We start from the raw sequence: 72,089 nt of genomic DNA on the forward strand, positions 1-72,089 counted from the left end.
TATGACAGCGTCGATAGGTCTAAACTGTGGGAATGTCTTTCCTCCAAGGCTATTCCTACACACTCATCCCTTACTGTCAAAACAATAGTAAATACTACGGTTTAAATAAAAGCATGCTGCTGTTTTGGAAAATATACAACATTAACAGTATTTTATACAACATTATGCTGTTTTATGCAATCACAGTATGTAGCACTCAAAAGTACTTCTTCATATTGTTAATTTAAAAGTTATGGGTTCTCAAAACACAATAGTTTGTGGTTTGCGATACTTTATTGCAACTTGCAGTTAAATTCACAATGTGTTAGTGTTTTTTGAGAGAAAAAATAGTTGCTGTAATAATAACAGTAACCTTTTAGGAAAATAACAATATAATGGTATATAAACAAACATTACACTACTCCCTTTGGAACAGTAAATTGCTACAAGATACACCAAACGTTGCCTTAAACAAAACAGTACCAGAGATCCTGGCAGTTATAGAGAGGCGAAACTCCCTATACCCTAAGCAAACCAGTTTTTTTCAAATTTTTGCCGATCGCAGCGACGCCTGTACGTGGGGAGTAATCGCAGAGATCCTAGGATTGTTACCGTTGTTTACAATTTTTGCGTCTCTCGGCTTGAAACGGGCGCTTCCTTCCGGCCGAAGGGCGGCGCTGATGCTTGCATTTTTTTGTCAGGTTTGTGGCGGAGTTTCGCATCTCTATAACTGCCAGGATCCCTGACAGTACGTTGCCTCAAATTGAGCCTCAAACGAAACAGTACTTTGCCTCAAATTGAGCTTCAAGCGAAACAGTACTTTGCCTCAAATTGAGCTTCAAGCGAAACAGTACTTTGCCTCAAATTGAGCTTCAAGCGAAACAGTACTTTGCCTCAAATTGAGCTTCAAGCGAAACAGTACCTTGCAGCCAAAGCAACAGCACGTTACTTCAAACTAAATATAACGTTGCCTCAATAAAATAGACATACGATAAAATAAAAGAGCGCGATTTAAAAACTATTTCAGATAAGTCACGAGCTTTATTGGTTAGTAAAAATTTACTGTAACTATAACATTTCTCATAAAAACACCTAGCATTTAAAATGTCAGCGCGATATTTATTAAATCTTGGCGTGATATTTCAATATTCGGCACAAGATTTATTAAATAACCGCACGATATTTATGTATTTAAATTTTTAGGTGCCCCTATAGATTTCCGCAGGTTCCAAAAATCACTACTAGGTGGCGCGAAACGTTAATAGGAATAAATGGCGATGCAGATTTACCTAACAGCGAACCTTACTGCGCGGAATTATAGAAAAATCAGTACTAATTAAACAGATAGCTTAGACTAGGCTTCAAGAGACCGACGAGTTCGTGCTTTATAACCAAGTATTACAGTGTTGGTGTGGTTTGAATGAAAAAACTGTACAAAGTTTCCTAAAAATGTACTTAATACGTATCAAAAATTTTACTTTTCGATCATAAATTTACAAAATGTACTAAATACGTATTCAAAATCTAAAATGTTTTAAAAAAGTACAAATGTACCACCCGGAACATCAGTGATGCAAGTGACAACTTAAATTATTTTTTTTACTTTTGCCGTTGGATAGCTATCTTTTAAACCTTGGAAATATTTTACAGGGTGCGTCATAGGCCTATACGGCGTTATTTGTAGTTTCGTTTTCGAGATAAAGCTTTCGGGAAGTTGACATCGAGTGCAGGCGGGGAAAAACCGCGCTAGTCTAGCATTGAACTTTGTTCACGGGACACTGTCAGACTGCTGTGTCGGGCTCTCGTCTTAGGTCGGAGATATGAGAAATTCTAGTTTGGAAACTGGAAGAGACGTTTAAAACCGATCGCCGTGGTTCATATGGGCTCTCGTTACCTACTTTCGGACGTAAATAAGGTTTTGCTTCGATAGACTTGGTATTACACGATGAACATAGAGTACCCGGAAGAGTGCAAATGCACATTGGAATTCCTCCAGAGGTAAAGTTATGCTTTAATTGTAAACAGTATTTTTGGGAAGTGTTATAAACTTCTCACAATTGCATGTTGTTAATATATTTAAATTATGATTTTAAAATATGCGGTAGTGACTGATTTGGAATGAGCCCAGCTAAAGAAAGACCTGGCCGCTGTTTCAGCATGGGCGGATAATCACGGAATGTCATTTAACGTCAAGAAAGTGGTGTCAACTATCTGGGCACCAACAACCCCCGCGAACGTTATCGCGTAGATGGCTCCCCCCTTCTTAACCCTGACGCTCCCATTCGCGATTTGGGATTATGGATAGATCCCTCCTTAACATTTAGTAACCACACAACACGTGTTGTCAAAAAACTTAATTCAATCAAAGGCCTGACACGTAGAACGTTTTTCTTTCGCTCCCCGAAACTTATCCGCACGCTATACATCTCCTTGGTGCTTGAGCAAATTAACTATGCCTCCCGCCGCTGCTAGGCGACCAAACTCGACTAACGAAGGCGCGTAATCGCTTCACCAAATTAACTAAAGGTCTTGCCACTCTACCACCAGACGAACGGGATACGCGCCTTGGCCTTGATGCCCCGCTACTTCGCCACGCAATTAACGACGTTGTGCAAATCTGGAGCATGTGGTCTGGTGAATCTGCGCTAACCGCCTCAACTCTCTTCCAGTTCTCTACTCTCCACAAGAGTAAAGACACTGGGCCATCGCGCTTAGATTTTTAAGCCACGTGTCAAGACAAATGTCCGCCGTTGGTACCTTGCGTTTCGTGCTGTCGAAAGGTGGAACTCACTGCCCCCAAGTGCCCTTGACTGTGTCACGCGCTCATTGTTATCTCCGTCTTAGTGTCACAACTTTTGGGTTCACTATTTGTATGTAAATATCCTTTTGTTTATATCTTTCTGGTACCCTATGGTCACAGAATGTTTCCTGTAAGGCTACACACAAGCTATAATTAGCTTCGTAGCCATATTCTTTTATTTCAAATAAATAAATTAAATTAAAGCCACCTCCAACAAACCCAAAGGTCTTTCTCTAATAACAATAATAGGGAACTACGACTCAACCAATGAAAAGTGTGTTAAGCATAAACATGTCATAATTATCTGATAAAATCACTAATATACTTTATTCTAATTTCCAGAAATTTAGAAGATGACTAAATTTTTGTAAGAAAATCTAATAAAATTTCAAAACGGCTGTTCTGTTTTTATTTTTTAATTTTTAAAAACGCTAGATTTTTTCTTATTTATAATATAACTATTTAAAAGCAGCTTACTGTAATGGTCAGTAGTAACAAATTTGCATTCAACAGTTTTAAGAACGGTGGTTATCGTTAATTGAGCAATAAACTGTTTTGAAAACAGCAGACAACGTGCAATAAACATTGCCTAATTAGTTACAATAGTAACAATCTACTGTTCTTAAAACAGCAAACAGCTCCAATAAAAAGTGAGCATTGTAAATAATGAAGCTATAGGTATTTAAAAAAACAGTAATTGATAGTTAACTAAACACCAGCTAACACCATTAGAATAGTATACACCATTGAAACAGTATATGCAACGGTTTATTGAACTGCAGGGGATGTTAAAATACAGCATAAAGCTGTTATAAAAACAGCAAGGTATTTAGAAAACAAAACAGTAACCGACAGTTAACCATACAGCAGCAAACACCATAGGAACAGTATATTCAACCGTTTATTATACGGCATTTGATGTTACAAATGTACCAAAAAGCAGTTGTAACAACAGCGATGAATTTAAAAAAAACGGTAATCGACAGTTAACCAAACAGTAGCAAACACCATTCGAACAATATATGCAACCGTTTATTATACTGTTGTTGATGTTAAAAATCTACCAAAATGTCGTTGCAAAAACAGCGTGGTGTTTACAAAAAAAAACAGTAATCGACAGTTAACCAAACAGTAGCAAACACCATTCGAACAATATATGCAACCGTTTATTATACTGTTGTTGATGTTAAAAATCTACCCAAATGTTGTTGCAAAACAGCGTGGTGTTTACAAAAAAAAAACAGTAATCGACAGTTAACCAAACAGTAGCAAACACCATTCGAACAATATATGCAACCGTTTATTATTCTGAATTTGATGTTAAAAATGTACCAAAAAGCTATTGTAACAACAGCGAGTTATTTAAAAAAAAACAGTAATCGACAGTCAACCAAACCGCAGCAAACACTATTGGAACAGTATATGTAACCGTTTATTATACTGCATTTGATGTTAAAAATCTACCAAAATGCTGTTGCAAAAACAGCGAGGTTGTTTAAAAATAAACTGTAATTTCCTCTGTTATTTTAACAATGTCGATTCACTGTTATAAAAACAGCACTTTACTGGCATCTACGAACGCCACTACCTTGCTGTTAAAAAAACAGCGTTTTTCCTCTGTGTGTATTACCCTGAGATCAGAAATTGAGAGTCTGTACAAGGAATGTAACTACACATACTATCTGGAGGGGATTGCGACGACTGAATTATCGAGTAGGGTTGGTTTACGCCAAGGCTGCCCGTTATCTCCCACCCTGTTCACAGTATACCTTGATGACCTAGCCCAGTCACTACAAGTTTCTGGGTATGGAGCTAAACTTCCTGGGTATCCTCCAAAAAATAAGGACCTCTGTGTGTCTTGCCTTTTTTATGCGGACGACATTGTACTCTTCGCAAATCACCCTGACGACCTGCAGAAGCTACTTGACATTTGTTCGGCCTTTGCCAAGTGTAGGAACTTACTATTTAGCATGGATAAGTCAGATACAATGTCCTTTTCTACACAGCCTGTTGATGAGTGGTCGTACCTTCTCGACGGGAAGCCAATGGAGAAGGTGAACAAGTACAAATACCTGGGCATTACCATTGATAGTACTGGTCCTTTTTTGAGTACCATGGAAAAGATAGTGGCTGGAAAGGGAAACGCGATGCGGTGGGTAGTTCGTAACCTAGCCGAGCAGTCCTACAACAAATACTCGGTCAGCCGTACACTTTGGAAGAGTGTAGCCGTACCAACAATGACGTATGCAAACGAGGTCATTTGTTATTCAGCCATGACTAGGGAGAGGCTGGAGAGATGCCAGAGAGCGGTAGGCAGAACGGCTCTAAATGCAGGCCCATTTGCGGCTAATGCCGCTATAGATGGTGAGATGGGATGGAGTACAATGGCAACCAGAGAAGCTCGCAGCAAATTGAAATTTCTGGGACGCCTCAAATTTATGGATGCTAGAAGGATAGCTAAGAAAATATACACATACATTCGAGACAATGGCTCTAAAACGGACTGGTCTCGAGCAATAGAAAGAGTGGACCGGCAATTATGTCTGAGCTCAAAGAGAGACAAGGCTACCTCTTATAAGGAATGGGTAACATGTGTGGAGAAAGAGGTACAGGAAGCCGCACTGATATCATGGAAGTCCCAAGTACGTCAGAAAACAAGCCTCGGCTATTAAGGAACTTACAAACCCGCAAGGAAAAGTGAGCCGGAACCTCGTCATACTGAAACCACATTTATCGTAAAATTGCTAACAGGGCATCATCAAGAAGGTCAGGTAAGTCATCACGCGGAAAAGCATTGAACGTTGTCCCATTGACTTTTAGCGTCAACATGTAAGGACCAATCAAATCGTCTCCGTTAATCCAGCCCAGAAGTTAACAAATAATCTTTCCTGGTAACCACGGGTAAACGTCGCGTGATGATTTACGTGAGCCCATTCGAGCTGGTTGTGAGTGTTAAAAACACCATCCCTGGAAAATGTGTCTTCGTCACTGAAAAGCGCAGTGGTTGGAAAAACGGAATCTTGGACGGAACGTTCTGCAAACCATCGTGCAAAAATCCACACTCAATGGGAACTCGGTTGCTGTAAGATCTTGCACCTTTTGCCGATGATAAGGGTGCTCTCGGTCATCGTGAAGAGCACGCGTAGCAGAAGAATGATTGTATCTGGGCGGCCTCTGTCATGATTGGCTGCCTGTAAGCAAATCAGGTTAGTCTCTTAACTAAAAAGTAATTTCTACACTTTAGAGTAATTACAAGTAGTTTAACTACCGAATGTTACCTGTATGGCATTGGTCTCCGCAATCGACGATGGACATTTGCGAAAACTCGTGGGTGCAAGATATTCTTGTTTGGATACCTTTCACGGTAAATTTGTTGAACAGAATCTGTATTACCATTAATTAATGTCCGCACGTTCTTCAGTCGTGTAACGATAACGCTCCATTACGTGTGGTAATTTCAGCCTGGGTGGGGGCCTAGAGAGGGGCTGTAGAAGACGAAGCCAAATACTAAGGCGCTAAGGGGTCGGAGCGTGTGAAATCCCATACTAAAGATTTACCACCGGACCAAGGGACAAGGGTCATGCCGTGAAAAACCGCGGCGGCTCAAGGACGGAGGGCACACCGGCGGACATATCACGAGAGTGTGACGTACGAAGTCGTGGACGGCGGCGTGGCGGGACAGAGGACCAGCGCTTTTTTTGAAACTTTAACTATGGGTCCCGAACGAGTCGACATGGGCTCCACAGTGGCGGGTGTGCGGAACGCAGATATGGGCGCACAAGCGAAGACCGATGGTGATTCTAAAAGAATCATTGTCGCGATGAGTACCCAGAGACGGAGAAGGAAGCGCGTTCAGCCAGCCAGGATTCCTTTGAAACGACAGATAGGAGCCGCGCTTTATCGTGGTCGCAAGAGGCGCGTTCCGTTTGGTGCGAGAGTGCCTATCACAGGCTTATGGTAATAACCGCAGAAATTTATAACATTTCGTTTCTATAAAATATTTCTATTAAAACTACGGATATACCTGTAAAACTTACATTGAATTATTGTAGGGCAAATTACAAGACGAGATCTGTAATTTTTGCAGTTTTTGGTGAAAATTACAGTGCCACAAGTAAACATATATTGTTATTTTAACAGACAAATTCGTTGATCATGGATTACGGAAATAGTTCTGTAATCTCTACTGTTCTTAGTACAAATAACAGTTCTGTTACTAAAATATACATAAGGATATTGTACAAAAATAAAATGACTGAACTGTTTTACTTGCTTAAAGAAACGAACTGCAAAAATTTCGCACACATTAATACTGTACAAAAACTCTGTTGAAAGTACAGAAATTTCTCTAAGTGTATATACGGAATTCTCTAACCGAGTTGCATAGGCAAGGTATTGCTATATTTATCCGAATGCTTAGAGGAACTTTAAACATGAAATAAGATTTGAAAGAAATATTATTCTTCCTTGAGAGAGGTTCCGGGAATTATTTTCCCGCAATCATCCGTCATATCTTTCGGAGTGTGCCTCGCTAAACGACTCGGCCCTTTTTTTGAAGATGATGAAAAAATAATACCTTTCACGCTTCGTTAAGCGGAATATCCGAAAATGATTACGGATAACAACAAAACTTCTAAATGTAGGTTTCACCGCAAGCAGAAAATAAACTAGATAGATCAGAAATTAACAAATATAGTGCTCTATATCACAGGTAAATTTACAATAAAAGACGACTCTAAATAATTTCTAAGAAGAATTTACAAAAATTCTAAGAATTTACAAAAATTCTAAGAATTTACAAAAATTCTAAGAATTTACAAAAATTCTAAGAATTTACAAAAATTCTAAGAATTTACAAAAATTCTAAGAATTTACAAAAATTCTAAGAATTTACAAAAATTCTAAGAATTTACAAAAATTCTAAGAATTTACAAAAATTCTAAGAATTTACAAAAATTCTAAGAATTTACAAAAATTCTAAGAATTTACAAAAATTCTAAGAATTTACAAAAATTCTAAGAATTTACAAAAATTCTAAGAATTTACAAAAATTCTAAGAATTTACAAAAATTCTAAGAATTTACAAAAATTCTAAGAAGAATTTACAAAAATTCTAAGAAGAATTTACAAAAAATTCTAAGAAGAATTTACAAAAATTCTAAGAAGAATTTACAAAAATTCTAAGAAGAATTTACGAAAATTCTAAGAAGAATTTACGAAAATTCTAAGAAGAATTTACGAAAATTCTAAGAAGAATTTACGAAAATTCTAAGAAGAATTTACGAAAATTCTAAGAAGAATTTACGAAAATTCTAAGAAGAATTTACGAAAATTCTAAGAAGAATTTACGAAAATTCTAAGAAGAATTTACGAAAATTCTAAGAAGAATTTACGAAAATTCTAAGAAGAATTTACGAAAATTCTAAGAAGAATTTACAAAAATTCGTTGTCCTCGATCATTCCAGATGTGATACGAATGGGTACCACAGCGGTGTTAATTATTACCACTAAATCCATCTCTGTTAGACTGGAGTTTCCTAGACAAAATCTTTCATCCAGCCCACAAGAAAAAGTCTAGCGTCTTTAGATCTTGCAGGCCTGGCGACTGGACCTCCTCGACCAATCCATTTCTGTGGAAAATGTTCGTTGAGGAACTTACAAACCCGCAAGGAAAAGTGAGCCGGAACCTCGTCATACTGAAACCACATTTATCGTAAAATTGCTAACAGGGCATCATCAAGAAGGTCAGGTAAGTCATCGCGCGGAAAAGCATTGAACGTTGTCCCATTGACTTTTAGCGTCAACATGTAAGGACCAATCAAATCGTCTCCGTTAATCCAGCCCAGAAGTTAACAAATAATCTTTCCTGGTAACCACGGGTAAACGTCGCGTGATGATTTACGTGAGCCCATTCGAGCTGGTTGTGAGTGTTAAAAACACCATCCCTGGAAAATGTGTCTTCGTCACTGAAAAGCGCAGTGGTTGGAAAAACGGAATCTTGGACGGAACGTTCTGCAAACCATCGTGCAAAAATCCACACTCAATGGGAACTCGGTTGCTGTAAGATCTTGCACCTTTTGCCGATGATAAGGGTGCTCTCGGTCATCGTGAAGAGCACGCGTAGCAGAAGAATGATTGTATCTGGGCGGCCTCTGTCATGATTGGCTGCCTGTAAGCAAATCAGGTTAGTCTCTTAACTAAAAAGTAATTTCTACACTTTAGAGTAATTACAAGTAGTTTAACTACCGAATGTTACCTGTATGGCATTGGTCTCCGCAATCGACGATGGACATTTGCGAAAACTCGTGGGTGCAAGATATTCTTGTTTGGATACCTTTCACGGTAAATTTGTTGAACAGAATCTGTATTACCATTAATTAATGTCCGCACGTTCTTCAGTCGTGTAACGATAACGCTCCATTACGTGTGGTAATTTCAGCCTGGGTGGGGGCCTAGAGAGGGGCTGTAGAAGACGAAGCCAAATACTAAGGCGCTAAGGGGTCGGAGCGTGTGAAATCCCATACTAAAGATTTACCACCGGACCAAGGGACAAGGGTCATGCCGTGAAAAACCGCGGCGGCTCAAGGACGGAGGGCACACCGGCGGACATATCACGAGAGTGTGACGTACGAAGTCGTGGACGGCGGCGTGGCGGGACAGAGGACCAGCGCTTTTTTTGAAACTTTAACTATGGGTCCCGAACGAGTCGACATGGGCTCCACAGTGGCGGGTGTGCGGAACGCAGATATGGGCGCACAAGCGAAGACCGATGGTGATTCTAAAAGAATCATTGTCGCGATGAGTACCCAGAGACGGAGAAGGAAGCGCGTTCAGCCAGCCAGGATTCCTTTGAAACGACAGATAGGAGCCGCGCTTTATCGTGGTCGCAAGAGGCGCGTTCCGTTTGGTGCGAGAGTGCCTATCACAGGCTTATGGTAATAACCGCAGAAATTTATAACATTTCGTTTCTATAAAATATTTCTATTAAAACTACGGATATACCTGTAAAACTTACATTGAATTATTGTAGGGCAAATTACAAGACGAGATCTGTAATTTTTGCAGTTTTTGGTGAAAATTACAGTGCCACAAGTAAACATATATTGTTATTTTAACAGACAAATTCGTTGATCATGGATTACGGAAATAGTTCTGTAATCTCTACTGTTCTTAGTACAAATAACAGTTCTGTTACTAAAATATACATAAGGATATTGTACAAAAATAAAATGACTGAACTGTTTTACTTGCTTAAAGAAACGAACTGCAAAAATTTCGCACACATTAATACTGTACAAAAACTCTGTTGAAAGTACAGAAATTTCTCTAAGTGTATATACGGAATTCTCTAACCGAGTTGCATAGGCAAGGTATTGCTATATTTATCCGAATGCTTAGAGGAACTTTAAACGTGAAATAAGATTTGAAAGAAATATTATTCTTCCTTGAGAGAGGTTCCGGGAATTATTTTTCCCGCAATCATCCGTCATATCTTTCGGAGTGTGCCTCGCTAAACGACTCGGCCCTTTTTTTGAAGATGATGAAAAAATAATACCTTTCACGCTTCGTTAAGCGGAATATCCGAAAATGATTACGGATAACAACAAAACTTCTAAATGTAGGTTTCACCGCAAGCAGAAAATAAACTAGATAGATCAGAAATTAACAAATATAGTGCTCTATATCACAGGTAAATTTACAATAAAAGACGACTCTAAATAATTTCTAAGAAGAATTTACAAAAATTCTAAGAATTTACAAAAATTCTAAGAATTTACAAAAATTCTAAGAATTTACAAAAATTCTAAGAATTTACAAAAATTCTAAGAATTTACAAAAATTCTAAGAATTTACAAAAATTCTAAGAATTTACAAAAATTCTAAGAAGAATTTACAAAAATTCTAAGAAGAATTTACAAAAATTCTAAGAAGAATTTACAAAAATTCTAAGAAGAATTTACGAAAATTCTAAGAAGAATTTACGAAAATTCTAAGAAGAATTTACGAAAATTCTAAGAAGAATTTACGAAAATTCTAAGAAGAATTTACGAAAATTCTAAGAAGAATTTACGAAAATTCTAAGAAGAATTTACGAAAATTCTAAGAAGAATTTACGAAAATTCTAAGAAGAATTTACGAAAATTCTAAGAAGAATTTACGAAAATTCTAAGAAGAATTTACGAAAATTCTAAGAAGAATTTACGAAAATTCTAAGAAGAATTTACGAAAATTCTAAGAAGAATTTACGAAAATTCTAAGAAGAATTTACGAAAATTCTAAGAAGAATTTACGAAAATTCTAAGAAGAATTTACGAAAATTCTAAGAAGAATTTACGAAAATTCTAAGAAGAATTTACAAAAATTCGTTGTCCTCGATCATTCCAGATGTGATACGAATGGGTACCACAGCGGTGTTAATTATTACCACTAAATCCATCTCTGTTAGACTGGAGTTTCCTAGACAAAATCTTTCATCCAGCCCACAAGAAAAAGTCTAGCGTCTTTAGATCTTGCAGGCCTGGCGACTGGACCTCCTCGACCAATCCATTTCTGTGGAAAATGTTCGTTGAGGAACTTACAAACCCGCAAGGAAAAGTGAGCCGGAACCTCGTCATACTGAAACCACATTTATCGTAAAATTGCTAACAGGGCATCATCAAGAAGGTCAGGTAAGTCATCACGCGGAAAAGCATTGAACGTTGTCCCATTGACTTTTAGCGTCAACATGTAAGGACCAATCAAATCGTCTCCGTTAATCCAGCCCAGAAGTTAACAAATAATCTTTCCTGGTAACCACGGGTAAACGTCGCGTGATGATTTACGTGAGCCCATTCGAGCTGGTTGTGAGTGTTAAAAACACCATCCCTGGAAAATGTGTCTTCGTCACTGAAAAGCGCAGTGGTTGGAAAAACGGAATCTTGGACGGAACGTTCTGCAAACCATCGTGCAAAAATCCACACTCAATGGGAACTCGGTTGCTGTAAGATCTTGCACCTTTTGCCGATGATAAGGGTGCTCTCGGTCATCGTGAAGAGCACGCGTAGCAGAAGAATGATTGTATCTGGGCGGCCTCTGTCATGATTGGCTGCCTGTAAGCAAATCAGGTTAGTCTCTTAACTAAAAAGTAATTTCTACACTTTAGAGTAATTACAAGTAGTTTAACTACCGAATGTTACCTGTATGGCATTGGTCTCCGCAATCGACGATGGACATTTGCGAAAACTCGTGGGTGCAAGATATTCTTGTTTGGATACCTTTCACGGTAAATTTGTTGAACAGAATCTGTATTACCATTAATTAATGTCCGCACGTTCTTCAGTCGTGTAACGATAACGCTCCATTACGTGTGGTAATTTCAGCCTGGGTGGGGGCCTAGAGAGGGGCTGTAGAAGACGAAGCCAAATACTAAGGCGCTAAGGGGTCGGAGCGTGTGAAATCCCATACTAAAGATTTACCACCGGACCAAGGGACAAGGGTCATGCCGTGAAAAACCGCGGCGGCTCAAGGACGGAGGGCACACCGGCGGACATATCACGAGAGTGTGACGTACGAAGTCGTGGACGGCGGCGTGGCGGGACAGAGGACCAGCGCTTTTTTTGAAACTTTAACTATGGGTCCCGAACGAGTCGACATGGGCTCCACAGTGGCGGGTGTGCGGAACGCAGATATGGGCGCACAAGCGAAGACCGATGGTGATTCTAAAAGAATCATTGTCGCGATGAGTACCCAGAGACGGAGAAGGAAGCGCGTTCAGCCAGCCAGGATTCCTTTGAAACGACAGATAGGAGCCGCGCTTTATCGTGGTCGCAAGAGGCGCGTTCCGTTTGGTGCGAGAGTGCCTATCACAGGCTTATGGTAATAACCGCAGAAATTTATAACATTTCGTTTCTATAAAATATTTCTATTAAAACTACGGATATACCTGTAAAACTTACATTGAATTATTGTAGGGCAAATTACAAGACGAGATCTGTAATTTTTGCAGTTTTTGGTGAAAATTACAGTGCCACAAGTAAACATATATTGTTATTTTAACAGACAAATTCGTTGATCATGGATTACGGAAATAGTTCTGTAATCTCTACTGTTCTTAGTACAAATAACAGTTCTGTTACTAAAATATACATAAGGATATTGTACAAAAATAAAATGACTGAACTGTTTTACTTGCTTAAAGAAACGAACTGCAAAAATTTCGCACACATTAATACTGTACAAAAACTCTGTTGAAAGTACAGAAATTTCTCTAAGTGTATATACGGAATTCTCTAACCGAGTTGCATAGGCAAGGTATTGCTATATTTATCCGAATGCTTAGAGGAACTTTAAACGTGAAATAAGATTTGAAAGAAATATTATTCTTCCTTGAGAGAGGTTCCGGGAATTATTTTCCCGCAATCATCCGTCATATCTTTCGGAGTGTGCCTCGCTAAACGACTCGGCCCTTTTTCTGAAGATGATGAAAAAATAATACCTTTCACGCTTCGTTAAGCGGAATATCCGAAAATGATTACGGATAACAACAAAACTTCTAAATGTAGGTTTCACCGCAAGCAGAAAATAAACTAGATAGATCAGAAATTAACAAATATAGTGCTCTATATCACAGGTAAATTTACAATAAAAGACGACTCTAAATAATTTCTAAGAAGAATTTACAAAAATTCTAAGAATTTACAAAAATTCTAAGAATTTACAAAAATTCTAAGAATTTACAAAAATTCTAAGAATTTACAAAAATTCTAAGAATTTACAAAAATTCTAAGAATTTACAAAAATTCTAAGAATTTACAAAAATTCTAAGAATTTACAAAAATTCTAAGAATTTACAAAAATTCTAAGAATTTACAAAAATTCTAAGAATTTACAAAATTTCTGAGAATTTACAAAAATTCTAAGAAGAATTTACAAAAATTCTAAGAAGAATTTACAAAAATTCTAAGAAGAATTTACAAAAATTCTAAGAAGAATTTACAAAAATTCTAAGAAGAATTTACAAAAATTCTAAGAAGAATTTACAAAAATTCTAAGAAGAATTTACGAAAATTCTAAGAAGAATTTACGAAAATTCTAAGAAGAATTTACGAAAATTCTAAGAAGAATTTACGAAAATTCTAAGAAGAATTTACGAAAATTCTAAGAAGAATTTACGAAAATTCTAAGAAGAATTTACAAAAATTCTAAGAGGAATTTACAAAAATTCTAAGAAGAATTTACGAAAATGCTAAGAAGAATTTACGAAAATTCTAAGAAGAATTTACGAAAATTCTAAGAAGAATTTACGAAAATTCTAAGAAGAATTTACGAAAATTCTAAGAAGAATTTACGAAAATTCTAAGAAGAATTTACAAAAATTCGTTGTCCTCGATCATTCCAGATGTGATACGAATGGGTACCACAGCGGTGTTAATTATTACCACTAAATCCATCTCTGTTAGACTGGAGTTTCCTAGACAAAATCTTTCATCCAGCCCACAAGAAAAAGTCTAGCGTCTTTAGATCTTGCAGGCCTGGCGACTGGACCTCCTCGACCAATCCATTTCTGTGGAAAATGTTCGTTGAGGAACTTACAAACCCGCAAGGAAAAGTGAGCCGGAACCTCGTCATACTGAAACCACATTTATCGTAAAATTGCTAACAGGGCATCATCAAGAAGGTCAGGTAAGTCATCACGCGGAAAAGCATTGAACGTTGTCCCATTGACTTTTAGCGTCAACATGTAAGGACCAATCAAATCGTCTCCGTTAATCCAGCCCAGAAGTTAACAAATAATCTTTCCTGGTAACCACGGGTAAACGTCGCGTGATGATTTACGTGAGCCCATTCGAGCTGGTTGTGAGTGTTAAAAACACCATCCCTGGAAAATGTGTCTTCGTCACTGAAAAGCGCAGTGGTTGGAAAAACGGAATCTTGGACGGAACGTTCTGCAAACCATCGTGCAAAAATCCACACTCAATGGGAACTCGGTTGCTGTAAGATCTTGCACCTTTTGCCGATGATAAGGGTGCTCTCGGTCATCGTGAAGAGCACGCGTAGCAGAAGAATGATTGTATCTGGGCGGCCTCTGTCATGATTGGCTGCCTGTAAGCAAATCAGGTTAGTCTCTTAACTAAAAAGTAATTTCTACACTTTAGAGTAATTACAAGTAGTTTAACTACCGAATGTTACCTGTATGGCATTGGTCTCCGCAATCGACGATGGACATTTGCGAAAACTCGTGGGTGCAAGATATTCTTGTTTGGATACCTTTCACGGTAAATTTGTTGAACAGAATCTGTATTACCATTAATTAATGTCCGCACGTTCTTCAGTCGTGTAACGATAACGCTCCATTACGTGTGGTAATTTCACAATGAATGAGAACATCGGCCAAAGCCTTTAAATACCCTATTTAAACCTGACGATACGATTCAGTAGAACATTTTTTCCATATTATTTTCACGAGTCCGATATGAGACCTTTTGATTTTTGAGAATCCCTTGTGAGTTCGTTTTTGCGCGATATTGTGGCCTGGCCACTGGGAAGCTCTGCGGCGCAGCGCAACCCGTGCCATCATGGTTTCCTCTTCGCCCAGACAACCCACTTTGATCACGTGCTGTTCGCGCTATCTCGAACAGCCCGTGATCGCAGACTCACAGTGTCGCTCTACTGGGAGGATAGTATACTGAATTAACGTAATTGGCTATTTTCGGATAAATTATTTTAAGCCAGGCTTTTTCTGATTGCTCAAAAGTAAAAATTAGCTTTTAGAATTTTTGAAGTTTGTTGTAGTGAAGCGCGAGGCCTGGCTGTCAGCCTGCCGGTTTCGTCACTTTCATTTGACTTTTGAATCGTGTCGCGGCTCGCGCGCGTAAGGTAAGGTAGGGCTAACCGAACTTACCGAAGTAAACTATATCAATCAAATCCTATTTGGGAAATTGAATTGAAACTTTGAAAAGAAAGAAAAAAGATATGATTTAAAAAGGTTGGGGGGACTCGAGGGAGCCATGCGCTAAATGAACCTTGATAGCGCAATAACTCAGAAAATCAGTTACCTTTCGGAGGAGATAGGAAGCCTAGAAGCGGCGAGGCCCTGTGCTGTAGCACACTTAGCACATAGGTAAATCCGGCACTCACCCGTACATTTGTGTATTATGGTACACGTTTTGAACACTAATCAGTGAGCTTAGGATGCGTAGAGATCATTATTGAATTTACACGCTGTACTGATATTGTCAGAGCACTGTCTATTTTTCGCTAATCGACTTATGACTGACTGTTTTCGGACAACAATTTTGGCTCCCTATAAGTTGGCTTATGGCAGATAATTACTCTTAAACTTAGTTTAGTGAAATCTCTAAAATACCTACTTATTACGCACTTATCATACTCCGTTAAATCAAGGGCGACATGAATACTATATCATACTCCGTTAAATCAAGGTTGACATGATTACTCTATCATACTCCGTTAAAACAAGGTTGACATGATTACTCTATCATACTCCGTTAAATCAAGGTTGACATGATTACTCTATCATACTCCGTTAAATTAAGAGTGACATGATTACTCTATCATACTCCGTTAAATTAAGAGTGACATGATTACTCTATCATACTCCGTTAAATCAAGGGTGACATGATTACTCTATCATACTCCGTTAAATCAAGGGTGACATGATTACTCTACCATACTCTGTTAAATCAAGGGTAACATACTCCGTTAAATCAAGGTTGACATGATTACTCTATCATACTCCGTTAAATCAAGGTTGACATGATTACTCTATCATACTCCGTTAAATCAAAGGTGACATGATTACTCTATCATACTGCGTTAAATCAAGAGTGACATGATTACTCTACAAACTCCGTTAAATCAAGGGTGACATGAATACTATCATACTCCGTTAAATCAAAGGTGATATGATTACTCTATCATACTGCGTTAAATCAAGAGTGATATGATTACTCTATCATACTGCGTTAAATCAAGAGTGACATGATTACTCTATCATACTGCGTTAAATCAAGAGTGACATGATTACTCTATCATACTGCGTTAAATCAAGAGTGACATGATTACTCTATCAAACTCCGTTAAATCAAGGGTGACATGAATACTATCATACTCCGTTAAATCAAAGGTGATATGATTACTCTATCATACTGCGTTAAATCAAGAGTGATATGATTACTCTATCATACTGCGTTAAATCAAGAGTGACATGATTACTCTATCAAACTCCGTTAAATCAAGGGTGACATGAATACTATCATACTCCGTTAAATCAAAGGTGATATGATTACTCTATCATACTGCGTTAAATCAAGAGTGATATGATTACTCTATCATACTGCGTTAAATCAAGAGTGATATGATTACTCTATCATACTGCGTTAAATCAAGAGTGATATGATTACTCTATCATACTGCGTTAAATCAAGAGTGACATGATTACTCTATCAAACTCCGTTAAATCAAGGGTGACATGAATACTATCATACTCCGTTAAATCAAAGGTGATATGATTACTCTATCATACTGCGTTAAATCAAGAGTGACATGATTACTCTATCAAACTCCGTTAAATCAAGGGTGACATGAATACTATCATACTCCGTTAAATCAAAGGTGATATGATTACTCTATCATACTGCGTTAAATCAAGAGTGATATGATTACTCTATCATACTGCGTTAAATCAAGAGTGATATGATTACTCTATCATACTGCGTTAAATCAAGAGTGATATGATTACTCTATCATACTGCGTTAAATCAAGAGTGACATGATTACTCTATCAAACTCCGTTAAATCAAGGGTGACATGAATACTATCATACTCCGTTAAATCAAAGGTGATATGATTACTCTATCATACTGCGTTAAATCAAGAGAGACATGATTACTCTATCAAACTCCGTTAAATCAAGGGTGACATGAATACTATCATACTCCGTTAAATCAAAGGTGATATGATTACTCTATCATACTGCGTTAAATCAAGAGTGATATGATTACTCTATCATACTGCGTTAAATCAAGAGTGACATGATTACTCTATCAAACTCCGTTAAATCAAGGGTGACATGAATACTATCATACTCCGTTAAATCAAAGGTGATATGATTACTCTATCATACTGCGTTAAATCAAGAGTGATATGATTACTCTATCATACTGCGTTAAATCAAGAGTGATATGATTACTCTATCATACTGCGTTAAATCAAGAGTGACATGATTACTCTATCATACTCCGTTAAATGAAGGGTGAGATGATTACTTTATCATACTCTGTTAAATCAAGAGTTTCAATGTTGTCCAGTTTAAAGATAAAAACAATTTTGTCCAGTTTGATGGTCGCATGATGACTTAGCCCTTAATTTTCCACCTGCATGTACACAAAAATACTGTGAAAAAAATAAACTCAAACTCAAACTCAAACTCAAAATTCCGTCCAGTTTAATGATAAAAACAATTTTGTCTAGTTTAATGATAAAACAATTTTGTCTAGTTTAATGATAAAAACAATTTTGTCTAGTTTAAAAATAAAAATATTTCGTCCAGTTTAAAGATAAAAACAATATTTTCAGTTTGATGATAACACAATTTCGTCCAGTTTTAATAGCTGTAGTTTGCCAGTGTTCATTTGTAACTGTAATAACTAAAACAATAAGTGTGCTTACAAAATATACAGTGAAGAGAATTATCACCCCCGGACTTACGGAATCGACCCATTGAAAATTTGTACCGCTCACAGGAAATTCATGACTACGGAAGAGGACCAAATAGGTACTAGAAGTTTCTTACGTACCATCCTTAGAATAACCCTTTTATTTTTATCACCCTGTATAACTATAATAACATTTCTTTTTAATATTAACCACGCCCAAAATTAAGTTTGGGTTAAATATACATTTTTAAAATGGGCCTATTAAATTTCCATTACAAAACTTCCTAAAAGATTTTTTTCGTCGGATAAATGAGAATTTTTGATAAGGCAAATAATAATCCTAACGTATTTGCATTCACCAGTTTATTCATCCGTGTAATATAATTTCACCCCTCTAATTTTATCTCCTAATCGTTTTAGCGTTGAGAAATTTGTCGGAATCGATAAAAAATTTAAAATTTGCCAAACCATTTGAGAAATTTGAAAAGATTTTGTAAAATTTAATTAGAAATTTAAAATTTGGAAATTTTAAAATCACTGGCGTGTACGAAATTTGAGAATGTCGGACCCCTCGACTGGAACGTACTGAACTGAACTCCCGTCAATGACTGAGGGGGATATTTTTGTCGGGGGTGGAAACAACATAACGGTATTTTATGAAAACACCTTCCCCGTTATGGTTGTAACTAAGCGCTCGCTCGGGCGTTTGTTCATTTTTTTTTTGGATTTGGAAAACCCGACTAAAAAAACCCAACCCTACTCGGATCGGGGTTGAAAACCCGGAAATCCCCGACTTACCAGGTCGGGGTCCCCGTACGATCACTACACTCAGAAACCAAATCTTGTTACAATTGGCAAATCGTATTTGAACTTTTAAAGTTATTGATTCATTATCCCTTTAAGAGTCAGTTTTACACGGCTACAGTAAATTAGTGGTAGCAAACTGTGATTGCTTAGGCATCACCGCGCTATCTTGGCTGTTTTTTAAGGCAAATAAAACTTTCCTGTACTCGTAATTTCCCGTATCTCCAATAAAACAGCCAAGTGTTCATTCTTGGGGCACTGCAATCGCCCACAAACCTTCAACGTTATACCTTTGAAGTCTAAAACATTATCCTTCCATTAATTATAACAGCAAAATGTATCTTGCACAATTCTATGCTAATATTTTGTGTGAAGCCAAAAATGTCATGGTCTCAAGCTATAATATTTTAACTTTTTTCACGCTTGCTTTTGTTTCACTTAAAAATAAAATCACTGTCACTATTTCTTCAATAACTTTAAAATTCGAATACGATTTGCAAAGTGAAACTATAGATTTGGTTTTTGAGTTTGCTCACGAATCGGACCTGTGTAGGCACTGTATATTTTATTCATTGTTTTGTGAAGTCATTTTGGAGGGGTTTCCCTATTTCCAGCTTGCTCGCGTCCAAATGATGCTAACGTTATAATTTTTAATTGCATGTTATTTTCGTGAAGGCATTCTTTCTATAAAGCCCCCAGAAACTTTTGATTGGGACTGCACATCCTTCATCATTTCTAATATCCAAGAAAATGGTACATTTATTGGCCTAGGCTGAATTTTTTTAAACACTATATAATGAGAAATTGCAATTGCAAACGAATTGAGAAACTAACTCACTCTCAATTTTTCTTGCTTTCATGATAGCTACCAATTGGTAAATGTTGAATTAAACTAATTTGTTGAGCAATCTCAATTTGCTCTTCTTCTGTTAACTGCTGAACGTACTCCTAATTTACAAGACAATAACAGTTAAGATTTGTTTAGGCAGTATAAACTATTTTAAATAGTACTTGATAGGATGGAGGTGGGCCCAATTGATGAGATGAAGATTCTCTAACACTTTGATTTTCTGATGAAGCCGATTTCAGGCAATTCCCCATTATGTTTAAGATTATTTGAAGTGTTTAATTTTGAGGTTCACTATTTAAAGGAATAATGAAAGGCTTATATAAATTATATTATATCTATTCCTACTCCTAAATTAAGTATAAATATAATACTCACGGTTTAAAAAAAATTCAATGCGATTTTTAATCAATTTTTAACTTTTTCAAAAATAGGCCTTGGTCTTTCGGTCGGCTGAGATCTGTATTTCGCGCGAATTCCGAAATATAGCACCCGGCCAATCACAGAGCGTTTTCCCCATTTCAAAGCGCCGGCCAATTTGGCCAATGAGACGTCGCATTTGAGTCCGAGTCCCCTACTTCTCATATTTAATCATTGAATTTCGACATTCGGGAATTAATCTCAGACTTTAATTGAGTGAAATTTATAAAACTTAAATAGTATTAAATATTACGTTATATTTAGGGATTTGAAGAATAAGCATAGCCTTTTTTGGTAAGTTTTTTTTAAAATGTATTATTGAAATCAATCTAGAGAATTTTCTATAACTTTTAACCCTTTGCTTAGATTTAACAAGATGCCTGGAGGAGCATATAAATGTGCAGTTTTTAACTGTAATAATACTGGGCGAAAACGTACAAACGAGGATTCCCTGCCAGTAAATGTTCACACATTTCCTAATGATCCACAACTTAAAAGCCAATGGATTAAACTATTGGGAAGGTTCGAAGATTGGGTTCCTAATTCTACCTTAGGAGTGTGTTCAGACCATTTTAGTGATAATTGTTACAAAATGAACTCTGAGGGTGTAAAAAACATATGAAACATGGCTCTATACCTAATGTTTTGGATTCAACACAAGCTAAAACGTTGCGACTAAGTGTTCCCACCACCAGTGGCGAATCCTGCTTTGCTGCAGATTCTAACTGGCCTCAATCAGCAACCACAAGGGAAATTATTGAAGAGGAGTCGTCTTCCATGGCTGACAGTAGAATTCAAGGAATGGATTCAAGTTTCCATGAAGCCGAGAGTACGGAACAAGCGTTAGCCTTTCATTCCTATGCCTCTCGTGTAAGAAATATTTTTCTGCAATTTTGTAATTGAATTTTCAATCATGTAAAATATTTTATTTTTAGAAAACTACTAAATCAGCCAGTGTCCAAACACCATATTTTCGAGAAGATTGTTGTTCGCTGCTGCTTGGGTGAAATTCTCCTTTTTTCTCTCCGAGCTATCTTAATTTTGCCAGTGGGTCCCTTTTAGTTTTGATTGTGCAAGGGCTCAAAATGAGTTAAATTTTTAATTTAGAAGATATTATTTAATTCTAATTTAAAATTTTACGAACAGTCAACTGAGGTGAAGAGTTTCAATCAAATGGAAATGGAAGGACTTGTCAGAAGCTTAAATTTTTTTAAAGACAGAGGTCTAAACATTTGTATCGGATCGCCATATTGGAATTGCCGCACATTTGGAAAAGAAACACCCCAAAATCACCCATGAATTTGACAATTGGCATGTGGCAAAAAGTAGGACGATTAAATTATTGATTTTACTATACCATTTCGTAAAAAAATTAAAAATTACAGGTATTAGGAAAAAGTTAAGGTCCGTAGCTACTACTACAGGTTGCGAAGATATAGAAGTTTGGGTGCAGTCAATAATAAATCACTTGTACTGGATAGCTCGTTCATCTCAAACCAAAGAACAGTGTATTGCAAAATGGACCTCTCTGCTGAACCATATGTACAATATACATCATGGACACAGTAAAAAATTTCCAAATTGTCTCCATGATGACATTCCTACTGAAGATGAACGTTTTTGGATTCACGGAGGTTAAAAATTAATATTTTTCTCAATTCGTTCAGTAGGTGTGTACTTATATTTGTATATTTACATAACGGAACAGAGTCCATTGTGTATATAATCAACTCTCCACACACTCTTGCTGCAGTAGCCCAACTTTCGGAAAAGTACCGAACTTATTCTTTAGAGGTGTTTCATTCGGTCTTAAATTCTTTTGCACCTAAGAGGATTCATTTCCACTGGGATTCCATGACGTCTAGGAAAGTTCATAAAGATGGTTTTTGTTGAACATTTTCAATATTAATGTAATACTTTTTTGTTGATCCTAAGAATCTATTTAGCAGCGCTCCATTTTCATGAAAATGGGAAAAAAGCAAGAAGAATCAACCAGCAGGGCGAAGAAGAATTTTACGTGGCTTATCCTAAAGGTAAAACTGGTGAAGCCACTGCAAAAGTTATTTTGGAAGAAAACACTTATGGTGAGTAAAAAACAATTTCTTTGGCAAATTGTAACCCTATTTTGTACTAAATATAATTTCCTTTTTTCCAGAATATGTCCAAACATTTTTGCAAATGTCATTTGAAAATGCCTTGGCAAATTCAAAAGGCATTGACCTAATGGCACCTTCTTGTAAAGCTACTACGTTAGCTTCTAAATACTCTGATGGAGTAGAGAAGAGTGAAATCTTAGCTAAGAACCGTAGCAGATTTCAATGAAACGTTGAAAAATTGCCAAAATTAAACAATTTTAATTTAAGCACAATCATTTAATAAAACTTTGAAACCAAGCGTGTTAAGTAAATCATTTTATAAGTAACAAGCAAACAAATTAAAAATCTAAGTATCTGGGATATTTAAATCCAGTGTATTTGTCAGATTTTCCTGGAAATACATTGACTATGCAACTTGAGAAGAAACAGGAGGACACCAATACCATTTTACCATGTACAACATAAATATAATTTGTATAATATCTGTACTTTCTGCGAGGAACGTTAAACAATAAAATTTATCAAACACAATATGATTATAAGAAGTAACTCGCTCGTGAAGAAGGTAATCATTTACATCATTGGTTTGTTGGGCAAATATCCTATAACAATTTATTACCCCTCGCTTCCCGCGTATCGTTTATATTACGACGTAGCAGTGCGTTGATAATAAGTAAAAGGAAGATGATGATGATGTCGGGCAATGATTTGTCATCAGAATCATATAAATAAAACCCAATTACGAGCCAACCAATGAACACGTTAGCGCACTTACAAGGAGATGACCCGAGGTGTAACCAACCGAATTTGCTTAAACTCTGTGAATAAGTAGACTTCAAAATTCCCAAAGGAAAAAGTTACGCTGGGCTTTCGTTTTGCCAGGGCAACCGAAAAGGTTTTTGAAAACACCAAATCCAAATTTCTTTATGTGATTTAACAAGGGAAAATCACATATTTCAAGGGTCCCCCCACCCCCATGAAAAAACAAAGAAATTTCAAAAAAATATGTAAATTAGCCAAATTTTTGTATTTTTGGGTAAGAGAGACTATTTTTGGGTGAATTGGTACGTCGTTGGGTAAAAGCGAGGGAGGTAGGGTAAATTGAGGTAAGTTCAAATATTTGTGATTAATTGCTAATTAAACTAACAAAATATAATTTTTTTTATATAAATTCGACTAAATTGGACCATTTTCCAAAAATTGGGTAAACGAAAAACACAATAAATTTTGGTATATTTATGTTAAATACGAGAAATATTCGGCAATATAAGTAAAAACGTGTATATTTTAATTTAATTAAGTTAATTCGTCTGTATTGGACAAAGTCGATTAAATTGGGTAAATTCTGATAATTAAAGGTAAAAAATCCGAGCTAAAGTCGGTAAGAGATAGTAAAGTTCGGTAAGTTACGACTAATTTAAGTAAATTTGTCTAAATTGGACAAAGACGATTACATTGGGTAAATACTATTAAATTAAAAAATATTACTTTAGGTAAATGCGAGTTAAGATGAATAACTAAAAATATATAAATTGGGAACATTTTAGTATTTTTTGTGAATTATTCTGTCGTTGGGTAAATGCTCATAAATGTATGTAAGTAGAAGTAGTTGTGAATAAATTAACCAAATATAAGTTTATGCAGATAAATTCGACTAAATTGGATCAATTTAAATAAATTGGGTAAAGCCAAAAATTACAATAAATTTTGGTAAATTTTTCAAGAATAAATTTAATTTTTACTACTTTTTAATCAACTTTTTCGAAAATTATTTCGATTTACCAATCAGGCCGTGAACTTAAACTGTTTACATGGAATTAACTTAAATTACCCGAAAATTTTAAATTTATTAGCACTTACTTACTATATTTAATAATCATTTATCAAAAATTCTTAAATTTACCCATATTATTAAACTATAAGCAAATTATTAGATTTAATCTTAATAAATTGGCAGCTCTCAAATGCATTGCATTTTCCAAAAATTAATTTGCAATAATCCAGATTTACTAGTAAAGTACCCAAATTAGGTAGCGTTCACCCAACTTTACTTGGTCTTGCCTATGTTGCCTGCATTTATCTTAAGTTTACATATTTTCCCTACTTTATTCGTATTTGCTCAAATTCCTTGCATTTACCCAATGACAGAAGAATTCACCCAAAAATAGTAAAATGTTCCCAATTTTTATAATTTTTAGGTTTTTATCTTATCGTATTTAACTGGCATTTTTCTAAATTAATTTTTAATTTATTAGGTTTTACCCAATTTAATCGACTTTGTCCGATTTAGATGAATTTACTCAAATTAGTCGTAACTTACCGAACTTCACTTTATCTTACCGAATTTCACTCGTATTTTCCGTAATATATTAACATTTTCTTTAATTATCAGTATTTACCCAAATTTATCGACTTTGTCCAATTTAGATGATTTTAACCAAATTAATTAAAATTTACCCTTTATTACTTATATTGCGGAATATTTATCGTATTTCCCTCAAATTTACCAAATTTTACTTAATTTTTCGGTTTCACCCAATTTATTGAAATTGATCCAATTTAGTCAAATATATCTGAGTTATATTTTGATCATATATTCACAAATACTTCAACTTACCTCAATTTATGAGCATTTACCCTAGCTCGCTCGCCTTTACCCAACGACAGAATACTTCGCCCAAAAATTCTAAAATGTTCCCTTTTTATATATTTTTAGTTATTAATCTTATCGTTTTTAACTGACATTTACCAAAAGTAATATTTTTTTTTATTTAATAGTATTTACGCAATTTAATCGTCTTTGTCCAATTTACTCAAATTAGTCGTAACTTACCGAACTTTACTTAACTCGGATTTTCCGTAATATATTTCGTCCAATACGGACGAATTAACTCAAATTAATTAAAATTTACACGTATTACTTATATTGCCGAAAATTTCTCGTATTTATCATAAATAGACCAAAATTTATTGTGTTTTTCGGTTACCCAATTTTTTAAATTGGCCCAATTTAGTTAAATTTCTCTAAATAAATTTCTATTTTGTTAATTTAATTAGCAATTATTCACAAATATTTGTACTTGTTGGAGAAATAATAATACCAAAGCTGACTACTCAAGACAAAGATTTATTAGCAACTGAACCATCAAACGATTAAAAGATTTGGTTTATATATACAAAAATGTTGTAGATAAAAAATAAACGAAACAAATAGTACAGAGGTCGACGTCGCTCCGTTTTTTTCCCTTTTTTTCTCTTATCAAGCCAACAGTACTTACCCCAATTTACCCTATCTCGCTCGCTTTTACCCAACGGCGTACCTATTCACCCAAAAATAGTCTCTCTTCCCCAAAAATACAAAATTTTTCCCAATTTACATATTTTTTTTAAATTTAAATTTTTGAAATTTCTTGGTTTTTTTTTTGAAATATGTGATTTTCCCATGTTAAATCATTGACCTTAAAGCCACTGTCCAGTGCAAACATGCTAATGTATCAAAAGGCCTACTTGTCCTGGAGTCCAGTTGCGCTTCAATGTCTTCAATTGTGGCCACCTTTAACACGACTGTCACACAACAACTCAAAGCCACGGAAGACTCAATGGAACAACTACAGCAACAATTCAAAGCATCAAACCCTACTTAAGATTTAGATACTCGTATAGTGTTAAAGGTACAAGAATCGGTCACCACTATGTCAGGTGAACCGAACAGGCATTTTAGCGCTATTATCTACAACTTGAAAGAATCTAGCAGAGATAAGTGAGTGCGTCTACCGATAAGGGGCACCTGCGGGCGGGGGAAACGGGCCCCTATAGGGGCCCCCTTTTGCGGCAATATTCGGCGGGGTCAAAAGGTTAGCTGATTTACGAGGTCAATAGGTTATCTGCCCCTATGGACACGATGCAAACAGCCGTTAAATAGGTGTGAAACGGACCCCCTATAGGGGCCCCATTTTGCGTACATTTTCGGCGGGGTCAAAAGGTTAGGTCAATAGGTTAGATGATTTACGATAGGTTATCTGCCCCTATTCCGCAGGTGGTGTGGACTGACACGATGTTATGCAAACAGCCGGCCAGTCATAGTTAATAGCTGGAGGCACCCCATTTTAGGTCAAAAGGTTAGCTGATTTACGATGTTAGGTCAATAGGTTATCTGCCCCTATGGACACGATGCAAACAGCCGTTAAATAGGTGTGAAACGGACCCCCTATAGGGGCCCCATTTTGCGTACATTTTCGGCAGGTCAATAGGTTAGGTCATTAGGTTAGATGATTTACGATAGGTTATCTGCCCCTATTCCGCAGGTGGTGTGGACTGACACGATGTTATGCAAACAGCCGGCCAGTCATAGTTAATAGCTGGAGGCACCCCATTTTAGGTCAAAAGGTTAGCTGATTTACGATGTTATAACCCATAAAACCCAAGGTGTTAACCCATTTTAGGTCAATAGGTTATCTATGGCGGTGACACGATGTTATGCAAACAGCCTACCCGTCATAGTGAATGTCGAGTTGGTTGGTTTTCGCCGACAAACACTTTCGGGCCCCCTAAGGGTAGCGTAAAATAGCGGGCGGTCATCGGTAAAAGTGTTTTGGGAAAAAAAGAGCAGAGTGTATACAAATTATAAGGTTTTATTTAGATATTCAAAGTTACAGTACATTAAGCGGATGAAAACGTTTAAAGATAAAACAATTTATTTTTAATATATTTATGGTTGGTAGATACCATATTAAACAAATTGTAAAAGTTAAATACACAAAACATATTTTGGTTGGCCACTGTTTCTTTAAAATCTTCAATAATTTTAAATGCTGTTACGTAATTGGACGCGTAGCGGACAACGGTATCATACCTTTCATGTTCATCCGATAGAAATAAATTGTTGGGTGCACATGGTTCTTTATACAATATTTCGTAAATTTTACGATAATTATCGGTTATAACGTAACCCATTAATTCAAAGAGTTTTTGGTTCACTTTAAGGAGTTGAATGTGCGAATTAATGAAATATTTGAGTCTGTCCAATTCTCGAGTTTCCGGCGCTTTGATTACGACCGACGCTTCGGATATCGTACTCTGCAAGGTTAATTCTTTTTGGTCAGACATGGCGGCGGTCACTAGCGCATCAGATAGCGGGAACGGTGATCGAAAGGGCAACCTTTGTGGATCATTTATTTGTTCCCAGTGCCCGTATAAATCGTCCCAGGCGCGCGAAGACATCTCAAAGACCTGGTGTGTGATTTTATTGCATAGAGCTACAGATATATCGAGCTCAGACGTAAAACCCGTAGTAACGAAAAGCTCGGATGAAAGTGAATACCGAGGGTTAATGTTACGCTGAGTCGGATCAAATTTAGACATTTTAGTAGACCCAGGAACGTTATCTACACAGCTTCGTTTAGACATGATGCTCGAGAAACGGTTTGTAGTGTACTGCCGATGGATGACGGGGATGAATCCCTTATATAGCGATAATAATTTGATGACGTAATCAGGATGACGTAATGGGTTGACTCAATGACTCACGCGATTAGTCAAATTTTGCGGTGTTATGTGTATAGCGACGGCCATATTGGTAAACCAAAGAGATAGAAATTCTACAAGTCCCATTAAAAGTAAAATCAACGCGATTAGTAATGCGTTTTTAGGATTGTTCGCGATAAGGCGAGTAACGGGAAAGGCGGGATCGTCCCTATTCGGTAGGGCTGGTGGAATCATCTGACATGATGTTATGCAAACAGCCAGTAGCTATAAACCCGAGTAATGGGCCCCCTACGGCATCTGTCAAACACTTTTTTCCACGTGCGAGTGGTGTTATGAAATAAATCCAAATAGTTCAATGGGTCGAGCCTTTTGTGTATCAATTCATAACTATTTTCACCGACAAACACTTTCCCCGTGTAACATTATTTTCAATCACTTTTACGATGCGCAAAGCTATCCGTCTTACGGAATATCGGCCCTAAGGGGTAAAGGGTAGATAGAGGATGGCCCTTGCCCCCAGCGCGTAAAATAGACACAGCGGGTGTCCCCTCTCGCTAGCTAAAAGTGTCGTTTTTACATCAGGTGTGGATTCTTCGCGCTAAAATGGTTATAACAAACGATTGTTCCCACCAAAAATGTAAAATCCATCTCCGCTGTTCTCGGATGAGGACGTAGCCATTTAAGTTTTTATCAATTTTTATATTTTTAGCTTGGCGATGTATTCCAAAATTAAATGGTAACCACGTATGCGTTACAATTTCAAGATGCAAGATACTCGAGAATGGTAAAATAGTCTATATTTAAAGTTAAAATGCGAAAACTATATTTGTATAGTCGAAATTTATTTTAACGTATTAAAATAAAAATTCATCTTTCTGACAAGAGTCTTACCCATCATACATACACCATCTAATCTGGAATCTATGTTTAACAATTGGAGGAATTCGTGTTTACGATAGGCTCTTTTTTAACGTAACTTAGTACATTAATTGAGTATTTTGAAATATTTTAATATCGGAATTTTTTTTGATGTATTAAAAGTAGAGTTAAGATGCTTTTATAGTATTTTCTATGTATTAGCATATCTGAACTTGCGGTTCAATTTTGGGTACATGGACCACTTACACGCTAATGATATTCAAATGAAGTTTAAAAATATTTCCATTTGAACGAGTCCCTCTTTTTATATCAGCAAAGTACTGAACGATTCTATCTTATGGATTTAAATAGTTCTAACAATAGTACAACTACAACATTTGAGAAAGACACTTTTCCCATTGTGAAAGTGGATTACAAAATAAGAATCACTTCAATTTAAAACGCACTTTAAATTTAAGTATAGACTATTTTACCATTCTCGAGTAACTCTTTTTTTCTTTAAAAGCTGAAGAAATATTAGAAACGACATTAGTGATCAATTAATTGTTTCCGAGTATGACAGACGATTTTTGATATTAAAGAGTCATTTTTCAAAAGTAAGATTGTTTTCGGTTATTTTTTTTTAAAGCTAGCTTAGAAATCACATTATTTTTATATATAATTATTTAGTTGTAATGTTAATTCTTAATTACTGGTAGCCTTCACTAGAAACTATTATAAGAATTATATATGAATTTATAACCAAGCGTGTATTTACCACTAGTGAATGCAATATCAGTCGAAGAATTGAAGAAAGACGGAATCACGTCATTATTAAGAACTGCCCTCACAAAGTAAACTTGGGTAAAGTAGAAGCGGAAATTGATAAACAACGAGTCCGCGCAGAAGCCGTTGCTCGATCGGGACTACCATCGCATCTTTTTGGAAATTTGACAAGTGCTTGGGTGGAACAAATGAAAACCCCTAAACGAATAAACAAAGATATAGAACTTAGACCATGGCAGAAAAGTTTATTGGAACATTTAATTCTCTCAGACAGAAAAATAATATTTGTAATAGGAAAAGATGGAAATGAAGGAAAATCGTGGATGTTAAATTACTTGAAATCCCGTAAGCCCGACTTTGTACATTGTCAGCAAGTGACAGTTTCGGGGAGTGAAATGCTTTTTCAATTGAAAAAAGTTTGCTCTGGTGTGAACCACTTTTTCTTTAACACCTTGAGAAGTATAAAAATATGCGACGAACACTTGGCAGTATTTGAAAGTTTAAAAGATGGTGAAATTGTTAGTACGAAATATAATTGTGTGAGTATAAATATTAGTACTCCAAATGTAGTTTGTGTTTTTGGAAATTATATGCCTGAATCTTACGGTTTAAGTTCTGATAGAATTGTACGATTTTATATAAAAAATAATTATTTATGTAAAAATTAATTATGAAATATGTATAGTAGAAATGTTAATATAAAATTTGCATAATTGAGGACGTGTGAATATAAAAATAGTAAACTTAAGGTTGTTTGTGTTTAATTCCCGATTTTTTTGGTATATGTTCATATTATAGCCGTCCTCAGGTTATCTATATAAAAACAAATGGTTGTACAAAAAAATGAAAAGAAAGAATAATAAAATTGTTGATTTAAACCAGAAAAGGTATGTCGGTCAAATGTTTGAGTTTTCTTAAATTTATTTCATATACATTTCTACATGTTTTTATTTCACTGTAATAAAGTCTCTAACACTTATGAATAGATAATTGTATAATTGATTTACAAGTTATTAGAGTTAGAAATTTAGTCTTAGCAATTGTTTTTTCACGCTTTATTTAAGTCAAGCAATAACATTTTTAAAAATGAAAGCTGTTAAACGAAATAAAATAAGCATTTCTGAACTTTTTATATTAATTATGTTTTATTATTTATAACGATATGGATTTCAATACATTTGAAGAAGCGAGTAAACTCAGCTTATCAGACTTGGGCAAAGTGGTTTTTAATTGATGGTGTTATATAATAAAATATACTTCAGCTTTTGAATAAGATTTTTTTCTATCCAACCGATATCCTTTATATAAAAGCTGAAGTAATTAATCCATTCAATTCAACAAGCATTAAAAAACCCGGTTCAAGTCAGAATAGCTGTGCAAAGTACTAATAACGTAGAAAATGTTTTTGGGGGTTCCATTGACCTGATGAAAAATTTTCATAAGATAAAGTTACTGGACTGATGGAAGCTTCAGTGTTTTCAGAGCGAAGTCTTAATTGCATATTCTAAGTTTTTTTAAAAACAAGTTTATTTCTAAAAATGAAAAGTACATGTTTTATCGGGGGCAAACTTTTTCCGTGTGAATGGAGAAATGATAATTAAAGAGTTAGCTATTTACGATACGGAAACGGAGAAGCATAACGTCTGGACCTTTAAACCACCATATCCATATTCCAGTCTTACGGAAGACGATAAATGGCATTGTAGATGGTTGTATTGGAACATTTGTGATCTCCGTTGGGACGACGGACAGGAAGACTACAACAGCCTAGGAGCCATCGCGAATTATATAAAAGAACAAGGGTTAAAGTTTTTTTTTGGAAAGGTTTAGTAAAGGCCAAAGTTTTATCGGATTTCATAGGAGTTAACGTCAAGAACGTCGAGGATTTAGACTGTCCTACCATTCTTTGTATAAGTGCTCCTAAACATTGTCATTTTCACCGTGACCCTAATAATTTCGCCGTTGTGAAATCTCACAAAATCGCTGTGTGGTACCGAAAAATCGTGTGTAAGAAAATATAAGTCGTTTTAAGATTATTTTTGCTACTTTTTCATCACATTGGTTTTACGTTATGTCTGTTTTCTAAAATTACGTTTCTTAAATAGCGTAACGTATTAAAGTTGAATAAAGAGTTTTTCATTTTATTTTAATTTTAGTGTTTTTATAATATCTTTCTGACTACATGTGTATTGTTTAACTTCTTTCATTTTTAAAAATGAAATTGCTTGATTTAAATAAAGCGTGAAAATTATTAGTTTCGAAATGATATTTACAAATCTTATCCAATCTAAAGTCCATCGTTCGGGTATTAGTAAGTATTTCATACAAACTAACTTAATTCAGTATTTTTAGAAGTGAAGAGAAAACACATTGTGAAAAACCAAATGAAAAGAGACTTTAAACGGTTTTAAAAATCTTAATATATATATTTAAAAAATCCAACGTTTCGGCAGTGTAGCATATGAAAGTATTAAGTTTCAAAAAGTGCATTTAAATTGAAGTGAGGCCTATTTTGGGATTCCCCTTGTTCCTCCTTCTTTCATCTCAGCATGTTTCCCCTTTTATCATGGTTTCTCTCCAAAAAATAGCCAAAAATCTTAAATCAGTAGGTCTCGCTCCTATTTATCTTCCACCATCCCAAATTGTCAGCTTTATTATGTAATAACAAAGAACCAACAAGGCCATCATTTATAAAATCTCCCGTGCTTGTGGTGATAATTACATTGGGCAATGCCGTAGCCCATTTCTTCAAGGGCGTAAAGAGCCCCAAAAATATAAACAACCCGTACAATAATTCTCCCCTTAACGAACACCTTCGTGTTTTTGGGGCCATAATGCTAGGTGGGGCTCAATAGATATACTAGCTCGACCCAAAATTATATAAAACAAATTTTAATGTACGCGAATCCATCGAAATCTAAAAAAATAAATCTGCGCAATGTTTAAACCGTGACTATGGTCCCTTTAACTTATACACGTTTTCTCCACTTTTTAAATGTTTTATGGACCTCACCCTCTCACACAGACAACAAACCAATTCCTCCTCTCGCAGAATCCACCCATTCAGACCATAGTAGCCTCGAGCGCGAACGAAGATATCGAGCCCATATAACACTTCGACGGGGGTCGACTCGCCTTTGAGAAAAAAACGCTCGCGGCTAAAGAACAGTGGCATCCACTATATGTATGCATAAATATTTTTTCGTCCCAAAGTTTTACCATCGTACTGTCAGACTTGTAAAAATCCCATGAAGAAGGAGGAACAGTTCCTCCGAAACGTTCGATTTTTTAAATAAATATATTGTGAATTTTAAAAACGGTTAAAGTCTCTTTTCACTAAGTATTTTATATATTTGAATATCGGAATTGTATTTCGTTGCGTTAAAAGTAGAGTTTAGATGTATAGTCTTTTTAAGTAATACTCGTGATATAGGGTCAAGTACCAAGCATATTTAAGTACTACAATGATATTAAATTAAAGTTTAAAAATATTTCCATTCTACGTTACTTTAACAACGAATATTCTATGACGTCAAAACACTCAAATCCATGTTTCAAATTCAAATTAACCGCGCAAAACACTTAAATCTATGTTTTCATTTGATTTTTAAATTAACCGCGACGCGCCCCCAGACCGCGCCCCCCCGAGAAATCCGCGCCCCAGACCGCGCCCCCCAGGGGAAATCAGCGCACGCGCGCCGCCTTGAAGTTACGTTAACTGTGTGAGTTGAAACATCTGTATAGCTTGTTGAGATAGCTATAGTCGACTGATATGTGTTCAGCATGTCTTATGGGAAACCAAAGTCATTTTAAAATTTGTTTCAGCTTCATTTTTAAATATATATAATTAAACAAAATAAAAGAAAGAAATAAAAAATATAAAAAACATAGGTTGAAATTAGGGTCGTTGTCGGAATTCGCGAACATATAGGGTCTTCTATCTAAGTCGATACCACCCTTGAGGTCGGGGATGGTTAACTTTTATTCACTAGATAAAGCTCTCAAAATTATTCGTAAAATTTTTTGATCAAGTAATTTATATTTCTGTATTATCCGATTACGCGCTCTATCTGTTTGTATTTGGATTTTTTAGCCATTTCTATCTGGGTTGAAAAGGAACGAGTGGGCTCGAAAAAGCTTCCCCAATATTCTTTTTAATAAAAGTGTATTTTAAACCATGAAGTATCTGTCTCTATAGTATATTACTTACTATTTACTAGTTTAAATTAACCATGGTTAAATTTTGCGTTTAGTCATTACTTACTATTATCATTAAACTACGTTAGTCATAACTTACTATTATCGTTTAGCTACGTTAGTCATTACATATTATTATCGTAAACCTCCACGAGAGCTTTAACAATTTAACGGTATACGTTTTCGACAATACGACAAGTTCGCATTAACTTACGATGGACGACGTTACCTTTTTTTGGTATGAACGAATCTTTTCTCTGTCACTCAGGAAAAATAAATTCCGTTTTAAAACTTTATTGAAACAGGTCTGCTCGTAACTTCAAACAAAACTAACTCGGTTTGGAATTATTCACAAAAACGGGATACTAAAATATTCAGTGGATTAATTAGCGATACAATCTAACTAATCTGAAGTTTCAAGTAATGAAAGTGCAATATGTGTAGGTACAAATGTTCTTATGACGGTTAGATTTATTTATTTATTTAGTTATTTATTTAAGAGACATACCTACGAAGCCGGAACGACTTACATGTAGTCATCACGATATGTGCTTTAGCTGATTGATTGAATGATTAACGCGATATTTTGCAGCGATGTTAATGTAACTGCATGGCGTTAACCGACTCATTGTTAAATACCTTGTTTATATACATTATACAGAGATGCTAATATATTAATGGTAAGTTGCGAAAATCACAGTGCGCGTAAATTAGTAAAACAATATAACATAGTGAACAAGTTGGCCTGAACACAATATGTTGATATACGAAGCCCTCCCCACCTCGCCGTAGCCAGGGGCGGCGCGCGTGCGCTGATTTCCCCTGGGGGGCGCGGTCTGGGGCGCGGATTTCTCGGGGGGGCGCGGTCTGGGGGCGCGTCGCGGTTAATTTAAAAATCAAATGAAAACATAGATTTAAGTGTTTTGCGCGGTTAATTTGAATTTGAAACATGGATTTGAGTGTTTTGACGTCATAGAATATTCGTTGTTAAAGTAACGTAGAATGGAAATATTTTTAAACTTTAATTTAATATCATTGTAGTACTTAAATATGCTTGGTACTTGACCCTATATCACGAGTATTACTTAAAAAGACTATACATCTAAACTCTACTTTTAACGCAACGAAATACAATTCCGATATTCAAATATATAAAATACTTAGTGAAAAGAGACTTTAACCGTTTTTAAAATTCACAATATATTTATTTAAAAAATCGAACGTTTCGGAGGAACTGTTCCTCCTTCTTCATGGGATTTTTACAAGTCTGACAGTACGATGGTAAAACTTTGGGACGAAAAAATATTTATGCATACATATAGTGGATGCCACTGTTCTTTAGCCGCGAGCGTTTTTTTCTCAAAGGCGAGTCGACCCCCGTCGAAGTGTTATATGGGCTCGATATCTTCGTTCGCGCTCGAGGCTACTATGGTCTGAATGGGTGGATTCTGCGAGAGGAGGAATTGGTTTGTTGTCTGTGTGAGAGGGTGAGGTCCATAAAACATTTAAAAAGTGGAGAAAACGTGTATAAGTTAAAGGGACCATAGTCACGGTTTAAACATTGCGCAGATTTATTTTTTTAGATTTCGATGGATTCGCGTACATTAAAATTTGTTTTATATAATTTTGGGTCGAGCTAGTATATCTATTGAGCCCCACCTAGCATTATGGCCCCAAAAACACGAAGGTGTTCGTTAAGGGGAGAATTATTGTACGGGTTGTTTATATTTTTGGGGCTCTTTACGCCCTTGAAGAAATGGGCTACGGCATTGCCCAATGTAATTATCACCACAAGCACGGGAGATTTTATAAATGATGGCCTTGTTGGTTCTTTGTTATTACATAATAAAGCTGACAATTTGGGATGGTGGAAGATAAATAGGAGCGAGACCTACTGATTTAAGATTTTTGGCTATTTTTTGGAGAGAAACCATGATAAAAGGGGAAACATGCTGAGATGAAAGAAGGAGGAACAAGGGGAATCCCAAAATAGGCCTCACTTCAATTTAAATGCACTTTTTGAAACTTAATACTTTCATATGCTACACTGCCGAAACGTTGGATTTTTTAAATATATATATTAAGATTTTTAAAACCGTTTAAAGTCTCTTTTCATTTGGTTTTTCACAATGTGTTTTCTCTTCACTTCTAAAAATACTGAATTAAGTTAGTTTGTATGAAATACTTACTAATACCCGAACGATGGACTTTAGATTGGATAAGATTTGTAAATATCATTTCGAAACTAATAATTTTCACGCTTTATTTAAATCAAGCAATTTCATTTTTAAAAATGAAAGAAGTTAAACAATACACATGTAGTCAGAAAGATATTATAAAAACACTAAAATTAAAATAAAATGAAAAACTCTTTATTCAACTTTAATACGTTACGCTATTTAAGAAACGTAATTTTAGAAAACAGACATAACGTAAAACCAATGTGATGAAAAAGTAGCAAAAATAATCTTAAAACGACTTATATTTTCTTACACACGATTTTTCGGTACCACACAGCGATTTTGTGAGATTTCACAACGGCGAAATTATTAGGGTCACGGTGAAAATGACAATGTTTAGGAGCACTTATACAAAGAATGGTAGGACAGTCTAAATCCTCGACGTTCTTGACGTTAACTCCTATGAAATCCGATAAAACTTTGGCCTTTACTAAACCTTTCCAAAAAAAAACTTTAACCCTTGTTCTTTTATATAATTCGCGATGGCTCCTAGGCTGTTGTAGTCTTCCTGTCCGTCGTCCCAACGGAGATCACAAATGTTCCAATACAACCATCTACAATGCCATTTATCGTCTTCCGTAAGACTGGAATATGGATATGGTGGTTTAAAGGTCCAGACGTTATGCTTCTCCGTTTCCGTATCGTAAATAGCTAACTCTTTAATTATCATTTCTCCATTCACACGGAAAAAGTTTGCCCCCGATAAAACATGTACTTTTCATTTTTAGAAATAAACTTGTTTTTAAAAAAACTTAGAATATGCAATTAAGACTTCGCTCTGAAAACACTGAAGCTTCCATCAGTCCAGTAACTTTATCTTATGAAAATTTTTCATCAGGTCAATGGAACCCCCAAAAACATTTTCTACGTTATTAGTACTTTGCACAGCTATTCTGACTTGAACCGGGTTTTTTAATGCTTGTTGAATTGAATGGATTAATTACTTCAGCTTTTATATAAAGGATATCGGTTGGATAGAAAAAAATCTTATTCAAAAGCTGAAGTATATTTTATTATATAACACCATCAATTAAAAACCACTTTGCCCAAGTCTGATAAGCTGAGTTTACTCGCTTCTTCAAATGTATTGAAATCCATATCGTTATAAATAATAAAACATAATTAATATAAAAAGTTCAGAAATGCTTATTTTATTTCGTTTAACAGCTTTCATTTTTAAAAATGTTATTGCTTGACTTAAATAAAGCGTGAAAAAACAATTGCTAAGACTAAATTTCTAACTCTAATAACTTGTAAATCAATTATACAATTATCTATTCATAAGTGTTAGAGACTTTATTACAGTGAAATAAAAACATGTAGAAATGTATATGAAATAAATTTAAGAAAACTCAAACATTTGACCGACATACCTTTTCTGGTTTAAATCAACAATTTTATTATTCTTTCTTTTCATTTTTTTGTACAACCATTTGTTTTTATATAGATAACCTGAGGACGGCTATAATATGAACATATACCAAAAAAATCGGGAATTAAACACAAACAACCTTAAGTTTACTATTTTTATATTCACACGTCCTCAATTATGCAAATTTTATATTAACATTTCTACTATACATATTTCATAATTAATTTTTACATAAATAATTATTTTTTATATAAAATCGTACAATTCTATCAGAACTTAAACCGTAAGATTCAGGCATATAATTTCCAAAAACACAAACTACATTTGGAGTACTAATATTTATACTCACACAATTATATTTCGTACTAACAATTTCACCATCTTTTAAACTTTCAAATACTGCCAAGTGTTCGTCGCATATTTTTATACTTCTCAAGGTGTTAAAGAAAAAGTGGTTCACACCAGAGCAAACTTTTTTCAATTGAAAAAGCATTTCACTCCCCGAAACTGTCACTTGCTGACAATGTACAAAGTCGGGCTTACGGGATTTCAAGTAATTTAACATCCACGATTTTCCTTCATTTCCATCTTTTCCTATTACAAATATTATTTTTCTGTCTGAGAGAATTAAATGTTCCAATAAACTTTTCTGCCATGGTCTAAGTTCTATATCTTTGTTTATTCGTTTAGGGGTTTTCATTTGTTCCACCCAAGCACTTGTCAAATTTCCAAAAAGATGCGATGGTAGTCCCGATCGAGCAACGGCTTCTGCGCGGACTCGTTGTTTATCAATTTCCGCTTCTACTTTACCCAAGTTTACTTTGTGAGGGCAGTTCTTAATAATGACGTGATTCCGTCTTTCTTCAATTCTTCGACTGATATTGCATTCACTAGTGGTAAATACACGCTTGGTTATAAATTCATATATAATTCTTATAATAGTTTCTAGTGAAGGCTACCAGTAATTAAGAATTAACATTACAACTAAATAATTATATATAAAAATAATGTGATTTCTAAGCTAGCTTTAAAAAAAAATAACCGAAAACAATCTTACTTTTGAAAAATGACTCTTTAATATCAAAAATCGTCTGTCATACTCGGAAACAATTAATTGATCACTAATGTCGTTTCTAATATTTCTTCAGCTTTTAAAGAAAAAAAGAGTTACTCGAGAATGGTAAAATAGTCTATACTTAAATTTAAAGTGCGTTTTAAATTGAAGTGATTCTTATTTTGTAATCCACTTTCACAATGGGAAAAGTGTCTTTCTCAAATGTTGTAGTTGTACTATTGTTAGAACTATTTAAATCCATAAGATAGAATCGTTCAGTACTTTGCTGATATAAAAAGAGGGACTCGTTCAAATGGAAATATTTTTAAACTTCATTTGAATATCATTAGCGTGTAAGTGGTCCATGTACCCAAAATTGAACCGCAAGTTCAGATATGCTAATACATAGAAAATACTATAAAAGCATCTTAACTCTACTTTTAATACATCAAAAAAAATTCCGATATTAAAATATTTCAAAATACTCAATTAATGTACTAAGTTACGTTAAAAAAGAGCCTATCGTAAACACGAATTCCTCCAATTGTTAAACATAGATTCCAGATTAGATGGTGTATGTATGATGGGTAAGACTCTTGTCAGAAAGATGAATTTTTATTTTAATACGTTAAAATAAATTTCGACTATACAAATATAGTTTTCGCATTTTAACTTTAAATATAGACTATTTTACCATTCTCGAGTATCTTGCATCTTGAAATTGTAACGCATACGTGGTTACCATTTAATTTTGGAATACATCGCCAAGCTAAAAATATAAAAATTGATAAAAACTTAAATGGCTACGTCCTCATCCGAGAACAGCGGAGATGGATTTTACATTTTTGGTGGGAACAATCGTTTGTTATAACCATTTTAGCGCGAAGAATCCACACCTGATGTAAAAACGACACTTTTAGCTAGCGAGAGGGGACACCCGCTGTGTCTATTTTACGCGCTGGGGGCAAGGGCCATCCTCTATCTACCCTTTACCCCTTAGGGCCGATATTCCGTAAGACGGATAGCTTTGCGCATCGTAAAAGTGATTGAAAATAATGTTACACGGGGAAAGTGTTTGTCGGTGAAAATAGTTATGAATTGATACACAAAAGGCTCGACCCATTGAACTATTTGGATTTATTTCATAACACCACTCGCACGTGGAAAAAAGTGTTTGACAGATGCCGTAGGGGGCCCATTACTCGGGTTTATAGCTACTGGCTGTTTGCATAACATCATGTCAGATGATTCCACCAGCCCTACCGAATAGGGACGATCCCGCCTTTCCCGTTACTCGCCTTATCGCGAACAATCCTAAAAACGCATTACTAATCGCGTTGATTTTACTTTTAATGGGACTTGTAGAATTTCTATCTCTTTGGTTTACCAATATGGCCGTCGCTATACACATAACACCGCAAAATTTGACTAATCGCGTGAGTCATTGAGTCAACCCATTACGTCATCCTGATTACGTCATCAAATTATTATCGCTATATAAGGGATTCATCCCCGTCATCCATCGGCAGTACACTACAAACCGTTTCTCGAGCATCATGTCTAAACGAAGCTGTGTAGATAACGTTCCTGGGTCTACTAAAATGTCTAAATTTGATCCGACTCAGCGTAACATTAACCCTCGGTATTCACTTTCATCCGAGCTTTTCGTTACTACGGGTTTTACGTCTGAGCTCGATATATCTGTAGCTCTATGCAATAAAATCACACACCAGGTCTTTGAGATGTCTTCGCGCGCCTGGGACGATTTATACGGGCACTGGGAACAAATAAATGATCCACAAAGGTTGCCCTTTCGATCACCGTTCCCGCTATCTGATGCGCTAGTGACCGCCGCCATGTCTGACCAAAAAGAATTAACCTTGCAGAGTACGATATCCGAAGCGTCGGTCGTAATCAAAGCGCCGGAAACTCGAGAATTGGACAGACTCAAATATTTCATTAATTCGCACATTCAACTCCTTAAAGTGAACCAAAAACTCTTTGAATTAATGGGTTACGTTATAACCGATAATTATCGTAAAATTTACGAAATATTGTATAAAGAACCATGTGCACCCAACAATTTATTTCTATCGGATGAACATGAAAGGTATGATACCGTTGTCCGCTACGCGTCCAATTACGTAACAGCATTTAAAATTATTGAAGATTTTAAAGAAACAGTGGCCAACCAAAATATGTTTTGTGTATTTAACTTTTACAATTTGTTTAATATGGTATCTACCAACCATAAATATATTAAAAATAAATTGTTTTATCTTTAAACGTTTTCATCCGCTTAATGTACTGTAACTTTGAATATCTAAATAAAACCTTATAATTTGTATACACTCTGCTCTTTTTTTCCCAAAACACTTTTACCGATGACCGCCCGCTATTTTACGCTACCCTTAGGGGGCCCGAAAGTGTTTGTCGGCGAAAACCAACCAACTCGACATTCACTATGACGGGTAGGCTGTTTGCATAACATCGTGTCACCGCCATAGATAACCTATTGACCTAAAATGGGTTAACACCTTGGGTTTTATGGGTTATAACATCGTAAATCAGCTAACCTTTTGACCTAAAATGGGGTGCCTCCAGCTATTAACTATGACTGGCCGGCTGTTTGCATAACATCGTGTCAGTCCACACCACCTGCGGAATAGGGGCAGATAACCTATCGTAAATCATCTAACCTATTGACCTAACCTATTGACCTGCCGAAAATGTACGCAAAATGGGGCCCCTATAGGGGGTCCGTTTCACACCTATTTAACGGCTGTTTGCATCGTGTCCATAGGGGCAGATAACCTATTGACCTAACATCGTAAATCAGCTAACCTTTTGACCTAAAATGGGGTGCCTCCAGCTATTAACTATGACTGGCCGGCTGTTTGCATAACATCGTGTCAGTCCACACCACCTGCGGAATAGGGGCAGATAACCTATCGTAAATCATCTAACCTATTGACCTAACCTTTTGACCCCGCCGAAAATGTACGCAAAATGGGGCCCCTATAGGGGGTCCGTTTCACACCTATTTAACGGCTGTTTGCATCGTGTCCATAGGGGCAGATAACCTATTGACCTCGTAAATCAGCTAACCTTTTGACCCCGCCGAATATTGCCGCAAAAGGGGGGCCCCTATAGGGGCCCGTTTCCCCCGCCCGCAGGTGCCCCTTATCGGTAGACGCACTCACTTATCTCTTCTAGCGATATTAAAGCCGACAGGACTGCAGTTCACCATATATTGCTAAGCGTTGGCATTGATCAGGAACATCATCCACGCATTCGGTCAACGCGCCTGGGGGCCTATTCTTGTCTTGGCGATAGCCATGTCGTTACGGCGAAATCGATAAAATATCGCCATAACGACATCGACTGGCGAAAACCTTATTCTTGTCTCGAAAATTCACTTCGACATCGCCGTATCGCCAGCGAATTATAACGACAGGGCTGGGGATGTCGGAATCGCGTTTCTTTGTCGTTACGACGTCATTTTTCGCTTCGAATCGCGGTATTTTCAAAATGGCTGCTTTAGAGCTCGCAAGTTTTGAGTTTTGGCGTCTGTCCGAAATGGAAGAAACGAAGAGTTTGGGGAGAGAGAGAGAGTTCTAAGAGATAGATCAAAAGCTTTTGAACTTTCGGAAAATTAGTTTAGAAGTTTATTTCAGCTAGATAAGTTTTTAGTAATAGAGATTTGCGAGAATCTAAAAGCGACGTTAGAGTCAAACGCGTCCAACGTAAGAGTTACGGATCTCCCTGTAGATTCAAAGGTGAGCCATGAATTTAAGAATTAAATTTCGTAATTATTAGCGTTTTAATAATAATAATGGCTGTTCGATTTTACGCTTACCAGAAAGCAATTGGCCAAGATTTGATTCTTGATGTCAGTCAGGCAACGGTCAGTCGCTGTCTGCATCAAGTAACCGATGCGATAAACAGCATTGTAATGCCAAAATGGATAAAATTTCCACTGAGTAAAGTGGAAAGGGAAGCCACAAAGTTGAGGTAATTATCAAATCTTCTCATAGCAGAAAAATATTACTTTGACAATGCGTATAGATTTATGGAGAAGACCAGATTTACGGGGGGCCATTGCTGCAATAGATGGTACGCACATTGCAATTGTTGCTCCAAATTCACGAGATCCAAATTATCGTGAACATTTGTACATTAACAGGAAAGGATACCATTCCTTAAATGTGCAATTGGTAAGCTTTATTTATATACAGGGTGTCTCAATTTGCTCGATCAGGCCATTTTTCTCAAAATGTATTTATGCTAGGGTTCTGAAATTTTCAGAGTTTATTTGTTAGGTATGGAAGGCTTTGGATACTAAATTTCAGAAAAATCGAACGTTTTTGTGCCGTTTTGGAAAATTTATTTTTTCACCGGTAGGTGTCACGCAAAATGTTTCAATAGAAAAGTTGTAGGGCATAGTCGAAAGTGTTGGTGAGTTCGAATCCCGTTTCGCCAAAACTGCAAATTATTTTCGCAGCGCCATCTGCCGTGTCGTTGCTTTCCACACCAAACAAACAAACAAACACACAACACTTAACGACAATCCATCCATAGCAATAGTCCCACTTCGATATATATATATCTCGATGTGGAACTAAAAAGTATATCCGCCGTTATCGCGGGTTAAAGATACAATTTAAAAAACAGATCAACCCGTGAAAGTCATATAGGCTTGTCAGACAAGCGCAAAAGCGTATCCGCGTACTGCCGTTAGAGTAAAAAATCTGTTATCCGCTAAAGGTATCGGATTAAAAATAAACCAGTTCATCTGTGAAAACATCAGACACCAGATCAGCGTTAGAAGCCCTAACTGTGGTCGCGTGGCGGGAATTATTCTCGCTTCCCAGTGCTGGGGGCGCAATTTTTCTTTCATTGTGGTAATTTGGGCCTAGCGTCTGATAACCATGTTCGCTTAACCAATTATAATTAATCTTATAATTTCTAGTTTCTAGTCATCTAACGCAATATTGGCTACCTAGAAGGCGCTATGTATTAAATATTAAAGGCTAATAAAGAATTGTATGGTAGCTTTAGCAATGTTCTGGCATATCTGTATCCCTTCGGAGAACAATATCTCCACAGAACGCTTTGTCTAATGGTGTCGTGTGACCATCTAGGACTTATTTTGGGAAAGTTTTGAATTAAGTCTAATAAAAATTGTGCCTGACTAGAATCATCTTCATTGGCTGCCCTCTCAATAGTTTTTAACGAATCAAAATTGACATTAGTCTTAATGGCTTCAAAAGTCGCTTGATGACTTAGGCCTAAGGTCGTGCCTTGGGTATTAGCCTAGCTGATTATTATTAATGCTCTAATTCATTTTTCAGTTTCTCATTATTATGTTGGTCAATTTTCTTGTTAAGTCTCCAAATTGTAGAATTGAGTTTATTTACAGTTTTCTTTAAATATTATATGGTTTCCTCGGTGGTGTTTTTATGAAGAACACTCTTCTCAAGTTCTTTATTTAATACTTAAATTGCGTGCGCTTCTGGCTTTTTCAATGATAGAAACTTTTTAATTGATCGTAGTTTCTTCACTGTTTTCGGAAATAATTAGAGATAAGTCAGATCTCTCTTCGGTTTTAATTGTGTTCTTGTTTTCAGTTATCTCAGTAGATGCGAGCTTAAGACTTTTTTCCTCTCGCTTTTTCTAGACATACTTTTCAACTCAAATCAAATTTATTTTATTTATTTTTATTTTTCTTTGGTAAACTATTTTCCTTGCAATGGCTTTAAGCCATTCATTACATAAGATAGGATCATTAGGAAACTCATGGAGAGACAGTCCAGCTCTTTTATATTTATCTGTAGACTTACAGAACGGTACACAACAAACTTTTACCATTTCAAATTATGTTTATTACGGGGCTTTTATTGAAACATAATAATTGAAGTTAAAAAAGAGGCAAAACAGTGTTTAATTTATTATTTTATTTACTGTTCTCAGTTTTACATTTTCAAATCTCGCGCTCTCCAAGGCTTAAAATCCAATGCGGGGACGCTTCCTCGCCTTAAAAATTTCGCCGATTTCAAAAATTGATTGTGAGCGAACCAAATGATATAAAATTACGATCAGGGGCGGCTTAAGGGCCGGGCAACCCGGGCAACTGCCCGGGGCGCCGTTTTGAGAGGGGCGTCAAAATTGAGTTGGCGCCTTTCTAGTTATCAAGAATTGGATTTGTTTATAAAATTTGTAATGAAAGCATAACATAATTTGAAAAATCTTTAGCTAATAGGTGGTTAAACAAACCCCTCTCTGACTGTCTTGCCCCCCTGTTGAAAAATGCTGATCTATGCATAGAAAATTCACAGCTTGGGCAGTATAAAGAGAAACCACTGACAAACCAGTAATGTGTCCATTCGCGGCAACACAAACTGTATAATAATGATCTTTTATTTAAAGGACTAATACCAAAATGTCCAACATAGTCGATGATCGTTTTTTTGCGACTATTTATTTTAAAATAGTAAATAAACCATAAAATTACGGTGCATACATGTAGTTCTGACGGATAAAGCATTTTAATGGTATTTTCATTATAAACCAGGGTATATAATATGAAAAAGAAAAAGTGGTTGGGCGATACTACAAGAATAGAAGTGTGTCAGAATTTTAAGTCCGGTGTACCTAGCAACAGGGGCCATACCACCGGAGGCCTATCATCATAGTGCCCTACGCCAGCGTCCCCAAGCCCGGACAGGTGACCAATCCAGCCGAAGTCGGAGGTGGAGATAGGACCATTTGATCAGAGCTAACATCTCCCAGTGCGCCACCGCCCTTATGGGTTACAAGAGCCGGACCCCTACTCCCCGGTAAACCCACCAGTTATTGCACACTCTAACCATGGACACTGTATCTCTAACCGGACGGGAAAAGCAGCCTAAAAGAGGTACCCCCTCACTGTCCGTTTGCGGCCTACTTCGTATTAGCTGAAATAGTCGGCCGTACTCGTTTTGCAGGGCCGTCAAGGTCATTCGAAAGAATGTAAACCTTATTTCTTTATCGTTTGAAATGCGCCATCTACTGGGGATTCGCTAGGTATTATTGGTATCAACATTTTCGCGATTTCTGTCTGCTTAGCTAGGACTGTATAAATCGTCTGCTACTTAAGTTATCGGTAAGGCTTAATAAGTTTAGGTGTAAAATACGATTTTCAAACGAGATCGAGAGACAAAACAGGTAATTTATAATAAATAATTTCGCCTATTTTATTGAATGTTCAATTTTTAATGATAGTATATTATTTACAGTTCTTCAGAAACTCCCAAAAGGGGAGGAACAAGATGTTGTGTTATCGGTTGTGGGAAAAACAGCTACAAGAGTAAAGCTAGCTTTCATTTGTTTCCAAGGGACAAGACTTTGAAAGAGGAATGGATTAGTAGGATTCAATCAGCTCCACATGATTTCTAAACCATGCACAAGTTCAAAAGCAAATTTTGAAACTGGATTCCTTCAGCAACTAGCAAAATCTGCAGATACCATTTCAACCCAGCTGGAGTCAAACATTACAATGATTTTCTCCCTTGTTACTTTCCTTGGAAATCTTTTGAACATATTGTTTTAAAGCCTTTCAAAGGTTGGAAATTAACTTATAATTATTTATTTATTTATAATAAATTATAACATTTTTACCTTGTTTTTATTCACAGTACGGTTAGGTTATAACTATCTGGTTCTTCCTCCGGATGAAACGTTGTCGCTAAGAGCAGATGTTGTTATTATCAACGAGGAAAGTACGTTACCAGTACCACAAATGAGCATGAAGAATGAGTTTACCATTAGCCACTGTGAACATTTGTGTATAATAAAATACCATTACTCATCAATTATTAATGAAAAGGATGCTCTGATTAACCAGTTGATATTTGAAAATAAGGAGCTTAAAGAGAAGTCTTCAACCATAGAAAAAAATAACGAAGACACCTTAAATGAATTAACGAATAAATGTAAACAATTAATAAATCTTGAGATGCAATTTAAGGTTTCCAACGCCACTAATAAGTCATTCAGCGTAACCACTAATCTACAAATAAAAACATTGTCATATTAAAAACTACATAGCAATAGCAACGGTAACTATATTTACACCACAGTCTATCCACTATAGACTCTGTTTACACTGTAAATGCAACTTACTTGTTTTGGTTTTCCATGTTTGAAATATGTATAAGAGATTTCTATTCCTCACATTACCACCTTGGCTTAAATTTCAACTTTAACTATAAAAATTTAATATTTTGTATAATTTTATGTACGAAAACTATAAAGAATAGTTTAGGAATAAATTGCTTACCTATTTAAAGTATTCAACTTTTTCATTATCATTAAATAACCCTTTAATTACGAAGATAATGCAGGAACGATTTAAAAAAAACTATTCCTAAGCAGACGATCTTTCTGAAAAAATTTCAAAGAACTCTTGGGAAAATTCGATTTCCCATAATTCTCAGAATAATTTGAATTTATTTCACCAGGTGTCGTATTCAAACGATAAAGAACGTTTTTTCGACCACGTGACGAATTATATGGCCTTGACAGCCCCGAAACTTTAAAAATTCTTGAACCCCCCCCCCTTTAACGAGGAAAGGTGGCGGCGGCAGGTGATTTTGTATGGTGGAAGCTACAGCTTTTCCCGTCCGGTTAGAGATACAGTGTCCATGCTCTAACCAATTTAGGGCCACAAGAATAGAAGGAAGCCCAAAGTAATACAGTACTTCTATGTACTTGCTTGCTATTTCGTTGTCATTTATCCAGCTTTATGATAAATAAACTAGCAGGCCATTTTCAAGAATTCTATTTGTTTCTTAGACTGTTATGAACCTGCATTTAATATTCTAAAATGCATTTAAATCGTTTTCGATGGCTAGTTTTTAAGCAGTCTATCGGTACGATTTAATCTGTCGTGTGTCCGTGGTTACAGTTAGTCTCTTCTATTTTACGCGCACGCGCAGAAAGCCATTTATTAGTTTCAGTTAAATAGTTTTTGTTAGATAGATATTAATAAGAGTCACGTTGAATTGAATTAAGTTGTCCGAGAAATAGAAGCATTCTGGTTCTTTTTATAAAAAAAAGTAAATTAAGAGAAGCCGTTAAAGCAGAAAAGCAAGCGACAGCTTTAAAAAGTTCATAAGTGTAGGCCTTAAAAAATCCCAAAAAAGTTTCTTAATTAAAGCAATTAATGTAATGAATAAAAGAATTAAGTTTACTAAGAACAACCCGTGAGTTAAAAATAAAAAAATCCAGGGATTATTTTTATCTTTTACTCACGGGTTCTTCGTAAACTTAATTATTTTATTTCACATATTAACCGTGATACTATTCAGTATGGACATTATAATTAATGTACTTAAGGTATACTAGTCTTGCCATTTTACCTAGTGTTTCAAGCTCCATGTAAAATGACCCTGTAACATAAAGAAGGTATTAAATATGTTTACACAAAGTATTTAGAAAGTGATTAAAGGGATTATTTATTGTTAGGAAAACGGTAAATTTATAACATGGACATGGTAATGGTTTTTACGGGTGGGGGGTAGTTTAATTTAGTCTCAAAATAAGAGGGGCGCCAAAAATCCCCCTTGCCCGGGTGAAAAATATTTCTTGAGCCGGCCCTGATTACGATATTAGGCTTGAAATTTTTAATGAAACTTACTTGAAATCATATAAGAAACTCGGCTATACGTAAATCGGTAAAGTTACGAAGAAGATTCGGAAAAGCTATCCATTTTACAACATATTATCCCTTAGGAAAGCATTAGGAAGATACTCCTGTATTTTGGCGCCCCAAGCGGAATATTTTCGCGTAAAACGTGAATTTCACATACGCTCGTTAACATATGAGTCGTTTCAGGCTGGCGGGCCTTCTTGCGCGAGGGCAGCGAGAACAGATATAAGTTGGCCGTGGCTGTATACAACGGTTTGTTTAAAACGTAACTTATTGCTCAACTCGCTGGACATAATTTTCCATTGTATAAACGGTTGTAATAAATATTATCAACACGATAATTTAATTAATATAAGGTTAAAGCTTTTATGTAAATACTGTAATCTCGCGAAGTTGTTATAGATTTAAAAAAAACTGAGGTTAAATTTTTAACCGTCGCTGCTAGTTCAAAACTGGACGGCTGCTAGGGAGGGAACATCTTAATCAAATGTATAGCTCTGTGCTTCTGGATTAAGATCCTTATCAACGGCAGTCAGCATCATTGTGCCCTACGCCAGCGTCCACAGCGCGGACAGGTGACGAAACAGCCATAACAGCGAGAGAACCCTACCGCAGACGATCACACCTTCAACGTAAGAGACTCATCCCGCCTAAAGACTCGGCAATGGGGCGACCAAGCTTCCACTTCACGCTCAGCTGGGGTAAAGAGAGTAGATGCTCCAGCATCTATCCGATAAACTACCTAGATAGGTAGATAGAGAGTGTATTCCAAATGGCCGGGAAACAGCTGGTTACCTATTCCAACGAGGCGGCCAGGATGTCTGAACCCTCCACGTTAGCCTGAGCCGAAATTCAGTTTCTAGTCCCTACCTGACAGAAGTCGGACTTGGAGGTGTGACCGTATGATCTCTAAGTGCACCACGGCCCTTATGGTTCACCCCGTCTCCCTGCACTGTTCATAAAAATTGTTCTAATTTGAACAAATCGCCGTTCAGAAGGTTGTCCCTGTAACAAAACGCCATTTTGGGCTAATATGAACAAAAAACTATTCGTTCGATAAAGAACGATGGTTGATAGCTCAATATTGAACTTAGATGTTCTATATTGAACAAACCTTCTTTGTTCAAATTAGAAGGCTTTGTCGTTCGCCGTGGATCATTTTCTTATTCGCCGCGGAACGCTTTGGGGTCATTCCATGTCAATTCGACTAGCGGAAAATTTGCCTAATTTATAATTTTAATAATATTTTTTCTACGAGTAAAGTAGCTTAAGAAAATTAGTTTCCCAAAGTTTTAGACTTGTTATCAAATTATTTGAAAAGTTATATTTTTTTTTTAAATTTGGGTTATTTTCGATTTTAAATCTTAAAAATGAGTTTTTCTCGAATATTTTGGTATCTAATAGACATATACCAAAGATAATAAGCAAATTAAGTATAAATTTAGTGCTGAATCCGAATATGGGAGTCAAATATCACTAAAAAAATTACGAAACGAAATAATGGACTACTTGAGGGGTCCAATAGACTCCCAGATTTCGACTTGTACTCCACCTTCAAAAATTTTGAAAATTTTATGTTTTTGGGAAAACAGGCTAGTCACTTTAAATTATAAATGACATCAATGAGCAATTATTTTAAAGCAGAAAAAATAATTATTATAATGTTAAAAAAAACACGAAATTAAATACTTTACTATTTGGGGGGTTCAGTAGACTCCCAAATTTCGACTTGTACTCCAACTCAAATTTTTTTTAAAATTTTATATTTTGGGCTAAACAGGCTAGTTACTTTAAATTATAAATGGCATCAGTGATTAATTATGTTAAAGCAGAAAAAATAATTATTATAATGTTAAAAAAAATCACGAAATGAAATTCTTTACTATTTGGGGAGTTCAATGGACTACCAAATTTCGACTAGGCTATTTTTAAAACAGTAACTGATGCTATGTAAACATTCGGTATACTGGTTAAAAATCTGCAAAAAAGAGTTATTAAAACGGTAACTAACGCTATATAAACAGTCGGCATAATGGTTAAAAATATGCCACTGAACTGTTCTTAAAACGGTAACTAACGCTATATAAACAGTCGGCATAATGGTTAAAATCTGCAACTGAACTGTTCTTAAAACGGTAACTAACGCTATATAAACAGTCGGCATAATGGTTAAAATCTGCAACTGAACTGTTCTTAAAACGGTAACTAACGCTATATAAACAGTCGGCATAATGGTTAAAATCTGCAACTGAACTGTTCTTAAAACGGTAACTAACGCTATATAAACAGTCAGCATAATGGTTAAAATCTGCCACTGAACTGTTCTTAAAACGGTAACTAACGCTATATAAACAGTCGGCATAATGGTTAAAATCTGCAACTGAACTGTTCTTAAAACGGTAACTAACGCTATATAAACAGTCAGCATAATGGTTAAAATCTGCCACTGAACTGTTCTTAAAACGGTAACTAACGCTATATAAACAGTCGGCATAATGGTTAAAAATATGCCACTGAACTGTTCTTAAAATGGTAACTAACGCTATATAAACAGTCGGCATAATGGTTAAAATCTGCCACTGAACTGTTCTTAAAACAGTAACTGATGCTATGTAAACAGTCGGTATACTGGTTAAAAATCTGCAAAAAAGAGTTATTAAAACGGTAACTAACGCTATATAAACAGTCGGCATAATGGTTAAAAATATGCCATTGAACTGTTCTTAAAACAGTCACTGATGCTATGTAAACAGTCAGTATACTGGTTAAAAATCTGCAAAAAAAGAGTTTTTAAAACGGTAACTAACGCTATATAAACAGTCGGCATAATGGTTAAGTCTCTGCCAATGGACCGTTCTTAAAACAGCAAATACTGTTTTAAAACATGTAATAATTACAGTTTATTTAACAGCTCCTTTACTTTTAATAGAACGGTAAGTGCTGCTGTTTTAACAGGTTTATTTTACTGTTTAATTTACTGCTATTGCTAACATCTGCGAACGCCAGTAACTGATGTTATTCTAACGGCGTTTTTTCCGAGAGTGTGTGTCAGAGTTGATAGCTGAGTGAACCTAGTAACAGAGACCATTTCACTGGTGCCCTTCTCCTACGTCCAACTAGCCCGGATAGAAGACAGATCCAGCATGGGTTACTGATGTTCACACATTTGACGCAGGCCACTCAACCCAGGTGCAGCAATGGGTTGACCATTTCCAACTTCGCACACAGCAGAGGCATTAAGCAACTCCAGCCGACACCCTTCCAACGTAGGTAAAGAGTCAATCAATTTGGAGAGAGCTCCTAAAGGGAAAGGACGAGTTCACAGCCGTCCACGTAACCCAGCACAGCTGGTATCGGAGATCTCGGTGTGCTCCAAAAGGCCGGGAAAGAATACCTGCGTGCCCACATACGGATGCCAGCCGCCCACAGCAGACTACACAATCCGCCGAGGCGGCCAGTTTGCACGGACCCTCTCTTTTAGCCTGAGCCGAAACTCAGTTTACAGCCCAAACCGGCCAATCATCATAGACGTGAACACGGCAGAAATGACCTTAGTTACTAAGAAAGTCGCGAAGTGCTGAGTCTGGTAGCCATACTGGCACGAAGTAGTGACGGCGCCCTGTTACGTACAGAGGTATAGTTATGCAGATACGCTAAGTCACGCGCAAAGCCTAATCAAAACTTTCTTTGGAATTTTTAAAATAGGCATTTTGAACTGAACAGCCAACAACGTTATTTTTTCCTCGAAAACTATCCACCGAGACTACACCCAAATAACAACTAGCTTTGAACCGTGTAAATATTGTAAATAATTGTATTTATGATAAAATGTTTTATTATTTTATTAACAACAAATCCATATTTCCCCATGTGATTTAACAAAGAAATTTCAAAAAATTAAAATTTAAAGAAAATATGTAATTTGGGGAAAAAAAATTATTTTTGGTTAAGAAAGACTATTTTTGGGTGAATTCGTACGCCGTTGGGTAAAAGCGAGCGAGGTAGGGTAAATAGAGGTTAGTTCAAATATTTGAGAAAAATTGCTAATTAAACTAACAAAATAGAAATTTATTTTGATAAATTCAATAAATAGGGCCAATTTAAAAAAATTGGGTAATCCCGAAAAACACAATAAATTTTAGTATATTTATGTTAAATACGAGAAATATTCTGCAATATAAGTAATAACGTGTAAATTAATTTGAGTTAACTCGTCTGTATTGGATAAAATATATTACGGAAATTCCGAGTTAAATTCGGTTAGAGATAGTAAAGTTTGGTAAGTAACGACTAATTTGAGTAAAATTCTCTAAATTGGACAAAGACGTATAAATTGCGTAAATGCTTTAAATTAAAAAATTACTAAAGGTAAATGCGAGTTAAATACGATAAGATGAATAACTAAAAATATATAAATTGGGAACATTTCAGAATTTTTGGGTGAATTATTCTGTCGTTGGGTAAATGCGAGCGAGTAAATGCTCATAAATTGAGGTAATTTGAAGTAATTGTGAATATATGAACCAATTATAAGTTAATTCAGATATATTTGACTAATTTGATTTAGACCGAAAAATTAAGTAAAATTTGGTAAATTGGAGTGAAATATGATAAAGTTTCCGCAATATAAGTTATAAAGGGTAAATTTTAATTAGTTTGGTTGAAAATCGTCTAAATTGGAGAAACTCGATAAATTTGGGGCAATACTGATAATTTAAGGAAAATGTTAATATATTACAGAAAATACGAGTGAAATTCGGTAAGATAAAGTAAAGTTCGGTTAGTTACGACTAATTTGAGTAAATTCATCTAAATTGGAAAAAGTCGATTAAATTGGGTAAGTACTAATAAATTAAAAGAAATAATGTAAGTAAATGTAAGTTAAATACGATAAGATAAAAACCTAAAAATATATAAATTGGGAACATTTTACTATTTTTGGGTTAATTCTTCTGTCATTGGGTAAATGTGAGGAATTTGAGCAAATACGAATAAAGTAGGGAAAATATGTAATATGTTATTGCGGATTATTGGCGCGAATAGCTTTGGGAGAGCTTAATTTTAATTGGGTTTAAACCGGCGGACTGAAACACAGACTTAAACTTTAGCACTTAAATTTAGGGACCTAGCACGTAAATATCTCGCTGATAAATAAATAAATGGACGGAACACTTATTTAAAACATAACAAAAAACTGATTTAATGGTAACGCACATTGTTACAAAATATTGAGGCGCACATTGCCTTAACCCGCACAGTTGGGCTTTTTCCAGAAATCTGAACTGGAATGGCCGAGGAAAACACGCTGGACCCCTTCTTTTTCGGGGTTCTCCCCACTTTCGACGCCGGCCTGTCCCGCCGCTGGGACGACGGAAGATTTCGGGGAAACCCGCTCGCCCAACAACTATCGGAGGAGCCCCGGTGCGCTCCTCGCCTTCCTTAGCGTCACTCTCTTCATTGTTAAATCTAACGCCATAAGTACATAAAATAAGTAATGAAACAGCAAATAAACGCGAACATACAAGAATACAAAAAATAATACACTGAATTAAAATACACTAAAATAGAAAACAAAAATACCCTAAACAGAAATTAATTAATATACAATATACAACTGATTAAATTTATATACACATAATTTGATTTTTAACATATGTAAAAATAGGATCATTAGGAAACTCATGGAGAGACAGTCCAGCTCTTTTATATTTATCTGTAGACTTACAGAACGGTACACAACAAACTTTTACCATTTCAAATTATGTTTATTACGGGGTTTTTATTGAAACATATTAATTGAAGTTAAAAAAGAGGCAAAACAGTGTTTAATTTATTATTTTGCGGATATAAAAAGAGGGACTCGTTTAAATGGAAATATTTTTAAACTTCATTTTAATATCATTAGCGTGTAAGTGGTGCATATACCCAAAATTGAACCGCAAGTTCAGATATGCAAATACATAGAAAATACTATAAAAACATCTTAACTCTACTTTTAATACATAAAAAAAATTCCGATATTCAAATATTTCAAAATACTCAATTAATGTACTAAGTTACGTTTAAAAAGAACCTTTCGTAAACATGAATTCATCCAATTGTTAAACATAGATTCCAGATTAGAGTGTGTATGTATGATGGGTAAGACTCTTGTCAGAAAGATGAATTCTGTTAGTAGAAGGAAAGTGAGGGTGTGGCATCGATCCCGGGTTCGGGTTTGGGTTCGGGATCGAAATCCGGGATTTAAGGGATGAAATGGGGGTAAAATCGTCGAAAAGTCAATGTATTTAGGGTATTTCTCGCGACGATTTGTTTTCCCGTATATCAACATATTGTGTCCAGGCCAACTTGTTCATTTATCTACGCTTATCTCGAAAGATACTTGAACGTATATCTTATCAAGTTTTATCGTACGGAATAAGTTGAAATGATGTAAAAATTGATAACCTAGGCGACGCGTGCGCAGATTACCCCGGGGGACGCGGTTAATTTGAATTGAAGTGTTTTGACGTCATGGAATATTCGTTGTTAAAGTAGAATGGAAATATTTTTAAACTTCATTTTAATATCACTGTAGTACGCTTGACACTTGAACCAAACTCACGAGTATTTCTTAAAACGAATATCTCGATCGCGTTTTATCGTACGAAATAAGTGGAAATTATGTAAGTTGTATGATTAATAACCTAGGCAGGAAGATAGCGCGCGCGTGCGCGGATAACCTGGGAGGCGCGGATTGCCCGGGCGCGCGGTTAATTTGAATTTAAAACATGGATTCCCTCTCCGAAATAATTCATGTACCCAAAATTGGACCGCAAGTTTTTTTCTTTTAGGGGAATCTCTATAGGAGTTTAACATTACAATAAAGCTAATAGGTCCAGTTTGGGGTACTTTTGGTCCGAAATGGGGTACATAGGGCCGAAAATGGAGACTTTGGTCGTTTTAAGGGTACTTTTGGTCTATTTTGGTCCATTTTTGGGTACATCAGAAAAGCAGTTGGAAAAACGAAGAGCCTTATTTTTTTTTTCCACCCATCTCCAAACTCCAAAAATTTATTGCTATAATTTATTTATCCCTTCCGTAGGTATAAAATAAGATAAAAACCACTTACCTATATTTTAATTACGGTAAATTAAAAATACTTAATTAGTGTACTAAGTTACGTTTAAAAGAACCTTTTGTAACAATTCCAATATGTAAATATAGGTATAAGGATTGAAAAAATACTTAAAGTGGTTTTACTGATAAACTCTAAAGGAATTTAACTTTAAAGGTATCTTAGATTATTGTTTTTAATTTTATTCAAGTTGAAAACGTATTAAGAGTCCTTCAAAGTACTATAAAAGGATTTTATTTACGAACTTAATTCATATTTTCTTCAAACTTTCAATTCACTTTTATTACTATTTAAATACGGTAAAATATAATTCTTATACACAAATATAGTCAGAAAGATACTATAAAACACTAAAATTAAAATTAAATTAAATTTGTGTGGATAAGATTTGTAAATATCATTTTGAAACTAATAACTTTCACGCTTTATTTAAGTCAAGCCAATAAAAACAATTACCTATATTTTAAATACGGTAAAATATAAATACATTTCCGATATGTAAATAGGTAGAATAACACTATGAAAAGTTCCTTTTTCTTCTTTTAATACGACAACACACAACTCTGATACGCAAATATATAAAGAAAATATAAAAAAAATTTACTCTACGTTCGATACGTTAAAATACATTTCCGATACACAAATATAGATAAAGAAATACTATAAAATGTAAAAAGGTAGAAAAATACTACACATTAACCATTATGAATTTAAGCTTACAACATCCTTCACGTATAGAGCATAACATATATGTTCAGAGTTAATTTGTTTCCTCGTTATCTTTATCGCATGTGTTTTAAATAGCGTATGGAATAAGTTAAGAATGTACTGAAATGGTGTATGTTTAAACCTCGTAGAATAAAGAGTAAAACATATGTTCAGAGTCGGCTTGATTACTAAAGCGAATAACACAGAGACGTTTCCGGTGTAGTCACATAGGAAGAAAAATACTACAACACTCTCTATACTCTACATTCAACACGTTAAAATATACTTCCGAAATGCCAATATAGGTAGTAAAATACTACAAAATCTCTATACTTTACCTTCAATACGTTAAATTACATTCCAATATGTAAATATAGGAGGAAAAATACTACAAAAGCCTCTTTTCTTGGCGTTCAATATGTTAAAAAAGATTTCTGAAATGCAAATGTAGGTAGTAAATACTACAAAATCTCTATACTCTACCTTCAATACGTTAAATTACATTCCAATATGTAAATATAGGTAGTAAATACTACAAAAGCCTCTTTTCTTGGCGTTCAATATGTTAAAATAGATTTCTGAAATACAAATATAGGTAGTAAGTACTACAAAAACCTCTTTTCTTGGCGTTCAATATGTTAAAATAGATTTCTGAAATGCAAATATAGGTAGTAATTACTACAAAAGCCTCTTACTCTACGTTCAATACGTTAAATTAATGATATGCCTCCGATCGAATCGTTCATTTTTTCCTATTTAAATATACGCATTTAAATTAGAATTGCTTCTAGTGTTCGGCAGTCGATTAATTTTTATCCACAAATTTTCCGATTTATTTAAAAAACGTTGGTAAAAAGAATATCATTTTAACTTATTTAATTGTGTTTTTTACCCAACCAAGCAGTTTTTTTTTGAAAAAAAGTGGTATTTATTTAAATAACCAATAGTTAAATAAAAATTGTTAAATGTTTAAATAATCGAAAGTGAACAAGCCTATTTTTTAAATAAAACAAACAGACTTTAGAGTTGATAAGATTTGTAAATATCATTTGAAACTAATAATTTTCACGCTTTATTTAAGTCAAGCAATTACATTTTTAAAAATGAAAGAAGTTAAACAATATAAAAATTTGTAAATATTGTAAATATTTTTAGGTAATAAAGAAATTAAGAAATGTTTTAATTAAAATATCTTTCATTTTCTACTACATTTTTAAAAATGAAAGAAGTTTAACAATATAATTATTCTAATATAATTTCAAAATCAGGTATTATCTAAAGTACAAATGCATAATTTAGTGAAGCAATTCTTATTTAAATACTTTTATTTAATTAATTTGTGTATCTGAAATGTATTTATTGAAAAATAAGTGGGTTTTACTATTTATCACGGTTTTTTATATATATATATATTGGAATTGTTACAAAAGGTTCTTTTAAACGTAACTTAGTACATTAATTTATTTTGGAAGTTCAAAACGTATTAAGAGCCCTTCAGAGTACTATAAAAGGATTTCATTTACAAACTAAATTAATATTTTCTTCAAACTTTCAATTCGTTATAATTTGAATTTAAATGAAAACATCATGGATTATAGGTGCGTAATCTACTATTAGACCGAACGGATTAAAAAATACTTAAAGTAAGTGGTTTTACTGATAAACTAAAGGAATTTAACTTTAAAGGGTATCTTAGATTATTGTTTTTAATAGTATTCAAGTTCAAAACGTATAAAGAGTCCTTCAAAGTAATTTAAAAGAATTTTATTTACGAACTAAATCCATATTTTAGAAGTTAGTTTGTATGAAATACTTACTAATACCTGAAAAATGGACTTTAGAGTTGATAAGATTTGTAAATATCATTTGAAACTAATAATTTTCACGCTTTATTTAAGTCAAGCAATTACATTTTTAAAAATGAAAGAAGTTAAACAATATAAAAATTTGTAAATATTGTAAATATTTTTAGGTAATAAAGAAATTAAGAAATGTTTTAATTACAATATCTTTCATTTTTTACTACATTTTTAAAAATGAAAGAAGTTTAACAATATAATTATTCTAATATAATTTCAATATCAGGTATTATTTAAAGTATAAATGCATAATTTAGTGAAGCAATTCTTATTTAAATACTTTTATTTAATTAATTTGTGTATCTGAAATTTATTAATTGAAAAATAAGTGGGTTTTACTATTTATCACGGTTTTATATATATATATATATATATATATATATATATATAGGAATTGTTACAAAAGGTTCTTTTAAACGTAACTTAGTACATTAATTTATTTTGGAAGCTCAAAACGTATTAAGAGCCCTTCAGAGTACTATAAAAGGATTTCATTTACAAACTAAATTAATATTTTCTTCAAACTTTCAATTCGTTATAATTTGAATTTAAATGAAAACATCATGGATTATAGGTGCGTAATCTACTATTAGACCGAACTAATTAAAAAAAAAATACTTAAAGTAAGTGGTTTTACTGATAAACTCTAAAGGAATTTTGGAATTTTCTAGAATAGCAAAGTAAAACTAAAACGTAAACCAAGTTTAAAACGAAACTAATAACTGGGAGAAACGTTGAAGTAAGTAATTTTTTTTTGATTTTTCGTTTTTTAATTTTTGAGTTCCCTATATTATTATAAACTAAATTAAATATAATTTTTGAAAATTTGTGATAAAAGATCTGCTCCTTCGTGTTTTACATATATTTAAAAACTCGAGATTTTAATGAATTGTTTTCAAAGCATGAAAAATATAGCAGATCCTTTGATTTTAATTGTAGTTAGTAGTTACTTAAAAAAAAAGTCGCTAGCTGACTTGGAGCTGGTGTAGTAAAATTTTAAAAATGTGTATTTTAAATTTTGTTTGTAAAAGTTTTTTTTGAAAAAGTTTAGTATTATAGTTTAAATTTATTAACTAAAATAAAATATAAATTATACATTTGTTTAGTATTTTACTATTGCAAGTAAAATTAATAGTAATTTCAATTACTTTTTTAGTTTTTTTTTTTGACAAATATACAAACTATTTAGTTATTTCAAAAACAAATACGTCGAATTATTTGGTATTCGAAATACTATTGGTTAGTTTTTATATCTTTAATTTTATTTTTCAGAACAATTTCTCTTTGTCTAGCTTCTTCTAACTTTAATTTAGATGGCCTTAAAGCCAAGTATTTAACAAATTTTGTAACCAAGTAGATGGAGCTTTAAACAATTTTTCATTCATGTAGTCAAGGAAATGTTCAAATATACGTGTATTTGGTCATTTTGATGGTCAAATAGCCCAGTATGGAACTGCGAGATGATAGTCAGAGATTGAGACGCGGGTGGCGCCCGTGCCCCAGCGTCCGCGCCCTCGCCCTGATGGTGCCCCGAGCCTCCGTCGACGTCTGAAATGTGAAATGGGGCACCGACGGGGCTGGCGCGGACGCTGGGGCACGGGCGCCACCCGCGTCTCAATCTCTGACTATCATCTCGCAGTTCCATACTGGGCTATTTGACCATCAAAATGACCAAATACACGTATATTTGAACATTTCCTTGACTACATGAATGAAAAATTGTTTAAAGCTCCATCTACTTGGTTACAAAATTTGTTAAATACTTGGCTTTAAGGCCATCTAAATTAAAGTTAGAAGAAGCTAGACAAAGAGAAATTGTTCTGAAAAATAAAATTAAAGATATAAAAACTAACCAATAGTATTTCGAATACCAAATAATTCGACGTATTTGTTTTTGAAATAACTAAATAGTTTGTATATTTGTCAAAAAAAAAACTAAAAAAGTAATTGAAATTACTATTAATTTTACTTGCAATAGTAAAATACTAAACAAATGTATAATTTATATTTTATTTTATTTAATAAATTTAAACTATAATACTAAACTTTTTCAAAAAAAACTTTTACAAACAAAATTTAAAATACACATTTTTAAAATTTTACTACACCAGCTCCAAGTCAGCTAGCGACTTTTTTTTTAAGTAACTACTAACTACAATTAAAATCAAAGGATCTGCTATATTTTTCATGCTTTGAAAACAATTCATTAAAATCTCGAGTTTTTAAATATATGTAAAACACGAAGGAGCAGATCTTTTATCACAAATTTTCAAAAATTATATTTAATTTAGTTTATAATAATATAGGGAACTCAAAAATTAAAAAACGAAAAATCAAAAAAAATTACTTACTTCAACGTTTCTCCCAGTTATTAGTTTCGTTTTAAACTTGGTTTACGTTTTAGTTTTACTTTGCTATTCTAGAAAATTCCAAAATTCCTTTAGAGTTTATCAGTAAAACCACTTACTTTAAGTATTTTTTTTTTAATTAGTTCGGTCTAATAGTAGATTACGCACCTATAATCCATGATGTTTTCATTTAAATTCAAATTATAACGAATTGAAAGTTTGAAGAAAATATTAATTTAGTTTGTAAATGAAATCCTTTTATAGTACTCTGAAGGGCTCTTAATACGATTTGAACTTCCAAAATAAATTATTGTACTAAGTTACGTTTAAAAGAACCTTTTGTAACAATTCCTATATATATATATATATATATATATATATATAACCGTGATAAATAGTAAAACCCACTTATTTTTCAATTAATAAATTTCAGATACACAAATTAATTAAATAAAAGTATTTAAATAAGAATTGCTTCACTAAATTATGCATTTATACTTTAAATAATACCTGATTTTGAAATTATATTAGAATAATTATATTGTTAAACTTCTTTCATTTTTAAAAATGTAGTAAAAAATGAAAGATATTGTAATTAAAACATTTCTTAATTTCTTTATTACCTAAAAATATTTACAATATTTACAAATTTTTATATTGTTTAACTTCTTTCATTTTTAAAAATGTAATTGCTTGACTTAAATAAAGCGTGAAAATTATTAGTTTCAAATGATATTTACAAATCTTATCAACTCTAAAGTCCATTTTTCAGGTATTAGTAAGTATTTCATACAAACTAACTTCTAAAATATGGATTTAGTTCGTAAATAAAATTCTTTTAAATTACTTTTAAGGACTCTTTATACGTTTTGAACTTGAATACTATTAAAAACAATAATCTAAGATACCCTTTAAAGTTAAATTCCTTTAGTTTATCAGTAAAACCACTTACTTTAAGTATTTTTTAATCCGTTCGGTCTAATAGTAGATTACGCACCTATAATCCATGATGTTTTCATTTAAATTCAAATTATAACGAATTGAAAGTTTGAAGAAAATATTAATTTAGTTTGTAAATGAAATCCTTTTATAGTACTCTGAAGGGCTCTTAATACGTTTTGAACTTCCAAAATAAATTAATGTACTAAGTTACGTTTAAAAGAACCTTTTGTAACAATTCCAATATATATATATATAAAAAACCGTGATAAATAGTAAAACCCACTTATTTTTCAATAAATACATTTCAGATACACAAATTAATTAAATAAAAGTATTTAAATAAGAATTGCTTCACTAAATTATGCATTTGTACTTTAGATAATACCTGATTTTGAAATTATATTAGAATAATTATATTGTTAAACTTCTTTCATTTTTAAAAATGTAGTAGAAAATGAAATATATTTTAATTAAAACATTTCTTAATTTCTTTATTACCTAAAAATATTTACAATATTTACAAATTTTTATATTGTTTAACTTCTTTCATTTTTAAAAATGTAATTGCTTGACTTAAATAAAGCGTGAAAATTATTAGTTTCAAATGATATTTACAAATCTTATCAACTCTAAAGTCTGTTTGTTTTATTTAAAAAATAGGCTTGTTCACTTTCGATTATTTAAACATTTAACAATTTTTATTTAACTATTGGTTATTTAAATAAATACCACTTTTATTCAAATAAATGCTTGGTTGGGTAAAAAACACAATTAAATAAGTTAAAATGATATTCTTTTTACCAACGTTTTTTAAATAAATCGGAAAATTTGTGGATAAAAATTAATCGACTGCCGAACACTAGAAGCAATTCTAATTTAAATGCGTATATTTAAATAGGAAAAAATGAACGATTCGATCGGAGGCATATCATTAATTTAACGTATTGAACGTAGAGTAAGAGGCTTTTGTAGTAATTACTACCTATATTTGCATTTCAGAAATCTATTTTAACATATTGAACGCCAAGAAAAGAGGCTTTTGTAGTACTTACTACCTATATTTGCATTTCAGAAATCTATTTTAACATATTGAACGCCAAGAAAAGAGGCTTTTGTAGTATTTACTACCTATATTTACATATTGGAATGTAATTTAACGTATTGAAGGTAGAGTATAGAGATTTTGTAGTATTTACTACCTACATTTGCATTTCAGAAATCTTTTTTAACATATTGAACGCCAAGAAAAGAGGCCTTTGTAGTATTTTTCCTCCTATATTTACATATTGGAATGTAATTTAACGTATTGAAGGTAAAGTATAGAGATTTTGTAGTATTTTACTACCTATATTGGCATTTCGGAAGTTTATTTTAACGTGTTGAATGTAGAGTATAGAGAGTGTTGTAGTATTTTTCTTCCTACGTGACTACACCGGAAACGTCTCTGTGTTATTCGCTTTAGTAATCAAGCCGACTCTGAACATATGTTTTACTCTTTATTCTACGAGGTTTAAACATACACCATTTCAGTACATTCTTAACTTATTCCATACGCTATTTAAAACACATGCGATAAAGATAACGAGGAAACAAATTAACTCTGAACATATATGTTATGCTCTATACGTGAAGGATGTTGTAAGTTTAAATTCATAATGGTTAATGTGTAGTATTTTTCTACCTTTTTACATTTTATAGTATTTCTTTATCTATATTTGTGTATCGGAAATGTATTTTAACGTATCGAACGTAGAGTAAATTTTTTTTATATTTTCTTTATATATTTGCGTATCAGAGTTGTGTGTTGTCGTATTAAAAGAAGAAAAAGGAACTTTTCATAGTGTTATTCTACCTATTTACATATCGGAAATGTATTTATATTTTACCGTATTTAAAATATAGGTAATTGTTTTTATTGGCTTGACTTAAATAAAGCGTGAAAGTTATTAGTTTCAAAATGATATTTACAAATCTTATCCACACAAATTTAATTTAATTTTAATTTTAGTGTTTTATAGTATCTTTCTGACTATATTTGTGTATAAGAATTATATTTTACCGTATTTAAATAGTAATAAAAGTGAATTGAAAGTTTGAAGAAAATATGAATTAAGTTCGTAAATAAAATCCTTTTATAGTACTTTGAAGGACTCTTAATACGTTTTCAACTTGAATAAAATTAAAAACAATAATCTAAGATACCTTTAAAGTTAAATTCCTTTAGAGTTTATCAGTAAAACCACTTTAAGTATTTTTTCAATCCTTATACCTATATTTACATATTGGAATTGTTACAAAAGGTTCTTTTAAACGTAACTTAGTACACTAATTAAGTATTTTTAATTTACCGTAATTAAAATATAGGTAAGTGGTTTTTATCTTATTTTATACCTACGGAAGGGATAAATAAATTATAGCAATAAATTTTTGGAGTTTGGAGATGGGTGGAAAAAAAAAATAAGGCTCTTCGTTTTTCCAACTGCTTTTCTGATGTACCCAAAAATGGACCAAAATAGACCAAAAGTACCCTTAAAACGACCAAAGTCACCATTTTCGGCCCTATGTACCCCATTTCGGACCAAAAGTACCCCAAACTGGACCTATTAGCTTTATTGTAATGTTAAACTCCTATAGAGATTCCCCTAAAAGAAAAAAACTTGCGGTCCAATTTTGGGTACATGAATTATTTCGGAGAGGGAATCCATGTTTTAAATTCAAATTAACCGCGCGCCCGGGCAATCCGCGCCTCCCAGGTTATCCGCGCACGCGCGCGCTATCTTCCTGCCTAGGTTATTAATCATACAACTTACATAATTTCCACTTATTTCGTACGATAAAACGCGATCGAGATATTCGTTTTAAGAAATACTCGTGAGTTTGGTTCAAGTGTCAAGCGTACTACAGTGATATTAAAATGAAGTTTAAAAATATTTCCATTCTACTTTAACAACGAATATTCCATGACGTCAAAACACTTCAATTCAAATTAACCGCGTCCCCCGGGGTAATCTGCGCACGCGTCGCCTAGGTTATCAATTTTTACATCATTTCAACTTATTCCGTACGATAAAACTTGATAAGATATACGTTCAAGTATCTTTCGAGATAAGCGTAGATAAATGAACAAGTTGGCCTGGACACAATATGTTGATATACGGGAAAACAAATCGTCGCGAGAAATACCCTAAATACATTGACTTTTCGACGATTTTACCCCCATTTCATCCCTTAAATCCCGGATTTCGATCCCGAACCCAAACCCGAACCCGGGATCGATGCCACACCCTCACTTTCCTTCTACTTCTGTTTTTATATGTTAAAATACATTTCGACTATACAAATATAGTTTTCGCACTTTAAATTTAAATATAGACTATTTTACCATTCTCGAGTATCTTGCATATCGAAATTGTTACGCATACAGGGTTACCATTTAATTTTGGAATAGATCACCAAGCTAAAAATATAAAAATTGATAAAAACTTACATGGCTACGTCCTCATCCGAGAACAGCGGAGATGGATTTCTAGTGGACTTGGTTGGATACCAAAAAATAACAGAGTTGTGATGTCTTAGGGATCAAATCCCTGGGTTTTTATACCCAAAAGGGACCCCCCCATACACACTTTGAGGGGCACCCCCATACGTAGGGGCCATTTGGGATGTAAAAACAAAAATCTATGAGAATCCCACGTAGTTTAAACTGAAATAGTTAAGAGGTTCTATTCCCGCTACTAGTTTATGGGCCTCCATAAAATACTACGCGCAAAAAAACATTTTTGGTGGGAACACTCGTTTGTTATAACCATTTTAGCGCTAAGAATCCACACCTGATGTAAAAAGTTGGGGGCCACTTTTTCAATTTATTCGCCATGGTCTCTACAAATCATAGAATGTCGTAGAAAAATAAACCGTTTTTATAATACACTCGGCTCTTTTTTACCAAAACGACACTTTTAGCTAGCAAGGGGGGACACCCGCTGTGTCTATTTTACGCGCTGGGGGTAAGGGCCATTCTCTAGCTACCCTTTACCCCTTAGGGCCCATATTCCGTAAGACGGATAGCTTTGCGCATCGTGAAATTGTTTGAAAATAATGTTACACGGGGAAAGTGTTTGTCGGCGAAAACACAAAAGGCTCGACCCATTGAACTATTTGGATTTATTACATAATACCACTCGCACGTGGAGAAAAGTGTTTGACAGATGCCGTAGGGGGACATTCCCTAAGACGGATAGGTTTTTGACAAGTGGTTGAGAAATAATGATGGACCTATTGACCTATGGGTAAATAGGCCCATTACTCGGGTTTATAGCTACTGGCTGTTTGTATAACATCATGTCAGATGATTCCACCACCCCCACCGAATAGGGACGCTAAAGGGGAGATCCTCCAACTATCGATAAATCATATGACCCTATTGACCTACCGAAAAGGAACGCAAATGGGGTCTATATATAAGGCATTCACCCCCGTCATCCATCGGCAGTACACTACAAACCGTATCTCGAGCCTCATGTCTAAACGAAGCTGTGTAGATAACGTTCCAGCGCCTACTAAAATGTCTAAATTTGATCCGACTCAGCGGAAAGTTAACCCTCGGTATTCACTTTCATCCGAGCTTTTCGTTACTACGGGGTTCACGTCTGAACTCGATATATCTGTAGCTCTATGCAATAAAATCACACACCAGGCCTGGGATGATTTATACGGCCACTGGGAACAAATAAATGATCCCCAACGGTTGCCCTTTCGATCACCGTTCCCGCTATCTGATGCGCTAGTGACCGCCGCCATGTCTGACCAAAAAGAATTAACCTTGCAAAGTACGATATCCGAAGCGTCGGTCGTAATCAAAGCGCCGGAAACTCGAGAATTGGACAGACTCAAATATTTCATTAATTCGCACATTCAACTCCTTAAAGTGAACCAAAAACTCTTTGAATTAATGGGTTACGTTATAACCGATAATTATCGTAAAATTTACGAAATATTGTATAAAGAACCATGTGCACCCAACAATTTATTTCTATCGTATGAACATGAAAGGTATGATACCGTTGTCCGCTATGCGTGCAATTACGTAACAGCATTTAAAATTATTGACGATTTTAAAGAAACAGTGGCCAATCAAAATATGTTTTGTGTATTTAACTTTTACAATTTGTTTACTATGGTATGTACAAACCATAAATATATTAAAAATAAATTGTTTTATCTTTAAGCGTTTTTTTTTTCATCCGTAACTTTGAATGTATAAATAAAACCTTATAATTTGTATACACTCTTCTCTTTTTTTCCAAAACACTTTTACCGATGACCGCCCGCTATTTTAGGGTACCCTTAGGGGCCCTAAAGTGTTTGTCGGCGGAAACCCTTTGAACTACCAACTCGAAAGACAGGGGCCAGACATTAACTATGACGGATCGGTTTTGACGGTTTATAGCTGTTTGCATAACATCGTGTCAGTCCACACCACCTGCCGAATAGGGGCAGATAACCTATTGACCTACAATGAGGGTCACATCGTAAATCATCTAACCTCGTAAACCCTTTGAATTATTTATTACTAACTCGAAAGACAGGGGGGCCCGACATTCACTATGACGGTTTATAGCTGTTTGCATAACATCGTGTCAGTCCACACCACCGAATAGGGGCAGATAACCTAACCTACAATGAGGGTAACATCGTAAATCATCTAACCTCGTAAACCCTATTTATTACTAACTTGAAAGACAGGGGGGCCCGACATTCACTATGACGGTTTATAGCTGTTTGCATAACATCGTTGTCCACAACTCCATAGGGGCAGATAACCTATTGACCCAGGTTTTATAACATCGTAAATCATCTAACCTATTGACCTAACCTTTTGACCCCGCCGAATATTGCCGCAAAATGGGGCCCCTACAGGGGCCCGTTTCACCCCCGTTTCCCCCGCCCGCAGGGGCCCCCTTATAGGTATACACAATCCCTTATCTCTAACTTCGGTTCATTTACTTCTGCTAAAACCAAACACTCAGCTTCCTCCAAAGAAAAACACGTTACTACTTCTTATTTCGAACGTCTAGCAGACGAAATTATATGTACACGCATAAATGTTATAACGTTTTCCATTTGACTGCTCTCGAACGCTCTAGTTTGCTCTGATCAAGTCCCGCGTGTTGCATTTCCCGCTCTCGGGTGCTCCGAGATCGCCCAAAACCGATCTGCCGAAGTATTTGTGACGTAATGTAGTGACGGGGATCTTTCCAAATATTACTTCTCGTTACGAGAGAGCGTTATTTAATTTGTGAACAATGCAATATTGGTAAGACCCCACCCTTAAATAACGTAACAAATACTCAAACCCCCAGAAATAAAATAAACCTTTAAAATATTAAATTCCTTTCAATCACCCCTATATAGCTTCGGTTAAAACTGGTAGCAGAAACTTGCAATTCGTTTATCCACCATAAATATGGAAGTCCATAATGTTAATGTTAAATTCAATTAAATGTAAACTCTTAATATCTAACTCTAAATAATTTAATTCGAAATTATTAATAATTAAAATTAAAATTTGTAAAATGGTAAAATAACTCAAAATTGAAAATCCTTACAGAATTCGTAACGTTAATAGATATAATACTTACCGTTGTATTACCAAATGCACTATTACTATTTTAAGCAATATTTTATGAGCAAAAGCTTATAGTTTTCACTAATATCAGGAGTAAATAGGGGGAGTAGGCATTTGTTATATTTATTAAATTGGAATTGTTAACGGAGAAATATGTAAACCGATCGCCTTATGGCCAGTCCGGGCCTGCTGGTATCTGATACTAAGAGTTCCTAAGCCGTGATCGTGTTGTATTGTTTGGATGGATGAAGCAGCTGCGTCTAAAAACTTCACTTTTATACGATTTTATATTTATCTTTTTTTCAAGAAAGTAAATTAAATGCAATCATTGGAACATGCTTAGAATTGTTATAGGGGAAATACATTTTGTTTTCTAAAACCTGATTGCAAAAAAACATAACAAATATATTTTAATTTAATTGGATTATTAAATATTAGCATAAATCTATAATATTGTTCCATAAGTTTGTCACTTTGAGGAATATTTTACTGAGAGCTAGTCACGAAGTGACGTCATCACAAGAAGAAAATATCCCCTAGCGAGGCGCTGTCAAAGGCTACGTGTAAAGCTTGTTTTCCACTGGCGCGCGCAACGACGCGTTTCTCAGCTTTGAAACGTTGAAACGTTTTTACGCGCGTAAAGAAAATAACATTATGACGCGCGCTAGTGGAAAACAAGCTTGAGGCGTTAGCAAGCGGATGCAAAACTTCGACGAAACCCGTAATGCAATTTGTCTCGTGAATAGCTTTCAGTAAAACATTTGCGTGTGAAGAATAGCAAGTGTCACCCTTATGTAACAATATTATACACTTATGGTATTAGAAAACGCCATTTTCGCACTTTTTTACATTTTATCGATTGGTTACCTTGGTGTTTCTTTAGAGACTTTCGTGGGAATATGAAAATTAATTAAAAACATTTTAAATGAATTTTATTATTTTGAAAACCGCCTGTTATCAGAGAGCGCTTAGGTGAAATAACGAAGGTAGTTCGGGAACACAAACCGCGATGTGGCTTATCAAAAAAAAATTGAAATCTCAAGAAATGTTTTGCATAATTTTATAACGTTGAAATTTTATGATAAAAGTTCTGAAAAATAAAAAATCCAGTACAAAAACCATTACCAATTTATAATATTTCAATATTAAAACTAATACATTTGAAATATTTATGTATATTTATGAGGAACGTTTTATAGGATAACATTTACATCTTTGTAGGCACGAAAAATAGGAAATATTAATTAAGGGTATGTATACGATGATAAAATTAGCGAATAAGTAGATTAGTCCATTATGAAAAGGGATAATTGAGCGTAGCTCTCACTGTGGAAACTGGCAGAAAAAGTGGCTGTCCGGTCCTAGAGAAGCTATTGGATGAAACGAAAAGGGGCGTTTCGGAAAACGACTCGAGAGGGAAAAACGGGTGATTGTTCCGCGCTTTAAAAAAAATTGGTATTCTCTCACTGCGATGAATTGGGGGGAAAAAAAGTGGGGTTTCGGAAAACGAGTCGAAAGGGAAAGAGTGGTTAATCGGTCGTGTTGGGGGGAAAACGACTCCAGATGAGCCGGCGCCAGAAAATTGCTGTCTGACGGAGCCACGAGAGGGGAAACAAGTGGGCCCGGCAGTCCCAAATAATAGTTTCACACGAGCCAAGCTTTACGAACACACGAATAGTAGTATAACCGGTAACGGAAACATGAACAAATAAAATAAACGGTCGAGAAAAACCGCTCGAAATATTTTTGTGGGTAATATGGGAACCGCTCGAAATATGTTTGTGGGAAATATAGGGGTGACAATTTCAAAAATTACCCAGAGTGGTTGGGCTAAAGGGTTAAAAAACCAACAGAAGCGATTTCACCACGTTTAGAGATGCACTTACGAAAACCCATGCCACCCCCTCCCCTCCCTTCACACCTAGGGGCTCAGGGAAGGTGATAGCATAGTTCCCAAATTCCACAGAATGGCTGGGCTCCGAAGAGTCGCCAACAATAGATAGGAGCGCTCGGTGGGAGAGTCGCCATATCTTACCCTCCCCCACCCGAATGGAAGCGAGAGGCAAGCGCTGTTGCGGAAACCATGTGCGAACGAAAACGCCAAAACGCCTGAGACGGAAACGCCAGAAGATCGCCGAATCCCGATTGCCTGACTTGCAAGGTTGTTGGTTGTCTAAACCGCGTGAATTTTAGGGATGAAAAGCTGGTGTAACTATAGCAGCATATGGCTAGCTTTCTACGGCCTTTCCCTCTCTGGTTTAAAGCGCGAGCGTAGGAGGATTCTACCGTGGCGTAAGAGAACGACGTTATTGCGGACGGTGGGAATCCTACCGTGGCGTTCGAAAACGGCGTGTTTGCGAACGGCGGCGGCGGGGACCGTAGCGGCTACGGGAGTTTTACTCTAGCCTATACTAGGCTCGTGTAAAACTAAAAAGACTCAACAGCTGACAATGACCGAAAAACACAAAACGTTTAAATGAATTTTTAAATTTATATTTTTATTGACCGAAAAAAACAAAACGTTTAAATGAGTTTTGAAATTTATATTTTTATTTAAAAAAAACAACACGTTTAAAAATTTATTTTGAAATTTTACGTAAAAGAACATTTAAACAATGGGCCACGTCGACGTCGACCTCAGATTCCACACCGGCAAGTCGTTCCCCGCATCTTATAACTGTTTCTCCACTCATTAATGCAAACGAATTGAAATAAAGAGTAATCTTTAAAAACTAAATTATTTATCTCGCTTTTCTTTCTCTACTTGAGTTTAATTAATCTAAGCCTAATTAACCACCGGATTTGCATCTCGCTCCGCTCAAGTATTTGTTGAAAATTCCGTTTTCGGTTTTTGCAACGTCCTAGTAAAGCTAAAACCTAAACAAATTTGAAGAAATTAAAAAAAATACTAATAGCACGTACCGATAGGTCTTCGAGCAAACAAAAAGACGCGAAACTCGAACCAAATAGATCTTCGAGTAAAATTAAATTAAATTAAATTAAATAGCCAGAAATTCCAACGGTAGACAGGTTACGTCCTATTTGGGACTCGTCAGTACCGTGCGGGAAATCAGGCTTGCGACTATAACACCGAATAGAGAAACTAAGCCTATATATTAAAAATTTCAAAACGAGTTGCGTAGCAACGGAAAACCGAATAGGGGGAGAGTGGTGAAGATTAGTATTTACGCAATGTTAAGTTAAAAGGAACCACCAATGAACTGCATTGTAAAGGATGATAAAATTAGCGAATAAGTAGAATAATGGACTATTCTACTTATTCGCTAATTTTATCATCCTTTACAATGCAGTCCATAAGGGTATGTAGAGATTAATTTTTAACAGTTTCCTGTCTAAAACTTTCTAAGATTTTATATATTTGCTTCCAGTTGACCAAGGCAAGAAGAACATTGATTATTTCCAAAACAGCGGTGGATTATATATTCTGATGTATAACTTAGGACGTGCTGCTTGTAAGTTTACTACCTTCAAATCTGAAGTTTTGTGGTTTCCTAGTGTTGAACCATTCCAATTTGTCTTTCAACATTTTCACATGGAAAATGGCACCTTGTTTAGGGTTCTACTGTTAAACAAATCAAAAAGATCGTTCATGTGCAAGAAGAACTTAATTTAAAGTAAGTTCCCCAACCCTAACGAGCACGCAGTTTGGATACAGTTGGCAAAACCTCAGCTGAATATTTGAGGTACCGAAATGTTCCAACTTTTTGGTCTAATTGAAACAATTTCCACGTCTTTCCACCGAACAACGTTGTCGTCTACCATGATTGGATATCTTTGGAAATTATCCCATAATCAAAGAAGCCTTCAATGGTTATTTTCGGGATAGTAGAAAACTTTTGTTTATAGGTAATAATCAGCTAGGCTAATACGGTAATACCCAAGGCACCACCTTAGGCCTAAGTCATCAAGCGACTTTTGAAGCCATTAATTCAGGTGGCCGGGTTACAATGCGTAGGAGGGTGGTGGCCAGCCCTGCATGCCACGCGTTCGAGCCAACAGCTCCCTACACTAACTATTACCGTTAACCTCAACAAGTTTTTATGGAAGGGGAAACCGAAGATCTCGGGGGAAAACCCCTTAAACCAGTGGGGAGAGAACTTGCAAACTCTACGCGGAAGGAGTTGTTCCGAGTTTTCACCCAGTGCCACAAGCTGGGATCGAACCCAGCTCCTCTTGCTGCGAGGC

The 72,089-nt window shown here is 34.9% G+C and overlaps 3 protein-coding genes and 3 long non-coding RNA genes across 15 annotated transcripts in view; 3 read left to right on the forward strand and 3 right to left on the reverse strand.

Annotated features, from left to right (window-relative positions):
- LOC149922120 (uncharacterized) overlaps window positions 1-105 on the forward strand; it is a 1,695-nt gene extending 1,590 nt beyond the window's left edge. Inside the window, exon 1 of the mRNA XM_090162250.1 lies at window positions 1-105. This exon is cut by the window's left edge and continues 1,590 nt beyond it. Coding sequence (XP_090018376.1) covers window positions 1-105 — 105 coding nt within the window.
- An 18,117-nt stretch (window positions 106-18,222) lies between these two features.
- Window positions 18,223-20,577, reverse strand: LOC149922121 (RING finger protein 11-like). 5 transcript variants are annotated; one of them, XR_016477200.1, is made up of 5 exons: window positions 20,465-20,577; window positions 20,251-20,380; window positions 20,078-20,187; window positions 18,488-18,617; window positions 18,223-18,417 (listed from the first exon to the last, which is right to left on the reverse strand). XR_016477200.1 is itself a non-coding variant. In XM_090162965.1 (4 exons), the coding sequence occupies exons 2-3, from the start codon at window positions 20,338-20,340 to the stop codon at window positions 20,080-20,082; spliced, it is 198 nt and encodes a 65-aa protein (XP_090019091.1). In that variant the 5' UTR covers window positions 20,341-20,380; window positions 20,465-20,577; the 3' UTR covers window positions 18,223-18,417; window positions 20,078-20,079. The 5 variants fall into 5 exon arrangements, 3 of the variants coding, with proteins under 3 accessions (XP_090019091.1, XP_090019093.1, XP_090019092.1); XR_016477199.1 differs by having other exon boundaries at window positions 18,223-18,426; XM_090162965.1 differs by lacking the exon at window positions 18,488-18,617.
- Window positions 20,578-20,584: 7 nt separating this feature from the next.
- On the forward strand, window positions 20,585-23,104 carry LOC149922122 (uncharacterized). 4 transcript variants are annotated; one of them, XM_090162964.1, is made up of 9 exons: window positions 20,585-20,800; window positions 20,873-21,376; window positions 21,442-21,595; window positions 21,653-21,831; window positions 21,892-21,910; window positions 21,988-22,140; window positions 22,215-22,375; window positions 22,453-22,590; window positions 22,662-23,104. In XM_090162964.1, the coding sequence occupies exons 6-9, from the start codon at window positions 22,047-22,049 to the stop codon at window positions 22,728-22,730; spliced, it is 462 nt and encodes a 153-aa protein (XP_090019090.1). In that variant the 5' UTR covers window positions 20,585-20,800; window positions 20,873-21,376; window positions 21,442-21,595; window positions 21,653-21,831; window positions 21,892-21,910; window positions 21,988-22,046; the 3' UTR covers window positions 22,731-23,104. The 4 variants fall into 4 exon arrangements, 3 of the variants coding, with proteins under 3 accessions (XP_090019090.1, XP_090019088.1, XP_090019089.1); XR_016477198.1 differs by having other exon boundaries at window positions 20,589-20,800; window positions 21,892-22,140; window positions 22,662-22,908; window positions 22,988-23,104; XM_090162962.1 differs by having other exon boundaries at window positions 20,589-20,800; window positions 21,892-22,140.
- Window positions 23,105-26,380: 3,276 nt separating this feature from the next.
- On the forward strand, window positions 26,381-30,238 carry LOC149922123 (uncharacterized). Of its 2 annotated transcripts, XR_016477213.1 has the most exons (4): window positions 26,381-28,723; window positions 28,796-28,870; window positions 29,471-29,561; window positions 29,729-30,238. It is a non-coding gene; the product is annotated as an uncharacterized LOC149922123 (long non-coding RNA). The 2 variants fall into 2 exon arrangements; XR_016477212.1 differs by having other exon boundaries at window positions 26,381-28,870; window positions 29,729-30,237.
- Window positions 30,239-37,879: 7,641 nt separating this feature from the next.
- On the reverse strand, window positions 37,880-41,726 carry LOC149922124 (uncharacterized). Of its 2 annotated transcripts, XR_016477211.1 has the most exons (4): window positions 39,435-41,726; window positions 39,288-39,362; window positions 38,597-38,687; window positions 37,880-38,429 (listed from the first exon to the last, which is right to left on the reverse strand). It is a non-coding gene; the product is annotated as an uncharacterized LOC149922124 (long non-coding RNA). The 2 variants fall into 2 exon arrangements; XR_016477210.1 differs by having other exon boundaries at window positions 37,884-38,429; window positions 39,288-41,726.
- A 4,105-nt stretch (window positions 41,727-45,831) lies between these two features.
- Window positions 45,832-47,302, reverse strand: LOC149922125 (uncharacterized). The gene is made up of 4 exons (XR_016477307.1): window positions 46,914-47,302; window positions 46,757-46,839; window positions 46,253-46,643; window positions 45,832-46,187 (listed from the first exon to the last, which is right to left on the reverse strand). It is a non-coding gene; the product is annotated as an uncharacterized LOC149922125 (long non-coding RNA).
- Between the last annotated feature and the right edge of the window lie 24,787 nt (window positions 47,303-72,089).

Source organism: Leiobunum rupestre, chromosome 11, assembly GCF_980474605.1.
Source record: "Leiobunum rupestre chromosome 11, qqLeiRupe1.1.hap1, whole genome shotgun sequence".
NCBI lineage: Eukaryota > Metazoa > Arthropoda > Arachnida > Opiliones > Sclerosomatidae > Leiobunum > Leiobunum rupestre.

Bases quoted from the DNA above. Each gene is read 5' to 3' on its own strand.
- LOC149922121 (XM_090162965.1), bottom strand. From the start codon at position 20,340: ATGGGGAATTGCCTGAAATCGGCTTCATCAGAAAATCAAAGTGTTAGA. The intron at 20,188-20,250 runs GTACTATTTAAA...CTTGTAAATTAG, and splicing joins GCCCACCTCCATCCTATCAA to GAGTACGTTCAGCAGTTAAC.
- LOC149922122 (XM_090162964.1), top strand. From the start codon at position 22,047: ATGTACAATATACATCATGGACACAGTAAAAAATTTCCAAATTGTCTC. The intron at 22,141-22,214 runs GTTAAAAATTAA...ATAACGGAACAG, and splicing joins ACGTTTTTGGATTCACGGAG to AGTCCATTGTGTATATAATC. The intron at 22,376-22,452 runs GTTCATAAAGAT...GAATCTATTTAG, and splicing joins ATTCCATGACGTCTAGGAAA to CAGCGCTCCATTTTCATGAA.